The following is a 72,089-nucleotide window of genomic DNA, read 5'->3' as shown; positions in this document are numbered from 1 at the left end:
CCTGTTCAGTCTATTGTTTTCAATCACATGCTTTAACAGACAAACTAACATGTTTAAACCCGCCACGTCATTTATGTATGTGCCTGTCCGGAGCCAGTAATTCATTGTTATCAATAAAGAAAGTCTTCCATGCGTGCGTTGCGAGCATATCGGATATATATTATCTCGGTGCGTTCATTATGAAATTAGCTTAGCTAAATGTTATATATGTGAACAATCATTTTGACACTTAGCTATTTGATTACGGCATTGTTTCTTCAACCCTTATTTGATCAGTTTTGCTTCCAAAACCAATTGAGAAATTTGTAAGATGTTACCAAAAACAATTTGAATTTAAGCAATGGTCTTAAAACTGCTTATTTACATACAATACTATTACATTGTGTGTAAATAAGCAGTTTAAAGCATGAAAAGAAGTAAAATCCCAAAAATACTGAACTCCGAAGACAATTCAAAACAGAAAGTTCCTTATCAAATGGTAAAATCAAATGATAAAACATATCAAACGAATGGATAACAACTGTCATATTTCTGACTCGGTACTGGCATTTTCAAATTTTAAAAATGGTGGATTGAACCTGGTTTTATAGCGCTTAACCTCTCACGTGTATGACAGTCTCATCAAATTTTGTCATATTTACAACGATGAGTGAACAAAACAGACATAATAGGTAAAATTGTCAAAATATGGGTACAACAGTCTAATATTAATACTAATAAGTACTAATATAGATATAACAACAACACCGCTATGATATTTTAAAAGTATCGCATTGATGTAAGAAATAATAGCCTTTGTCTATTTATGTATATAAGAAAAACACAGCACTTCAAATTTTACACGGACATAAACCTAAGGTTCTAACTAACTTCTGAATGTATATTTAGACTCAATTACTTTTTATATTTGAACAATAAGTTTTAAAGTTAGTATTTTCTTATTCTTTTTTTTTGTCTGCATATTTACAGTTGATATTAGACAATATTGCTATGTGATATAAGAAAAGTTTTTATCGATACGCTTCTTCCATAGACTAATTATAATGGTTCCAATGCCATCACCATTTTAACAAACTAAGCATTCTTTATATTTAACATTCTAATCATGTTGTCTGATATTTATCATTTATTTGTCTTAAAATATTATTACTTTTACTGTTTGCTTTATTTTGGGGTATATCCATTTGACGTGGCTCCGTATATCCCGTCATTCTTTAATTGCGCTGTGGTGTTTTATTTTTCTTGTCTTTTGTTGTTGCTTATGTGCTTTGTCTATATGACATTTTGCTTTTCCTTGTTGATATATTTGTTTGATTTTATAGTGATGAAGTTTATAACACAATTTTGACTGCTTATCCCCTATTTTGACAGTTTTACCTGTTACGTCAGGTTTTTTTCACATATTGTTGTCAATATATTGCGACTGTCATACAAATAAGTGGTTTGGCTGGCTATAAAACAAGGTTCAGTTTACCATTTTCTACATGCCTGTACCAAGTCAGGAATATAACATTTGTTATCCATTCCTTTAAATTTATTTGAGCATTTGATTATGACATTTCATAAGGGATTTTCTGTTTTGCATTTTAATCGGAGTTTGGTATTTTTATTATTTTACTTTTCCAGCAGACAAAGATATAAGAAGATGTGGTATGAGTGCCAAGGAAACAACTTTCTATCCAAGTCACAGATTAAAAAAAGTAAACCATTACAGGTCAGAGTACGGTCTTCAACACGGAGCATTGGCTCAAACCGAACTTCATGCTATAAAGGGCTCCACAAATTACTAGAGTATAACCATTCGGACGTGAAAACAAAATAATCTATATAAAAACGAGAAACGAGAAACACTTATGAACCACATCAACAAACGAAAACTACTGAAAGCCTTTATATACAAAATTTATTATTTGAAATGTATCATTAAAGAAATTGGGAGTAAATAGTTATCAAAAGTACCAGGATTATAATTTTATACGCCAGACGCGCGTTTCGTCTACATAAGACTCATCAGTGACGCTCAGATCAAAATAGTTTAAAAGAGTAAAATGTGTCTCCCAACATACATCCTCATATCAGTCATCAAAATCGAGACTTGAGAAAACCACAAAATCGTCGTTCTGTCTCTTGCTTATGTATTGAAAATTCTTTAAATAACGAACGATATATACTCAGTTTGTCAAGATTTTCTACCTAAAATTTTTTGTTTACATTTTTACCACTATACTTTAAAACAGTAAAAGATTACCTTTAAAATATTTTTTATCAAAATAAATTTTACCAGCGGTATTAATGTAATGTGGATTCTTAAATATCCTAAAGATTTACCCAAAAATAAACAATCGAAATAGAAACGAGTATCGTCGTATAGGAGTGTATATAGGCGGCGCCACAATTGTCAGCAACGACAACAGCCTCCACAATGTATCGCATGATTCAAAAATACTGTTTAAAATAGTGATAGGAAATAAAATAATTAGTTCTTACTAGTATTGTTTGTCAACCATATAATTTGCAATTGTAGTATACCACTTATAGACTGAGTAAATTTGTTTAAAACAGGTTATAAAATCAGTTGATCATTATAAAAGACTAGCTATCGAATTAAATTGCATGTATACAAAAATAGTGTTTTTCTATCTAGAAGTAAAAAAAGTCTTATTGAGTGATTCGTTTTTTAAAAGGTTGAAGTTAGACATGCTGATAGATAAACTAGTCACGAAAATGATTGGTTAAATGGACAAATAATATGATAATAAAGTTAGGGTAAGGGTAAATGTTACCGTTTGGGTGGTAAATTAAGGGTCAATGTTCGGATATTGGATAGGGCTTGGTTATGGGTATATGATAGAGTTATGTAATTCGATAGGATTAAGTTTCGAGTTTAGTAAATATAGGTGTAAAAGTAATATTAGTGGTAAGATTTCTTTTAGGGTGAAGTTTAGGGTTGTCGAATTAAATCATAAAAAATCAAAAGGTGTCCCTAGTACACAGATGCCCTTATTATAGTTTTCTATGTTTAGTGGAATGTGAAATTGGAGTCAAAACTCTAATTTGATATAAAATTAGAAATATTATATCATAGGGAACATGTGTACTAAATTTCAAGTTGATTGGCCTTCAACTTCATCAAAAACCATCTTGACCAAAAACCTTAAACCTGTTGCTAAAAAAATAGAAATAAATACTGAATTGATATAGAGAATAATTGATAGTTATCCTATCGACTTGCTGACCACACGTACTGAAAATATTGTGGTGTACTGATTTTTGTCGAGCCTTCGACTTTACTCGAAAAAGCGAGACTAAGCGATCCTACATTCCGTCGTCGTCGGTGTCGTCGTCGTCGCCGGCGTCCCCAAATATTCACTCTGTGGTTAAAGTTTTTGAAAATTTAATAACTTACTTAAACTATAATGGATTACTACCAATCTTGGACAGAAGCTTGTTTAGGATCATAAATTAGTATCCAGGAGTAAATTTTGTAAAAATAAAATTCTATTTTTCTGTATTTTATTTATAAATGGACTTAGTTTTTCTGCGGGGAAACATTACATTCACTCTGTGGTTAAAGTTTTTAATATTTGAATATCTTTCTTAAACTATAATGGATTTCTACCAAACTTGGACAGAAGCTTGTTTATTATCATAAGATAGAATCCAGAAGTAAAGTTTGCAAAAATAAAATTCCATTTTTTCTGTTTTTTACTTATAAATGGACTTAGTTTTTCTGCGGGGAAACATTACATTCACTCTGTGGTTTAGTTTTTAAAATTTTAATAACTTTCTTTAACTATCCTGGGTTTGTACCAAACTTGGATAGAAGCTTGTTTATGATCATAAGATAGTATCCAGAAGAAAATTTTATAAAAAAACAAATCCATTTTTTCCGTATTATTCTTTTCAATGTACTTAGGTTTTTTTGGCAGGAAACAACACCTTCACTCTGTGGTTAATTTTTTTTTTAATTTAATAAATTTCTTATACTTTTTTAAATTTGTACCAAACTTGAACAGAAGCTGGTTTATGATCAAAAGCTAGTATCTAGAAAGGAAATTTTGGTAATATTTGGTACCTGTGTATCTGTATTTGACTTATAAATGGACTTTGTCTTTCTTCCAGTTAACATTGCATACAGTCTGCAGTTAAAGTTTTTAAAACATTTATTCGATTTATAAACTATCCTGAAATTTTTACCAAACTTGGACAGAAGCTTCTTACAATCAAAAGATAGTATCAAGAGGAATATTTTTATTGATTGTTTTCCTCATTTTTGTTGAGCCTGTGAGTTACAGCAAAAGTAGGCGAGACACTGGGTTCCGCGGAACCCTTACAATTTTTTTTAATTGTTGCCAAAGTATCGAAACGAACATATAATGAATTGATATAAAAACCTATCACTTGTTTACCTGTCGACTTACTAACCCGTCGACTAGTTTACAAACTGATAGCGAGACTGTCTTCTTCTCTACCTGCTGACCGGTTGACTTGATAATCGAGACAAAGGTTTGACTTAACTATCGTTTATATGCAGTCTTTATATAGTACCTATTGATTTTGGGAGAGTGCTTTTGAACCATAAGCAGGGCGATTTACGTTTTTTATATTTTATTATTAGTTAAATACGAGTTCTTAATGTGAATTTACCTATATATAAATTTGTCTGTGATGAAAATATATAAAACGAAAGCCACGCCCTTTCGGATTAGAACCCCTTGTGCTGTTTTGTATTCCCCCATCTTTATATCTAATACATGTTTAAAATATTTTATTTCAATCAGTCACCACTTTTTAACACAAGTTGTTTGGACCATGAGGAATTTTGTATTTCATCACAAACAGCTGATACTGTAAGTGCTGGAGCAATGACTAAATATGAAAAATATCATGTTTCCAAGACAATCAGATGTAGATGTACAGTTTTCTAATACTGGTCCAACTGCAGCTAGCGTAAACAGTAATGTATATCAACCTCTTTGGATTTATTCGCAAGCCCACTTACAACTACCGTCTGGCTTTTTGACTGATAGAAGAATATTTCGTATGTACAATCAGATGGCACTAAATCTTCCATTGGTACAAGGTGATTCTGGAACATACATATACATAATAAATCATCAAGGTCACAAAAATGGATGCATCGGGAAGGCTGTCGCATTTAGTGGAGGAGAGGACTAACATTAATTACTCTATTGAAAGACATTCTTAAAAGAATGAATATACCATAAAACTGACTAGACAAATACATGAATTGTCATCTAGTCAAGTTGTTTGGGCACAACTTTATTCGTAGTTGATTGTACTGCTTTCACACTGCTTGTAGGAAAATCACATTAAATGGATACATTAGAACATGGTTTGTTATATTTCTTTTAATTTCACCCACTACTACGAAAATTATATAATATGATATCTCCTCAACTTTTCTTATTTTTGATTTTTGTTACTTTTTTTAACATAAAAATATTGATACATAAAGAAATATTTTGCTGTTAGTGCAATTTCATTATTTCTGAAGGTTTATTTTTAAAAATTCAGTTTTCTGTAACTTTAGCGCAATTAATATATTAGTGTGCACCTGATTTCGAATTCTTTTAATTTGTTCTATTCCGTTCATATTTCTTTTTTGTAAAAACATGAACCAGCAAATACATTTTTGCTTTTATGGCTATATTTAAAAATGTTCATTATTGACCTTTGACCTTGATTTAACAAAAAATACAAATTATTGACAATCGGTAAAAACAGTAAAACAGATAATAAGCTATCATATATAAGTATACAATATAGCCGTATGTTAAGTGGGTGCATTATAGTCGTTAAACAATACACCTTTTTTGTAAAATACCACTCGCTTAGTAACTAAATACTTATCCGTGAAGAAGTCATTAAGAGTAATCAGTTGATAAAATATAAGAAACAAAACCTTTCCATTTCCAAGACTGGATATACAGCAATATGATTCATGTAAATGATACTTTTTGAAAATGTTTTTTTTAAAGAAAAAAAATGTATAGGTTTAAAATTATCAGAAATCCAATTAGATAGAAGAATTATCAAAATTAAGAGTAGCAATCCAAAAAACTGGTGAACATATTATGTGAAGAAAGTACTAGAAAACTACAGTTTTATCAAACAACATACTGTAAATCAGCGAAAAGAAAATTTTGCTAAATTAAACGAGAAAAATAGATTTAAAGGAATTTAATACAATTTTAATATATACAACAAGGAGGTTCCAATTGGGTATCTTTAATTGGACATAATATGAATTGTGAAAATGTACAATTTGAAGCTAAGTCTGGGCAAGTATTTATTAATAAATATTTAAAGGTATTACACTACAAAAAATGCAGATGAAAACTTCACATTTATTCTTCCAGACAATGTGTTATTCATTCATTAGAGAATAAGCCTGTTCTCTATTTGTATTTTATTTTTTAACCTAACAGTAGATAATAGAAAAGATTTGCAACTAGTCACTTTTAAATTGAGTTTTGGTTGTGTTGTAGCTGAGTTATATATAAAAACAAAAGATAAGGCATGATTGTCATGAGACAATTCTCCACGATAGACCAAATGACACAGACATTAACATCTATAGGTCACTGTATGGCACTCAACAATGAATACAGCCAATATTGTATACACAGCTCTAAAAGGCCCGAAATTCAAATTGTAAACAATTCAAAGTAGAAATCTAATGGCCTGATTTATGTACAAGAAATGAACGAAAACAAACATGTTTACAGCACGCAAACAATATCCACTGTATTAAAGGCTCCTAACTTTCAGTATGTGACAAGGTTCAAATACTTTGGAGGTGCGCCAACCCTCCCCAACGTTGACGGTGTTGTAACAGTACAAAATCAGCTTAAAAGGGCTCAACTAGACATATCAATACAATCGTAGAAATACATCTGACAAAACACAAAGTCGACTTGGCAGGATAATCAAATATTACATTTTATAATTTAAGGAAATCTGTTTTGGTAAAGAAAAAAAAATACACTACTTGTTAAATAAACATGTATAACTAATGAATATTAATATTAATCAAGCAATAAGAGTGTTTGTCCATACCGTTCGAAAATATGTAACTACTATAGAAAATTTAAAAGTGAAATTACATGATTAATATTATTAAAATTGCAGATACAATATGCCTTTTTATGTTGTTATCGAGTATAATCACACGGCGTTTATAAATTTTGCTTTTCTTTATTTTACAAAACATAACTTCTTCTTCCGATATTAATAATATCGTTATCACCTTCTTTATTCATTTTTTTTAATACTTAACTTCATTACATGGTTTTTATTTGTATGATGAAGACAACTTTGATAGTTTATTGTTTTTTATGATGTTTCTTCCTTTTTATGTTGGTTTTTTGTGGGGGTGCACGTAATTTGTTTCCTATGATATACTGTCTATATGTATTAAATAATTAAAGACATTGATTGTGTATCGGGTGCAAGATTTTGTCATTTGTTTCATATTAATGATAATGCACAAAAGAAAAGAACTATTTTATCCGCCAACCAATTTAATCAGCGGTCACTATTCTGACATTTTTTTTCAAGTTTCTTTTACCTTGAACTTTATAGTTTATCAGTATCAATATAAAATGTCAGTGAAAATAGGAAAATTGATAGATAATATTCATACTGTATGTAATATGTCGGTCAATGCTTGACCTCGATCAGAAATATTTAAAATACATTTTGCTCGAAGTGCCTTAAATTACGAAAAACAATAAGATAACATCGAATTCTTCCTCAATACACTGTCAAAAATTTAGTTCTTCCTCAATAAACAACACTGATTAGGGAATTTCCGTTTGGAATTTTCTTCGAGGTTCAGTTTTTTTGTTTATTTAACCATTTCTGTTTGTGACTGAACAAAACAAAATACAGTAACATTACCTGACAGAATACAATTGATTTGATTTTATAACTTATTGCATATTTATCGAAAAAATGGAAATTAACACTCTTTCCTACAAAATTACAACACAATAAGCAGAATAATTATAATGGATGATAAATTGCATGTAAATATGACTAGGGCAAAAGATATGTGTCTGTGCCTCAACTCACAAATGACATTGTTTTGCCTAATCTGTAATTTGTTTTGATTGTGTCTTACTCCCGATTGTTGATTCGCGAGACAATTCTAGGAGTAGACGTTTGTTCTGTCGGCAATCCCGGTCGCACCCCTTCAAAATATCCAATTGCCTCAATTTTTGTTTGACTCTCCTGAATCAATGTACTAGATTACAAGACACAAAAACAAACACCAACAAACATATATCTGCATATATACGTACTATTTGATAACAAGTGTATTATTCCTGGCCTCATATAAGACATTTTATGAAGAAAATGGTGGGTTGAACCTAGTTTTAGGACTAACTTCGTCTTTGTTTATGTGGCAATGTTAAACATTATTTGAAGGGAAATACAATGCAAAAAAACTCAAGAACACTCAGGAAAGAGAAATACATAAATGAATCATATGATTGTACATTACAACATGTAAACCACAGTATTGAACCAGACACACTTTCTCTCATTAGTATACCACAATAGAATATGAAACGTTCGTCACACAAATGAATCACCACTACAAAAAGTGACAGGCATTTTTTTTAATATAGGATATAAGGTTGGAATTAAGTTTGTATTGGTGTTATCATATGTATTTTCTAACCTTTTCAAGAATATTAATATAGACTCGTTTAAGTAATGGTACCGGGCAATTATTTGCAATTATATCTGTTTGTTTTATTCAATCATTGTTGTCAATGTAATTAAATTTTATGCGACTGTCATATAACTGAAAGGTAAAAAAAGTTTGAAACCAGGTTTAATTCACCCTGAGGAAAATGTATTTAGGAATACGACAGTTGTTATCAATTCGATTGATATGTTTTATTTTTTTGTTTCGGTATTTTTTGTTACTTAACTTTTCGTCTACAAAAGACTCATTAGTGACGTTCGAATAATAAAGTAATTATAGGCAAAATAAAGTTCGAAATTTAAAAGCAGTTAGAACCTAAAATTCCGAAAGATTTTGCCAGTTGCAGCTAACAAGTCTAATCCTTGGGGAAAAAATCTTATTGCGAACCCAATGAAAAATTACCATGATGATAGATTCACCTGATAGTTACCTGTCCATTTAAACTTTTGGCAGTTGTATACATAGAACAATACCTGTTGTATTTGTTAGAAGGGACAATATAACTGCCAAAATTTTAAATCTACAGGTAACTATCAGGTGAATATACGGTAAACTTGCATTGGGTTCGCAGTAAGTATTTATAAAAATTCAGTTAAGACAAAAAATATTGTTTGATATTTGAGGAGAATCTGAGCTTTGGAATATAAATACATGCACTAGGAATTACATCTTCAAAATAAATCGAATAACGAATTTCATGCACACGAAACTCTTGTCGAGATTTATCTTTATTAGGAACGCTCAAAGCGGACAATTTTAAAGCCGAGATTAACTGAAGAACAGTTAAAGAGCTTTATGAACATAGAGAACTTAAACAAATAGGCAAATCCATCTGCATTCAAATTTGTCAGAGGGAATTTTAACGTTAGGTTTAATACTATCAACATTTATTAATGGACATTTTACGAAAGGTTCCTTCTTCCTTTTCAAACTAGGTTATCAACATAATATTAGACAAATATTGACTTTTGAGGAGGTGCAAAAAATGTTATTTTAAACTCCAGAGATAAGAAATTCACCGAATGATTAATGCAATTGTTATGGAGTTTGTCATTCATTTTAATAACAGATATCGAAGATCAACAATCTCGTTTAAATCCAACTCCAACGTTTGAATTTGCTTAACATTTTTAACTGTTCTTCTTATACACAATACGTTATCTGTTTGTCATTTGTAAAGTTTGTAAAAATTGAAATATGCATATGAAGTAGGGAAAATTCTAGGTGTTCTAATTGGTTTTCTAAAATATGTCCATTTGAACATTAACACAATTTGCAATATACAAATACCATATCTGTTAAAGTGCCTGTCATGTCTGAATTATGCCCCTTGTCAATTTTTATTTCTAAGAATAATCTTTCTTAAGTGCAAAATACGAAATATTAGACATATTTAAATTGATAAATGATAGAAACTATGAAATGAAGTTCTATTGAAATATTTGCGTCATGAAACTGCTAAAAATCTGAACAATTCCTAATGCAGTAGACCATGCATTCTCAAATTGTATCAAATTGTATCAACTTGGCCTTTTTTTTTACCTTGATAGACAACTGTTACACTGTAAATTCTACTTATTTGTAACAGTATTGAGTTTTTCTATAACCAGTACAAACTTAACCAAAAAGTGTCCTTCTTTAAACCATTCGGTTTTAGAAATACCTAAAGTAATTAATTTACTTTTCGTCCAATAGTTGTCAATATATATGTTATATGTGATTCTAACATGACGTCCTTCAAACGCTTTGAGTACACACCCGTGGTAAAATATGAATATATTGCATTGGCTGTTCCGATCGTACTCCCATGTCATATGTTTTTTAATGAATGAAGTACCGGACGTCTTAGAATGATGACGTTATAATTTAAGCATTTTACGGGAAAATACACGCTTTTGATACCGAAAATCATCACAACAAGGAAACGTAACAAACGATGCTAAAATGTGGTATAAGCCCACTTTTTATATACATAGAAGACATATAAGTAAATGATCATTAAAATTCATCCAAATCTATCTAATTAAGTTTGTGAATAGTTTTAGCATGTCACTTATTCTATTTGCTCCCTTTTTTTACGCCCATCTAAAAGTGCGTTAATTTATGGGAACGGCAAATAATGGCCATCACCTAGAGCGCTTCGATCCTAAAGAATTGCCGTATTTGTCTTATTAGAATCGAAATAATTCATGGGGGCTTGAATATATCTAGATTTTACCACGGGTTGTCCCTTTATGCCGATATTTTACCCCTCGCTATCGCTCAGGGTAAAATATTTGTCATAAAGGGCCAACCCCATGAATTATTTCTTAATTACTGAATGAATGAATAATTTATTTGAAAAAAGCATATACATTCTATGGATGGAGAGTTGTCTCAATGGCACTCATACCACATTGTCTTATATCTGTATGGCGATCATGTTCAACAGAAGGAAGCAAAACACATGAAACAATTTTAAGCATCCATTTGAAATCTGATTTTTTTCATACTGCTTAAAAGATAATTACATAATTTTAAAGCAATATATATAGCTTCTCATACTTTCTTGTATCCTTTTTTTTTCAATGAGTGATATCATTTACAGTCCTTCTGCCTTTTTTTCATATGTGGTGAAGAAGTCAGTATAGCGTTAATATGCACGAGCGCAAGGTATTAATTTGGATATATAAGCATAATCAGAGTAGCAAAAGGGAATGATCCTGCTGAGAAATTGCGAAATGGGAAGTTGACAATTGGAAATTGATCAAATCCTCACATTTGTCATTGGTCTATTTTGTGTCAATATATTACCTGTGGTAATATCTTTATTTTAAAGTTCACTCCGATTAATGAGATGCAATTATTGACTGAAATGTTGTTTAGCATATGACAGCATATATGTAGAAAAAAGTCGGTCAGTTTGGTTGCTTAAACTTGATTAACGACCGCCTACTGAACTCAATAGATATGATGTCAATCGAAAAAGGCCTTCAGAAGTGATGTGTTGATTGTGAAATATATATATTTGCACATACACATATTAACGCATACTATAAGCGATAGATCTTATGGCGAGAATACGGATGAGTTTAGTGCAGTTCAGCTTAACTATTCATTTTAAGGTAAATATATAAAAACTATTTTACTGCATTATCATACATACATAGCGGTTGCTTAGGATTATTATTATTATTATTATAATTTACAGTGCTTATATAGCGCTTATCTAAATAAACATTTACTCAAAGCGCCTTACAATGCATATAAAAAACAATGATACAAGTACATATATATAAATAAACACAATTTAAAAAAAAAAGTTATATATCTTTGTGTCAATGATTTAATAGAACCAAAATAGAGACCGTAAAAAAATATAACTCTATATATGAAAATTAAAAATTATTCATCAAATATAATTTTAAAATATAGATAAATCATTTTTTTTTTAAACAAAATCAACAGAAAAGCTTCAATTTCAAGAAAATAAAAATGCAATAAAAAATAAGTAAGTATGAGAAATGACTAAAACTAAAAAGAGTAAATAAAATAAAAATACAATAAAAAGTTGGTATATTACGTTAAAATATATACTGAGATCGAAATAAAAGTCTAAGTACTGTCCGATTATAAATCATGTGGATCAGCCTGTCTAAAAAGATAAGTTTTAATGTTTTTCTTAAATTTATTCACAGTTTCCGTATTTTGCAGTTCTTTCGGTAGGTCATTCCATAAAACGGCGGCAGCTCTATCAAACCGTCTCTCTCCATATGTTTTTGTTCTTACTGTTGGTTTGACTAGTAGCATGTTGTTTTCAGACCGAAGAGTTCTTGTTGGCTTGTAAATGTAAACTTGTTCTTGAAGGTATACGGGTGCCTCTTTTTTCTAATATTTTGTTACACGTTTAAGATATCTGAAATCATACAGGCGTTTCCGTGTGTTGATTATATAAACTGCTCCGTCTTAATGACGTTATTTTACTTATTGTAGGCGCGTCATGCTTAAAAGACCTGGCCTTAAAGTCATCAAAATCTTGAGTCAGTTTTTTGTAATCATACTCCAAAATAAACCAATCAAAATGTTGGATTTCATTTTTCCAGGATTTTATTGAACATTTAAATGACTCAACTGAAATTTTTAACACATGTGTTCCATGCCTTTTTGTTTTTGAAATACTGCATACCTATTTAAATCTGAGAGAGAGAGACTTTTATATACGTTTTAGTAAGTTATAAATCAAATATGAGAATATGAGTAAAATCGGTGACACGAATTTGAAAGCAAATGCCCTTTTACCCATGTAAAGTGATATTATTAAAATAAACGTTGTTATTGTTAATTTATTTTCAGATTTATCTTTACCAAGAATGACTGCGTCTGATAGCAGTCTTGTGCACAAAGGTATAAATGATACTTATATGGCCATTATTCTACATTACATTAATTCTAAAGTTGGTAACAAAAGTACCTTAATTAAACTTTAGCGATGTAATAATTCGAAAAAATCACAAAACGGGTAATCGAAAATCATGTCCAATAAAACAAAACATATTCGCCGTCATCGATCTGTAATATCACTATACTGAAACGTTACACCAATACATGGTGGACCATGTGTAAATTTATGGTAGGATTTCTTTAAGTAAACAATTTTGTATTCTGGATGCAAAAGCGATCTACACAAAATATGTAGGCGCTGCCTTTTTGTTGCTTTCTATGTGCGTTTTACAGAGATTGATAGTTTAAGCATTTTGTATGAGGGAGGGATAAACCCTACTTTGTAAAAAAAACCACACTTTGCTTCAACCAAAAATATTTTAGAAACTGGCATTTTAAAGATACATACTTGATTATTTCGATTTAAAATTGAGAATGGAAAAGGGGAATGTGACAAAGAGACAACAACCCTACCATCGAACAACCAACAACAGAAGACCACCAACAGGTCTTCAATTCAAAGAGAAATTTCCGCACTCGGAGGCATCCCTCAGCTGGCCCCTAAACAAATATATATTTATTAGTTCAGTGATAACGAACGCCATACTAAACTTTAAGTTGTACACAAGAAAGAAAAATTAAAAATGATACAAGACTAACAAAGGCCACAGACTCCTGACTTGGGACAACAGATTTGTTAAGTTTGGAGGACGTATTTTTCAACACACCATCGGCATTCCAATCGGAACCAACTATGTCCCTCGTCTTGTCGATTTGTGTCGTTATTCTTATAAGGCTGATTTCATACTTCCTAAGAAGAAAGAAAAGAAGTTAGCAGTATCCAATATATAGATGGTGTACTCCCACCAAATGATTCCAATTTGATGACTTTGTTAAACGCATCTATCTGATCGAACTAGAGATAAAGGGTACAGTTAAGATACAGTTAAGTGTGCTTCATATCTTGACTAACATCTATAAATGGACAATAAGGGTCGGTTGAAAACTTTACGAAAAAGAGATGATTTCAGATTTCCATTTCGATGTACCAACATAACACCAGCGCCTACATACGGATTTTTTATGTCCTAATCGAAACGATATTCCCGGGCTTGTATTTCCTATCATAATTTTTGTGATAGAGGGTTTTGGTTCACAAGAAAGCTATATAACGAAGAGTTCCAAATGATGAAGTTGAAAGCATGCCTTCGTAAATTTTATGGACGCCATCACGAGTTTGTTGAAATGTATGGAATATCCATTTTACAGATAATAGCGGATATGTTCCTTATATTGTTGATATTCATACACTACGTATATGATATTGCTTTTGTACAGACTTGATTTACAGATACGTAAAGATATAATTTCGCTGCTCATGAACTAACACAATCAAGCTGAGTCATATTATATTCAGATTTATCGCCAACATTGTCATTTGCCTGTACCAAGTCAAGATTATGCCAGTTCAAATCCATTCGTTCGATGTGTTTGAGCTTTCGATTTGCCATTTGCTAAGGAAATTATATTTTGAATTTTCCTTAGGGTTTGATATTTTTGTTATTCTACTTTTATCTATAATGAGTTTATTTACAATCACTGGGTCGATGCCACTGCTAGTAGAGTTTTAATTCCCCGAGGGTATAACCAGCCCAGTAGTCAGCACTTCTGTGTTGATTTGAGTTATCATTGCTAAGTTCATATTTAAAATTTAGCTGTTAACAAAATTTTGAATTTTTGAAATACAGGCGTTTCTACCTCAGGAATAGATAACCTTAGCTGTATTTGACAAACCAATAAGGAATGTTTTGTCCGAAATTCGCGTCTAGCGTAAAACAAAATTAATCTTGGTATCTTTGATGGGTTAATTTATGTACTATATAGCCGTCTTTTTGTCAAAATGTATATTTCAATCTGAAGCATGAACAAATCTTCTAAAAAGAATATTTACGTTGTTTCCGAAATTGTCCACAAAACAATGTAAATCGCGGAGCAACGGTTTATTATTGTAATTGATTAGATTTGATAAATATATTAAGTTGATTACGTTTGATTGTTATAATTGAATGTTTCAATTTATACAACATACATGATTCCTGCTCTTTGGTCATGTTGTTGTCCCTTCATACATTCCCAATTTCCATTCTAAATCTTATAATGAGCAAAAACAGCTCAATATATTATATTTCATGAACATACTAGCGCAACAACTTATTTTAATTTTTTTTTCTCAAATCTATTTCCAAATGTTAACTTGTTTATAGTACAACTTTATATCTTCAATCTTACTTCATCATATGAAAGTTTTCTATAGAGCCATCTGCACTTGGAGAAGGTATTTAATGTATTGTAAATTATGTTGTCCCATTAAAGAAACGAAATAGCTATCGTTTTCTTTGTAGTTAACTGACTGGGAACTTTAAAAGGCATATGAAACGAGTATGAGATGAAAAATAATGTGAATCCAATTATTGCACCAATGCATGCATATATCATAAACTTAGTCTTCTGTGCACAATTTTATAATTTTTACGCATCCATATCCTATAGTCGTCAAACCAATATTTCACTCGGTCAGTTTTCATTTGGAAATATTGCAGCTAATTAATTATCGTTTTTTGAAGCCGAATTTTTCCAACCGTCACCTTTGTAAACAATCAACAAAGAAGCATAATAATTAAAGTAATCACATGTATAACATGTACAATAAGATAAAGTTTTTTCGATATCTATGTTTATGTTTGTTGACTTTCTCTCTTGGTTTTCCCCTTCGCACTTGCGTATTGCGATCACATGATGTTTACCAGAAAGGTTTCGCTGATATTTTTGTATACGAATCCTTGTTAGGAAATTTACTATTAGAAAAAGTTTATTTTCTTCTAAATTTGGACAAGTTTACGTATATGAGTATATGAGAAAAAAACAATCATCTTCTTAATAAATGAAAATACATATTTTAAATAAAATGTATGTAATGTTGTTTTTTTCAAAATATCTTTTCAATATCAACACTGATTTTATCATAAAGAGTTGATTTCTGACAAAATGTTTAGCATTTTTTTTTTGCTCCAGTTTTGATTTAACAATCACACATAAAAAAACAATATTCAATAATGTTGAAATTATGGTTAAACAAATCAGCTTTGTATGGTTAAATCAGTGGTTACATCGAACAGATTGAAAAACGTTTTTGTTATTGAATAATTACAACATGCATCTACATGCATTTACGTTAGTTAGAACATGTTGGTTTTTTTAATCTATTTATCATATATATTGTTTTAGTCAGGATAATTCAAAAATGAGTGATACATTTCTTTCACGCAATTTAAAGGAACTACTGAATAAATTACACAGAGAAGAATAGCTTTTGTATTTATTGAATGGGACAAAAGAGCTTACAAAAGTTTAAATTGAATTAACAATACTAGATGTATCTGTTGAAAAGTTTCATTTGGTTCGCAATAAAAAGTGTATTGTTTTTTTCTCCAATATCGATAAAGTTTATGCACATAAATTGAATTTCTTACTTTCTTACTTTTTGTTATGTATTTTAGTTATGAATACTTAGAAACATTCCTCAGTAAAAAAAAATTATACCATAGGCAGTTAATGTTTTGGATTTGTACAATGAAAGTTTTGAGCCTAACAAGTTAATTATTTTTGTAGTGTTAATATGTGGAACCGTAAGTACGAAATGAAGTTTTTAATAATTGGCTTATTGCAGATTGGTTTTACAAACTTGATCTTTTTTGTGACAACATAGATATCAATTGTTTCGTTGACAGAAGACTAGAAAAGCAGTATGGTTATCTTAAAGCTAGAAATTATCGAACAGAATATAAGGGTAAGATTGACATTATAAACAAGAGGTTATTCTGCTACATTAGTTTGATTTTAGATAAAAAAAAAAAAAATTGTATGGTAGTTTATTATTGCAGAACCCTAGCGTACACATTCATAGATCACTTTGTATTATCGCTCCTTGATATTGTGTACTATTGAGGCGGAATGCGAGAGACATATATATTCATTAAAATTTTCATTCAAATCCTAAATTTAAAAGAAGATATGAAATTATTACCATTACATATTACTCCATTCCTTATATGTAGAACTTTATTTACGTAATTACACGGGTACACGACGTATCGGATCTAAAGCATATTCACGATCAAATACTTTGTAAATAGATGTAGGAAGATTTGAAGAGAGTGCCAAGGAGACAACTCTCCCATCAAAATAACAATTTAAGAAAAGGAAACCATTCTAGGTCAATGTAGGGCCTTCACCACACTTTATGTATGATAATACATAAACCCGAAGTTCAAGATGTGTATTACACACACAAACTAAATTTAAACAAATTTCCGACTCCGATTTTATTTCCTTTTCATATATAATTTTATGCTTTTTATAATGAGGAAACAAAATAAATATTCGGAAATAATGAGAATGATTAAAATTATTATGTTCATACTTCTTATTTTCGAAAAAAAAATATCACTTTTTTATCCTTAGTTTAAAAACAAAGAAATGACAGTCTTAATACCATCAAACGGATAACTATCTTAAGATAGCTTTGATTTACATTCTATGATATATCATATGATAGTCATAACATGGTAAAAAAATACTGCTGCCAAATTCCAAATTTCAAGGACCTTTTATTTTTAATTTTTTTCTTTAGTTTTCATTCTTTTTGTTTTAGTTTTGCATTTGTGTTTTATTTATTTATTATTTTCTCTTCTCTTCTCACTTTCTCTCTTAAATAAAATTCTCTCTTTATTGATCAATACTGAAATAATTGATACACATTATATATTGTATATATTTTATAATTTTGAATACTAACAATTACTAACAAATTTTCTAAATATACAATGTAATGTTTAACGAGGCCGGGATAAGGTACCGGTACTTTCTGTATCAAACTAACAAATGTGAAATTTTTCAATAAAGTAGGTAAAATTTTAAAAAAATTAAAAAAATTAAAAAAAATAAAATGGTCATAAGATTTGTCGCAAGGTATGTCTTTTCACATTTCTTACACTTCTTTGGAAAACCAGGCCATAGCAGGTTAAGTCCATATAGAGAAATCGCTAAATTGACGACATAGAGACATTTGTTGGAAAGAATAATTTTTCGGAAGATTTAGTGAATATAGCTTCGTCTGAATATGTTTTATACCCACATGCTTATTGTATCATTGACGGGGGGCATTATCGGTAACATCACGGAGAGTAGGGGATGTTTTATGATAATGACCATTGATGATTCAGGAAACATAGTTGAACATTTCATGACGTTCACTGAGCAGCAGGAAAGACCAGATAGAACATCAAAAGCAAATGACAACACCGGTTCAATAAAAGAAAAGCGAGAAAGAAAAACAAGCTAACACAATAGTTCATGGAACACTTCAAAAATTTACAACCCGAACCCCATGAAACACAAGGGACGATCTCAACTTGGAGAAAAAAGAAAAAAAAAAAGCTAACAAAACATTTCATTGAACACTAAAAAATGAACAAAACGAACCTCATGAAACAAGAGGGACGATCTCAAATTGAAGAAAAACAATAAGCTTTGTTGAGGAAAACTTTGTTTTAGTTCGATATTATATAGGCTAAGCCATGATAGTATATTTTCGTTTTTACCGTATTCCGCTTATTAACTATAATATTTTCCTTTGATTTTCAGAATATGAAGGGTCAAAAGCCATCAAGAAAAAAACAATGTCTAACGATACGATTCTTAGTGAATTTGAAGGCATATACAATCTGAAAACACATAAGAAACCAGATGACAAAGATTTGAAACAATTTTTATTACAAGCCGCGAGGGAAAAAAATCCTGTCTATGTAGATACATAGTGTCTAAGCTTCGAAAGTATAATTTGATTTTTGCTTTTCACCGGGCGTTGAATGATGCATTATATACGGAAGATATCCAAACGGCAAGAGTCTTAAGTTGGTACATAACAAAATGTTTCTATAATGCTCATCAAGATAAGCTATCTAATGCGATAGCTATATATCCTGGTTTGCGTTGCATATGTAAAGAGAAAAAATTCATAAAACAATACTTTTGTTCTAAAAGTCGAGTAATTGTTGTAGTACAACAAGAAAAAGACCCTCAATTACCTGATCATTTCTGGAAATTTGATATTGAACATGTGATTCCTAATGTGTCTTCCCGATCAGAAGGAATTACAATATTAGAACATCTGACAAGAAAGAAAATCGATTCATTTTCTTTTAAAGTATGCGTTTCAAACCAAAAAGCTCAAACATTATTTCTCAAGCACAATAATCTTGGACTAATCTGTCCATCTATTGGAAGGTCCAGTTCTTTCTCTTCTGACGATCATGCTATAAGTGATGAACCCTGTGTCCAATTACACTGTACAAAGAAAGGTATAATACCAATAGGAAATGAACATTTTCCAAAAAGCATAAATGGATGCCCAACTGATGTGATAGAAGCCCAACCTCTTCTTTTGTCAAATCTTCGTATAGGTGATAAGGTTGGACCTAAAATAAGAGAAGGGACATTGGGAGGTTTTGTAAAATATCGAGCTGTAACCGATTGTTTTTTAACATGCGCACATGTTATGTATGATGCACAATCTCTTTTAGAACCCCCTTCAAATTTAACAAGGCCTTTAGGTGCAAACGTGTTCCTACACACTCCACAAGGAATAGAAGAAGAGGAATGTGGAAACGTGATTTGGCGAGCCTTTGATCATGACGACATAACAAGAACAAGTGTCGATGCTGCATTGGTAGAGTTAACTAAGACATCTGTTAATCCAAATGACATTATACGTGGTTTCCCATCTCCCTGCAATTGTTTTGATTTAGGTAAGTATGTATACTACAAAATCAGCAACAATATAACTATACTCATTATTTTGTCTTCATACAAATCAAGATCTCGTGATACATGTAATCAATGTATTGTTACTTTGTTTCATTATACGTAAACTTTAGATTGAATATAAAGGAAAAAATGCTCAAATTATCTAGCTTTTGTGTATAAAACATTTTGGATTTTCTTTAGATTTTAAAGACAATTTTCAATTTTTGTAATTTTCAACCAAAATAATTCGTCCTTTGTAATGATGAAAGCCTTATGCCTTTAAATTATGTGTCAGTAGACAGATCAATTTACACTTCGTATCCAAAACATTGCAAATATAAATGTGTACAAAACACTGCAAAAAGACGTGGTCTTGACAAAATCATTTTCAGTTCAGAACAAATTATCTGAAACTAAATTAATGCTTGATTTGCCTAAGTGAAGGGTTTGTTTGATTAGTGACCCAATGCAATTTTGAATGTCTGCAAATAACTATGCATGAGATATTTGTAATTGATTAACCAAACTACAATCAAACAATAATGTAAAACGTACTTATTCATCATTATCATATTATGACATCAACTTAGTCTTTGCTATGTGAGATTTATTATAATAACTAAAGTTTGAGTTATTTCCTTTAAATAGCCCACACTGTACCGATTTTACTACCGTCACACCTGACTGACCCTGTTCTAGTATTAGACATGTTCAACATAAGCCGATACCGAAACCGATACCGAAACCGGTACCAAAACCAAAAATAGTAGGGAATGGAAAATGTTTATAATGTCAATAAGTTCAACTTTTTAACTCCATTATACTGTTTGAAATTTAAATACAAAAGACGTATAACTTCAATTTATCAATTCACATGAATCTATCAAAAAGAAAAGTTAAATTCAACAATTATTTAATTACACCAATGCAAGTAATATACAATTTAAGATGTTGATACAATTTATTTATGATGTACATTAAGCAGGTTTCATAGAAGGGTAATAACTGCATATAGATCTACAAAAGAGGGACGAAAGATACCAAAGGGACAGTCAAAACTCATAAATCTAAAACAAACTGACAACGCCATGGCTAAAAATGAAAAAGACAAACAGAAAAACAATAGTAAACACGACACAACATAGAAAACTAAAGAATAAACAACACGAACCCCACCAAAAACTAGGGGTGATCTCAGGTGCTCCGGAAGGGTAAGCAGATCCTGCTCCACATGCGGCACCCGTCGTGTTGCTTATGTGATTACAAATCCCGTAAATAGTCTAATTCGGTAGGTCAAATTCATGAAAGGGAAGGGGATTGTAGTTATGACGTTAGGAACATATCCGATATCATTTGTGAAATGGTTATTCCATAACGGTCAACCAACTCGTGATGGCGTCCGTAAAATTTACGAAGGGATGATTTCAACTTCACCAATTGGAACTCTTGATTTAATAGCTTCCTTGTGAGCAGTAACCCTCTATCAAGAAAATCATGATAGGAAATGCAAGCACGGGAATATCGTATCAATTGAGAGATATATACCCCGTCTGCAGGTGCTGCTGGAATGTACAACGGGTGCAATAACGTTCTAAAGAGAATACATTTTTGATAAATGTATATTCGTCTTATGGAATTTTCTTTATAAACTCTTCTGCACGAATTTGTTATCGACAAATTTGCGTTCATCGTAGAAAATGAATGTTATTTGCGTAGCTACCTTACAGTATATAGCATTGCAATAGGATTTTCTAATGGATATATGATATCGCCAAGTAAGTAACAATCACGAGAAAACGGTAAAATATCGTGTGGACCGATCGCATGCTTCAATCTGGAAGTCACCGCGTCAGTGTTATGACCTAGAAACCATATTTGATGTATCTTTTTTTCTTTCCTTTCTTATTACTTACGTGAAGATGAATATAGTGTATACGACGATGTCCATTATAAACCCATGCCTGATTTTTGGTTTACGATTTATTATATGGTAGGTGCTATCAGTAGATCCAACAGCTTCTTTCAAATCTGGCCAATCACCCTTCATAGATTCCAATGTTTGAGCTGACAGATATGTTATCAATGATCTAAAATCTTGATGAATAATTGATCAAATTTCATTGATAGCTTTATGACATATAGTTTTGTTAACACCAAGAACAAATATATAATAAGCAATACTTTAAAAATATAAAAAGCTACTGGGAATAGTATGTCCATCACAAATGTGTTATTTTCGTGATAACAATTAAAACTCTGAAATATTATCGGAACTATGTTCAGTTCTTTCCCTTAGACGAAACGTGATTCATATAAATGACAATAATAAATTCACTTCCAAATCTTAATTGTATATTACTTACTTAAAGGCATACGATACAGTTACAGGGTAGGTAAAACGTCAAACTGTGAAATATCAGGAAAAGATGCCTTTTTCGTCTGATTTTTATCATTCAAACTGATTTAATTTGAAAACGAGTTCATGGACCCCTATATTTCAATACGGTAATTTGTTTCATTTTGCAGGGAGATGATGTGACCCAAAATCTGAATAACAATTCCAAAAGATGAAAATTGTATTTAATTTAATACTCATTGCATTGAATTTAGTTTTTTTGATAGATTCATATTAGTTTTTGAATTGAAGTAATACTCCAACTTGTGTTTTAAATTTCAAACAACAAAATGGAGTAAGGGGATTGAGTTAATTTTGAAACATTATTAACATTAACCCTTCACCTTATTACTATTTGAGGTTACGGTTTCGGTTTCGATATCGTTTTCGGTTCCGGTATCGGCTTATGGTGAACATGTCTATTACTACCTTTGATGTGAAAGACGAATTGTCATTGTACATTATATTGTCGTATGTTCTTTTCTTTGCACAATTAACGATTAAGTCTGATGTCTGAACCTTTTCAGTTATTGTATGAGTAATATATGCAAACTTTTGTTTTGCCAGTAGCGGATACAATCCAGCACGCCTGAGCGTTCGATAATTAAATTTTTACACTTCAATACATATAGTTGGTTAATAATTGGTAAAATTTACATTCAAATAACAATGGAAATAATTATTAAAATTGAAAATGAAAATGGGGAATGTGTCAAAGAGACAACAACCCGACCATAGAAAAAACAACAGCAGAAGGGTCATCAACAGGTCTTCAATGTAGCGAGAAGTTCCCGCACGCGGAGGCGTCCTTCAGCGTGTTTACTTATAGTTTATTGCTCTGCCTTTTTATCTTATCATTTGTGTATTTATGCACATACTTTATTTTATATGATACAGGTCTGCCGTCATTTTTATTGAAAGAGATGTGTTTGGACAATGAGGAATTCTGTGGTCCCATACAGCCAGTCGATACTGTAAGTGTTGGCGCCATGACAAAGCTAGAACAAACCATAACGCTGCTAAGACAATCAGATGAAGATGTACATTTTTCAAACACTGGTCGAACTGCAGCTATTGTCAATGCTATTGAACATCATCCGGTTTACATGTATAGTCCAGCCCACTTACAGCTACCTACAGGTCATTTGACAAGTCGAAGAAACGTTCGTATGTACAATCAAATAACAGTTAACCTTCCGCTGGTACAAGGTGACTCCGGCACGTGCATTTACATCGTTAACCACCCTAATAACAAAAATGGATGCATTGGAATGGCCATTGCATTTTCCGACGGATTAACATTATTCACTCCACTTAAAGACATTTTGGAAAGAATGAATGAATTTTTGCAATCAAATCAATAGATATTGTTGATCAAGATTTTTGATGTTTTACTATTTTTTCAGTAATTTATATTCTACTTACTATATTTAATCGGAAACACAATAGTTTTACAAATTTATACAATTTTTAAACTTATATACTAAAGAATTGTTATGAACAAACCAAGCCGTTGATACTATAAATAAAGGCGGCAAAAGTGTTAGCAGTATACTGCTGTTAAATATGCATACATCGATTCAGCAAAAAATAATTCGTGTAACAAACTGAAACCGAGATAAACCATCCGATAACTTATCTGTTATGAATGGTCATTAGAGGACACTTTCCATAAGATAAGATCAAAGAACAATCACTCCAAAATTTTGAAGAAAAAAATGTGTTTCCTAATAATCAAATGAACAAGGTAGGACATAATACACTCATGGCATTTTTATATGGACAGCATTTACAGAATTGATTTTCTCTCAAATATTCCTTAGAATGATTATTTTTTTTTCAAAGCAAAATATTGCTCGGTAATCAACATGCATGTGCTCAAAATAAAAGAAATTTATCGATTATATTATTTTGTCTTTTTAAATTCATTTAATGTATACTTTTTTCTTTAATGTATTTTGCACAACACTTTGCATGGTATCATTCAACCAGTAAAACGCTAAATTAACTTTTTCGTTTTAATTGTTTGATAAAACGAAGTTAAGCATATCGTTATTGCGAACCCAATAATCCTTTTCCACAGATGATTGCTACCTGTCCATTTAATCTGTCGGCAGTTCTTGTGTCCCATTGAATGAATACAACATGTATTGTTCTCTGTGTAGTTTATTCACTTGGACCTTTAAATTTTTTCTAAGAGAAATCTATCACTCATTGATTAATTAACCTGAGTATGAAATGTATCTTCTAAAAGATTACAATGTCAAACTTCGCCAATGAAGTTAAAATGAATGATTTTTTTCAAGATGGACAAAGTCAGCAAGAGCTATAGAGTTTTATCGTTTATTGTTTCACCTTATTCTTTTTCCCCTTGTTTCCTGATCGTACGTGCATCATATTTCAATATGTAATTTGCTAATCAACGAGCAATAGATGACCTTTCAGACACCACTCACTACTAAATAACACACTCGCTTTCTGAAAACCTATTCTACAATACAAATATTATTAAGCATATTGGTTGTAAATAAAGGCAACAGTAGTATACCGCTGTTCAAAACTCATAAATCCATGGACAAAAAACAAAATCGGGGCAACAAACCAAAACCGAGGGAAAAGCATTAAATATAAGAGGAGAACAACGACACAACACCGAAACGCAACAGCACACAGAAACGGACCAAGCAACAGACAATACACCACGAGAATAACAAATATAACATCAAAACCAAATACATGAATATGGGATAGACAAGTACCGTGCCACGTCTTATCTCAAAAATAAGAGAAAACAGAAACGACTCAACGTTAAAATGCAACACACACACAGAAACGAACAATATTATAACAATGGCCATCTTCCTGACTTGGTACAGGACACTTTTAAGGGGAATAAAAGTGGTGGGTTGAACCTGGTTTTAAGGCATGCCAAACCTCGTACTTTAATGGCACAGTTAAATATAACATTGAAATGAAAACAAAATATTACAATACAAATAAAAAGCAGAACATATTAGACAATTAAATGTAAATAAAAAATCACAGCCTATAAAACCTGCCGGAGGCAAGGTCAAAATACTATAAGCAAAAATTTCAAACATGGTCTTATACTAAGGTAAAACACAAAGCCCATTTAAAAGTGATACAGTTGAATTTTCTTGAACCAGATGCGCATTTCGACAATACATGTCTCTTCAGTGATGCTCGTGGCCAAAATATTTAACATCCAAACCTTATATAAAAGATGACGAGCTATAATCCAAAAGGTCAAAAAAGTGTAGCCAAATCCTTGAAAGGAATCAGAGCTTTGCATGAGGAAGTAACATTCCTTAATTTATAATAATTTCTAACATTTTGTAATAGCAAATTTCAATAACACAAACAATCCGTATTTTCATGCCAGTACCGAAGTAATGGCTACTGGGTTGGTGATACCCCCGGGAACTAATAGTCCATCAGCAGAGGTATCGACCTAGTGGTAGTAATAAAATTAACGGTACCAATTTTCTTGCACCAGATGCGCATTTCGACAATACATGTCTCTTCAGTGATGCTCCATCACGAGTTGGTTGATAGTTTAGGAGTATCTTAAACATTCATGATAAAGGATCATGTTCCAATCACCGGTTGGAGTTCGTCCTGCTCATTCTTTGCTACTCTTTGTTGTGTTTTGTGTAATCTTGTATGTCTTTACCTCTTTTTTTTTAAGTTTTGCAATGACTTTCTCAGTTTGTTTTGAACTTATGCTTTTAATGTATCTTTAGTTCTTTTGCCTCCTTTTTCAAATTATTGCTCTCTCGACAAAAATATGATTGCACCTTTTTAGCTCACCCGGTTCAAAGGGACAAGTTAGCTACTATCATAAAGTGTAGTCATAATGATCGTTTTTTAACAATTGAAAAATATTCTCCTTCGATTCAAGTTGACACTAAACTCTGCCATAATCATTACTGGGGTAACTGCTTTAACAAAAAAAAACATGTGTAAAGTAGTCTCACATACAGGCCAACATGGCATGCATGGCTAGAAATAGACACTATGGATAAAAACCTTTCTATCAAATTTCTCTTGATAAGCTTGTGTTATCATAAACGTTACATTTCATTCTGAAATTTCAAAATGACGCGAGATTGAGCATAGCCAGTCAGAATAACGTATCATAATGAAACATAAATGTAATGTTATCCTTTAAAAATGATAAGACAAAATGATTCTTACATCTTACAATTTTAGTAGTAAAGGTAAAGAAAATTTATTTTCAAAATGCTATTTCAAATTGTAAAGTTAGTGAAACTATTTGGAAGTATGTAAAAAGTTTAAATCCCCAAAAAATACGTAGATGTGATAATATCACGTATTTAGAATATAAAAAAATTAAACAAAAATGATGTTGATAAAGCAATAACATGTGATATGTATTTCACAGTATTGCTGAATGTATAGTTGATAACAATACGTAATAATGATGAAGGTCCAAGTTTCGATATACTAAAAAATAAAGGTCATTGGCTTAAAAGGAAGCGCAAACATGCGGGGATACTTTCTATTGAAATTTCAAATAAGAGGGTAAACTGGTTATCAGCCATCAAATACAATGATACAATGAAGGAACAAAAACAGTATAAGTATGACCTAACTGGGAATGCATAGTTAAGAACTGAGAAACACATTCACAAGTAGGCCGATGAAGAACATCATTTTCGTTGAAGGAAAATGAAGACAAGGTAAGAAAATCATCACAAATGCATGACTTCGAAATTGCAAATGTCTTTCAGGAAAGATTTAAAGCATCTTTTTCACTGTGAGATGTTTTCAAAATATAACCCTTTTGTGACCGAGGTTTCAATTTCTTGTGCTCTGATCTTGGAATGTAAATGTTTTCTTTTGTTATATTTTATTTCTGATTTTAAATCAATTATTCCTTGATTCGCGTATGTGTAATTATGCTAGTATATTTTGTGTCATTGATTTTTCTATTGTTTGTTTGCGTACCAAAAACAATTAAGACTATGAATTGCAAAATTAAGAAAAATATATTCTATATTTGAAAATATCATTCATATTTTAATTTAATATTCTGATAACATACCGTATCATTTTCGAATTATGTCCCTTTCAACGAATCCAAATTAAATGAAATACAATAATGGATTCAATGAGCGAATATTGTACTTAGGTCTTCCACCTTTATACGATAGACTATATTGTATTGTTTTATTTTCCTCTTCCAATTGTATACAGTACGTGTAACTATTCGATATGAATTACTAAACAGAGTGTTCAGTTTCAAATCGTAAATATCTGTTTCATCTTATGTTTCAATTGCCATGAATATGCGTTAAACGAAAGATAAAAAAGAAGTCACCATTATAAATTAATCGACTTAGCCTGGTAAAACTAACTTTAATTATCCGACAGCAGTCACTTACTAATACTATTCGATATATAGATGTTTATAAAATTCCTTGACAAGTTAATTTATAAAAAAAGATGTATGCCCATTTTGCTAGATTGCATAGATTCGTTGGTGGATCCATTCCTGTTTATATATATTTTTTTATTTTACTGCTTATGCCTAATGTAAATATATTTTATCGCAAATAATTAACAGACAGGCTAAATTTCAAGTAACGCTAATTTTTAAGAAAGGCTAATTTTCATTTAAGAGCTGAGAATTAATAAATGTGATATTTTAGATATTTCAAAAGATTCACACGTCTCAAGACATCAAAAATAAACAAATTAGAAAGGACACAGTTTATTGATAGCTTAAAAAGATACGATGTGAAATGCTTACTGGAATTTTTTTATCTTCCTCTTGTCCTTAGGCTAGTTATGCTCGAACTAAGTCAGTGACTCTGTTCCACGAATGTATACCAGCCTGCTAGTCAACCCTTTAATGTATAGAGTATCAAATGTGATTCATGCGTCAGTTTTGGAAAAAATACTTTTCATCAGTCAGGATTCTTTGCAGCCATTACGGAAGTCGTAAAAATGGAAGCCATTGTATTGTATTGAAATAAAAAATCTCAAAAATCGATAAAGTTATCCACTTAGCACCATTAGTATCCTTATGTGCCAGTTATATTTTAAATGAAAATGTATGTACTAGCTACATATATATATCGAGCATGCTTTAATGTACTTTTTTGCATTCCGTCAACTAAAAATTATTGTCTGATCATTTTGGTGCAACTAATGAGTCGTAAGAAGCGGAAACTCCATTTTGAAGTACAAAATTATCAACGAGGTGTATCTGATGAGTTCCTGATTACCCAACATGAATTACTATCCCTTTACATATTGATTTTAAAAATGAAAGAGGAGTAAACGGGACACGTGAAGATTATGTTGTTAGTTTTACGTGCACTGCTATTCAATATATGCATATTAGGAATAACATTAGTATTTTGGTGTTAAAAGACCGAGCCTGAACATAAAATAAAAATTATCTTGATGCAAATAGGCTGAAAATAAGAAAAAAGTTGAATTTCAAAATGTAACCAAAATTGTAATAAAAGAGAAATGAAAAGATAAGCAACGTATCTTCATTCAAACCTTCAACCCACATACATGTATGCCAGTTATATGAACACCAACACCATTTGTATTCATGTTTGAAATAAGTCAACTCTTCCTGCTAATTTAAATCTTCCTGCTTGATTTAATCATTCATTGTTTTAACAAACTAATCAATCAAAAGTGTAACATTGTAAACTATAAATAAAGTTTAAGCAGTTCATATTGAATTTCACATATAATATTACAGAAGTTTAATTTGACATAAGTTGAATGCAGTCTTATAATATTGGCAAAATTGCAAATTGTTAGGTATATAAGAATAAAAATAAAATAAAGTCCAAAACATTTAAGATGTTTTTTCATATATTTTTCTCACTTCTCATTATCGTCACTCATAAAACAGTTAGTTCGGGCAAGTATTTATACTTTACCTCGAACTCAAAAATAGCAGTAATTAGTCAGTAAATATTATGTACATTTATATAACAAATTTCCAATATATTAGTAAATGGTCTATTATGTATGTCTGTGATTACTTTAGTACAAAAGCGTCAAACAGTTATTCTTTATTATAATATTTCTTAAATTTGTACATTGTATATATCTATATATCAGAAATAGTGTGTTTTTTATTTATTTATAGATCCATGCATTAGTAACGATGTTATTGCAAATGCTGAGAAACGTTCATCTGGATACCCGATTGACTTATCCAAAGATACACCTATAAATGACGTGTTTCTGTCTGATGGGTGGTATAAAGTTGAAAGCAGCATTGAAAGTTCTATGCCACGAGAAGCACCAGGACCATTGAAGTGTGGAACGTGGTATCCTATCTGGTTAAATGGTATGTTAATCGTTCTTGTCATTTATACTTTCCTTCAGTTTCTCTTTATTGTGAACAATTTTTTTTACCGACATTCGAAGACAACTTATTGTTAATTAACATAGGTATCGGCAGTATAAGTTGTGTAACTCTTCAAATTGACAAGAATTTCCAATTGTACTTCCGATTGTGTCGTTGGTTCTCTTTGGTTACTCCGGTTTCCCCTATTAAATAAAACAAGGTTGCTACGATTTACTGAAGATTGCTGAAAGTGGGATTAAACAGAAATAATTAAATAATCAATCAACCGTTCAAATTCTGTTCTTATTTACAGATACCTTACCTACAGTTTCCGAAGGAATTGCAAGCAAAGAACTGTGCATGCAGTCATTTTTCGAACATTGTGCAAGTTCTTGGAATATAGAAATAAAAAACTGCGATGACAAGTTCTACGTGTACAACCTGGTTAGTAGTCCTGTGGACAAATCAGCTTATTGTTTTGGTAAGTGTTTTTTGTATCATGTGTTGTATACATTTAGGTGAAATAAATATAACTAAACAATAACATAAAATATAATAATTAAAGTTAAACAATAAAAGTATTTTATACCTTTTTTATATTTCCGGAGAAAAGCCAGGACCTTCTTTGTGTACATTTATAATTGACATAGCTTCGTGGATCTTCCATTAAAAACAAGAATTAATTTTCCTTTAATAGTGTTTTGTCAGATTTACTCTGGGCTCTACGCAAGATTTGTTTTCCTGTACCACTGTGGCTCCTTATGAGGAAACAATACCCCTTTAAATTATTTTAAGTAATCTGAAGAAATGACAAGAAACCTTCCTTTTAGCAATAATCTTCATAGAGCAATGAAGGTTACAAGTATTAAATCTAAAATCAATTTTTATTATTGATTTTCCTTCTCAAAATACGTGCTCAAAGAATCTATATGTTCTTAGTCAGGCAGTCAGTTTATCTGTTAACATTCAAGTTCATAGATTTGTTGTTTGTTTCAATAATTAAAATTTGTATGCAGGATCGCAAAAAATTCCATGTCCAGATGGAGAGTCATCGGAGACAGGATTTTATCCTGACTGCTCTTGTAAGTAAAAACTTTTGCTTTTACGCTATATGAATTCTCTCTTCGACTTATGATTTTATATTGTACTTTTGGTATATTTATCTTTTTTATGTATCAATGCTAACTGTACAGCCACATAGTTCATTTTTTAAAACTTTTTTCACAGGCATCCCACTAACCATTGTTAAATGCCGTACTTTGTCATATAATTGGCTAAATCCGCTTTATCTGGACTGTGTTGTCTTATCAAATATTAATTTGATTCCACTAAGATAAATACGAGTCTTTCAGTCCTACGTTCATGTAAATTAATGTTGATTTCACAAATTAATAAAATTTCTGTGTTTACAAATAAAAAGAAATACTATTAAAAATACGTTTTCTTACAGCTGACTACCCCAAGATCACAATTATCCCAACTGTCATTGTTGATTTAATTCTTGGACCAGTAATACTTGAAGAAGAGAGTCTTCAGACGGCCTTTCTTTGTCAATTTGACAGAGTTGAAGCAGCTTATTATGATGTTTTTTGGTATATCAATGAACAGCCAGTTATAACGTATAACAATGTTTTATTTGATAATATTGAAGAGACAAATCTTACAGAGATTGATTGGGTTGGAAAATACAAGCTAAATATGGTGGTAAGATATATGACACGTGTTTATTAAACATTTATTATAAATAATTACAATATAGAATGTATCAGTTGTTGAATCTTCCCGCGCTTTTGTGTATAAGATAACGTTTTTATAATTGTAAATATTATAAGCATTTGCATGTGGTATTATTAGTTACATAGTGTGTTAGTGACCTACATGTGATATTATTCAGTATTCGAACTTTTAACGAACACATATTACAAGTTTTGTTTTTCAATTGATTCAATAAATTTTTGAATGGAAAGATGTGATTATTTATCAATAACTTAGCCGTTTTAATTGTTTGTCGCAAATCTGCACCATCTCATTTCAACTTATATCGTATTTTAACATTTACTTACTAGGTTAGATGTTCTGTGCGTTTAAGGAAAGCGTTTGAATCCACACCAGGACTTGAACAGACCAGTGTTCCTTATGCCGCAGGACTATTTGTAAGTACAATAAGGTATAATGTAGAAAGAATACTGATGAAAAAGAGTCCTTGCAATTGTTCTGAAAATTCGTGGTGCATACTGGCCCTCTTTTCTATTACAGATTAAAGATATAATATTTATTTGAAGGTTATAAATCCAAATAAATTATTTTAAAGTGTACGACATTTATGTCTATGTCTTATTACTTTAACCGTCTCCTATATCGAACACTGGAATGTATATTGTTGGCATCTATATTGCGTGTCGAATGGAATACAATTATATATCATAATACACTAATCATACAAACCAGGATCACATTTTGTATTTACGCCATACGCGCGTTTCGTCTACAAACGACTCATCAGTGACGCGCGAATCCATATTTTAAAAGGTCAGATAAAGAACAAAGTTAAAAAGCATTGAGAACCAAAATTCCTAAAAGATTTGCCAAATACGGCTAAAGTAATCTGTTCATGAGGAAGAAAAGACAAATTGTACAAAATATAAATTTCACCTCCTATGTGAAAAACAGATTTCTCAAAATATTATTTTTAATTGAACTTATTAATTTCTTTGTAGTCCTGATCAGGGACAAGTTTAATATGTTTAGTAAATTATCCTCTTTCCGGTAGAAATATTTTCTAGTTTATAGTTAAAATATTTTCTAGTTTATAGTTAAAATAGTTTCTAGTTTAAAAGTTTATAGTTTATAGTTCAAAGTTACCACTCGGCTTTTGAAAACGTTTACAAGATCATTTAAACGATTTTAGTCAGAGCTCGTCAATTAACTATTTGAAGTTTTAAAACAGATTGAAGTAATACTGAAAATGCCAAAACTGAATTGAATATCACGTCTATCATAAGTCTAATTTTCAGGTACAGGAAATGCTTACCCTTCCGGAGCACCTGATTTCACTCCCGGTTAGTGGAGCTCGTGTTGTTTCTTATTTATTATTTGTAATTGTTGATGTAAATGTCTTTTGGTATTACTCCTTTGTTTTGATTGTTATTGTCTTTCGAGAATTGTTATTGTCAACAAATGAAGTATCGCAGTGAATCAGACGGACAGTTGTCTCTGTTTGCAAGAACTTTCTGCCTAAATCTGTCCTTGATTTCGAACTTTGTTTGCCTACGAGTTTTACCATATATTGTGGAATTGGTGTCAGAATGTAGAAAAATCGCCTAACCTTACGAAATAACTGTGTCTCTGGTTAAAATAGGGAATATCTTCGTCATTTTTTTTTTTATCTCTAAAGATTCTAAAAAAGGTCGTTAGATTATAAAATTGGTATAAATGCCCATACTTAATGATTCAGGTGGGAAATAAGAAGGTGTGATATGATTTACAACGAATTACTATCGAGAATAGAACAGAAAATTTAGGTCGCTTCACAGCCTTAAACAATGTTCAAACACAATACCTGGTAAAATCCTATGAAAAAGCGCCAAAAAAAAAGAAAATGTAATACCCAAACGCTACAACCGACGACCTTGGTTATTAACAAAACAATGAACAAACACAAAAAATGGAAGTTGTATTATTGGCAATCATACCACATCTTCTTTTTTATTTTAACATAATGAAACGACTCCTGACTAAGATTAGTCACATACAGAATACCGGGTATACAAATAAGAAATATTCTCACCAGAGACAAAACGACGTAGAAGTTATAATATAGGTAACAACCTGATTAACGTACAAAATAATACACGAAAAACATAGAATGATGTACAGCAACAAACGACAACCACAGAAGTACAGACTCCTCACTTTGGATAGGCACATATGCAGAAAGTATGTGTTCTTAATTTTATATTGTATTTTCAGTGTGTCGAGTAAAATAAATGTTTTAACTTCGTTTAAACGTATGTAGTCTTATGTTGTGTTTTAACACCTCTGTTCCAGGCTAAGCAACTGGTTAAATACTTTGAATAAGGTTAAACTACGCCATATATTTTAAAGATTTTTTTGGAAGGGTACGACTATAATGAATATTATTATGAAGATTTCGATGACATCAAGTTATATTTTTGCTATTATTTTAGAATTTTTTTCTTATCTCTTTTAGCCTGAAAAATATGAATACCAGGTAAAAGAGAATGAAACAATAGAAATTAAATTGCAAAGCACGTTTCCAGTTGGGTGTGTGGTAGGGAACTCGGAAACACTCAGAAAAGCTTGCCAATACAAAATGCACTTGACTTATTCAATCTATCAGAAGAAGAGTGATCCCAACGACAAATACTATGACGAAGATACATGCAAGGGAAATGTTGAACAAGAAAATCTAGCCCTTAAAAGGCAATCGTGTAATATTAGTATTTCAAGTTTTGCATGGAATGAACCTATCATTATAAATGTTACAGGATATATCAATGGCAAATACGATTCCAAGGACAGAATATCGTATTTAAAATTGAAAGGGCAATTTGGAAAGCATAATCCAGGATTAGCCTCTCCTTGGGATGATAGTGAAACTCCGGAAATTAAAGTAAGTTTTAGATATTTGATTGTCCATGCTAGATTCAAACATTTATTCTAGTTCCTTGAATAATGCTTTGAATAAATAGTCATTTGCTACATGCATATTATGAATCCAAGTGAAGGTGGCTTCTGTAAAACCATCGAAAAGATTATCGACTTTGCCATGTTTATCATAAAGACAAATTTACAAACGCAATAAAGTTCATTTTGCAACAAACCCTCACCAACCCTCACCAGTTTCTGGTGACTGTCTTTGGAAATAGCGATAATAAAAACATTCCAAACATTCTGTCTATAAAAAATCTGTCACCTAGCTTGATGATGTAATTATTCATACCATTATGAGAACATTCGGAATTTTCCCAATATATTTAAATTAATGCTTGGTTCCAATGGTATTATAATTACATACGTAATGAATGTTTTCTCTCGTAAATATGTACTGGAAACCTGATGAATTCAGAAAATTTAACAGACAATAATAATAAAAAAAAATACCCTGAGGGTTATCAATGAGAAAAAACATTTGATACATTTAATATAAAAGAGTAGACGGACGAATGAGACAACTATACACCATAGACCGAAATATCAGGATGAATACAATTTAAGGTCATCGTAAGGTCTTGTACGATGAACAAATTCGTTATGGTGCATATTTACTAGAAGTTAATCATAATGGTTGAATAAATGTTACTGTCGATTACCGATAAAGACAAAATTCGCATAATCAATGTTAAATTGGGTATTTTAGAAAATGGGATTACAAGGAATATTGTCAGGATTTTGACATATGTATGTGGATTTGAAACAGTCAAATATAAAAAAGAAGATGTGGTATGATTGCCAATGAGATAACTATCGACAAAAGACCAAAATGACACAAACATGAACAATTATAGGTCACCGTATGGCCTTCAGCAAAGCCCATACCGCATATGGTCAGCTATAAAAGGCCCCGATAAGACAATGTAAAACAATTAAAACGAGAAAACTAACGGCCTTATGTATATAAAAAAATGAACGAAAAACACATATGTAACACATAAACAAACGACAACCACTGAATTACAGGCTCCTGACTTGGGATATTAACTTACATGGTGTTGTCAGTTTGCTTTAGATTTACGAGTTTGACTGTCCCTTTGGTATCTTTCGTCCCTCTTTTGGGACAGGCACATACATAAACCCCATATTTTATTTTTTTCATATTGTTTAGCAATATTGAAAATGCATGTTATTATTTCAACGAACAGAACTTTCGTAATTCATATTATACGTGGAAATAATGAAATAAGGATTACTTTAAACAATCTTAAGTTACTACGTAAATATAGACTACATTCTAGAAACAACCATGTGCTAATGAATGCTAGGATGTCCATCATCTGATCTTTTGAAATAAGTAGCAAAGTACAGCAAAATTCTTACTTGAAACTATATATTCCGGACGCATGCGTATGCTAATGATGACGAAAATAATATCCATCTAATCATTTGAAATAAGTTACAAAGGACAGAAAGAATGCTTACTTTGAATTTTAATAATAGCTTTTATATACGTTATGAAATATTTATATATATGTCGTGTACAAGTTGTGATTTTGTACAGGTTATAACATGTACAAAAATGGTGTACATGTTATAACTTGTATAATGCAAAAATACAAGTTATAACATGTACAAAAGTACCTCATACATGTTATAACCTGTACAAAATATTGCTTAGAAATGGTTTTAACTTGTACAAAATCGAAAAATAAGGATATGTTTCTATTATCGCAGCAGATGCTATTGACATCAATAATATTTTCATAACTTTTTTATTATTCCTTCCTGTTAGTGTGTTTTGTTCTTTTTTGATACAGTTAATATCCAGGGTCGGTATTACGAATTAAGCTTTCCTAAGACTTGTCATAAGATACATGTATATCTTAGGACGTGTCTTATGATTCTCTTATGACTATTTATGGACATATCTTTATTTGATGAATTATAAATGTGACGGTGTCCACTTTGAAGGCAATAGTTAAATACTTCCATTCTAGTTGACACTAAAAGACATTAGAGGATAGCCGGGACAGATGTGTCTACAAACAAAATTGGAAATGGAAATGGGGTATTTGTCTCAAAGATAACAACCCGCCCATGGAGCAGACAACATCCAAAGGACATAAATACATGCTTTCAAAGTAGAGGATATATATTTAAAACATAAAAATGACATTCGCCTAATAAAATTATCTTATAGTTTATATAAAAAAAAAATTGAGTTATAAATTTACATAAGTCATGCTGAAGGCCAAAAATGATGAAGAGTAGATCCAAAGATATTCATAATGAAACGTGGTCAAATGAAAACTAGTCCAGCTCTCTCTTGAATTTACAGAGTAAGCATATAAGACATTGTTTTAGTCTTTGCATGCTATAAAACGAGAGGGAGGAGTATTACCCAAAATTATTAGGCATCGTTCTTAAAATTTTGGGAAGAATTTTCTTACATGTACTAGTATCTAATGTAATTGTCATTGAGGAAATGCAAGATTTTAGTACATAGTGCCACACATTTTTAAGCCACGATGGATTTCATAAAACATTCAATCACATGAAAACACATTGTGCCAACATAAGTCATGACATATATATTTCTGTAACTTTGTGATCATTGTCCTCTACAGAACGAGACACGTTATGGCATATTTATTGTTGTTCTTTATGCATTGGTGAATTTAAATGTGTATTTTACTTCATTAAGATTTATCTTAAATTTTGTACAAGTTAGAACCATTTTTGAGCAATATTTTGTACAGGTTATAACATGTATGAGGTACTTTTGTACATGTTATAACTTGTATTTTTGCATTATACAAGTTATAACATGTACACTATTTTTGTACATGTTATAACCTGTAAAAAAACGCAACTTGTACACGACATATATATAACTTCTTTTACCATCCCATTAAAAGCAAATCAAAATAATGTAAACCACATTTATTTGTGTATCTGATTATACAAATATTAATTGTTTTTTTCTTGTTAGATTTTAGTTACTGATATAGAACATATGATGGCTGGAAGAGTTTGCCAATCATACAACGACCCTCATTTTTACACAGCAGATAGACTTTATTTCGATTATTACGAACATGGAGAATTTATACTTTACAGGCACAAAACTTTGCCGTACCAGGTAAGCAGTGTATGTAATAAAACCGACTGCCTTGGTTTTTTTCCAATAATTCATTGATTTGAAGCATTATATGGAAGCGAAAACTCTGATCATAATTTACCAAAATAGATAGATACTAGAAATTTTGTATTTACACCAGACGCACGTTTCGTCTACAAAAGATTCATCAGTGACGCTCAAATCTAAAAATGTTTAAAAAAAATGGCAAAACAAAGTACGAACTTGAAGAGCATTGATGACAAAGTTCCTAAAAGTTTTGCCAAATACAGCTAAGGTGATATATTCCTGAGGTAGAAAAGCCTTAGTATTTCGAATAATTAAAACTTTTGTAGCCAGTTAATTGATACCATATCAATGATAAGTTATACCAGCACATAACTGCTGTGCTGGTGATACCCTTGGGGAATTTAAACTCAAACTCCACCAGCAGTGGCATCCTCATTTTATGTCACGTTATGTACATTTTCATATGATCTTATAGATCTTCCTATCTGTACGAATCACATAAAGTTTAACTTAGGGCGAAGAGATGAGTATGCGAGTTAACCATGTATCTATCTTTTATTCTTTTATAAAAATCATATGGTCGCTAACAATCGATTCTCTACAAATAAAGAATAATTTCACATAAGTAAAATACATAAATTATAATAAGATGTACATGTTTAAGTATTCATATTAAACTAAACAAACAATAAAAACCATTTCATTCATGTATCATAATTTCTCTCGTAAGTTAAATTACGTTTAAAATAATAATTAAAAGTTACGCATATTTCTAATAAATAGTACACAATGTTTTCTCTCTTTATATAAGTTTTGATATAATAAAAAGATAGTATACATAAAAAGTTTCTTACCAACTTTAATCTGTCTAATAAAACAATGTGCATCCGTATGTTATCAAAATAAAGTCTAGACGACGAAGCGCACGTCAAAGGCGTAACGTCATAAAACAGAAACGGGAAAATGTGCTGTTCAAAAGAGCGCAACGTTACATTAGCGCTTTCATAAATAAATAGTAAAAACTGTGTTTCTTATTCTTACAAGAATAAATGAATATGTTAGTTAAACATTTAATAAATAATAAACTTATATTTAAAATTTGAATATTTCAAATCTTACACTCCCCACAATGAAATTACCAAATAATTTCTTAATACAGTTAGAAAATATAATACAATTTTGTCACCAATAAAAAATAGTTCTATTTAGAACACTCTAGTAAGCATAGTTTATTTGTGTCTCAAATCTGTGACCGACTAGTTTTGACCACACAGCTACGGATATGACCATGACGGCTCCTTGTGATCTCGACTATTCTACCCGTTATCCTCTCTGTATATCATCAGCAACTAAAACAATATCGTCTATTTCAACATCTTGTTGTTCCCTCTGCCATTTGCTTCTTTGCTGCGGCTTTCTTTCCCCTGGACCTCCTTTTGTTTCCTCCTTTCTTGTCTTTTTGGATGGAGACCTTGCCCTTTTCTTTCCCCTTCTTGGGTTCTTGGAACGAGCACGTTTTGCTGCCTTTCCCGGGGAGGCGAAATCTGACCTGCTCCTGCTCCTTCTGTTGGACATGGACTTGGATGAACGATGAGTTGGGCTTGGCATCCGTCTTGCTGGGTGATACAAGACTGACTCCTTCATTTTCATAGCCTCTGTATCATCTGTAGACAAGCAATTCTTGTCTTCTCGTGCTCTATCATCATTTATAACATTTGACGCATGCATATCTTCAATATGACCACGAATAGCCCATCCGAGGCGTGATCGAATTGCATATGGTTGGTTTTCGTTACCGGACCTTACTTCTAGCGGAATGTGAGCGTTAGGTGAATCTGTACCTATTAACAACATGACCTCGGTTAAATCAGTAGAGGGTATCTGTATATCGGCTAAATACGGCAATTTTCTTATATCTACATTTTCTGCGGCAGATCGAGCTGAAATTGGAAGCTTCTTTACTGACCAGACCTTTTTTAACGACACCTTATCATTTCCGTCAATAGCTTTTACTTGTAAGTCAACTTCTTGACCGTGAATTGTACAACCAGAAGAGTTAACAGTAGACATCTCGAAAGTGACCGGCTTGCTGACTATATTTAATTTCTGAAGTAATCGTTCATCACATAAAGTTTTATCTGCTCCGTCATCTAGCAAGGCAAATGTTTTGCAAGAGTTACCGTTCTGACCCTTAACGAGGACAGGAACAATTCCTAAACAGTTCTTAATCATAGAACCTTTAGTAGCTGCGCAATTAACTGAAGGCTGAGTAGCTGCATGATCAAAACCGGGCTGAGACCAACTATGCAATAAAATATTATGCTTAACATTACAGTCTGATACAGTGCATGCTTTTGATTTTCTACAATTGTTAGCAAAATGCTTCCCTTTTAAACAATTATAACAAAATTTTAACATGCGTACTAATTTATACCTATAATCTAAACTCATTGACTTGAATTTGCTACAAGATGTCAAATCTACACATGTACCTGTACAACATTTACATGTTTGCTCATAATTAGCTGTGTTATCTAAACTTTGAGTACTTAACGTAGTTATCTTACTATTAACTGTATCATTATTATGATGCTTACTTGTAAAAACCCTATTATCAGTCTTGTTCTGATTGTTTTCTCTACAAAGATCGTAACCATACATAGAACTAGCAATGCGTGATTTTTCGTCTACAAATTTAGCTAAATCACAAAAACGAGGTTCTCTACCAGACTCGCTAATTGAATGAGCAATATCGACCCATCTCGTTCTCATATGCATTGGAAAGCGTTTAACAATACACCTTAAATTTTCAGAATTATCAATATCTGAATTAAAACCTAACTGAGACAATGTGATTTCACATTTTTGCATTTCTAATGCCAATTTAGATAAACCTTCAATATCTGACGCTTTAATCTGAGCGCCGTACACTAATTTTTCAATAAATGATCTAGCAATTACATGTGGCCTACCGTATCGGGAGTACAATATTGCCCTAGCACGTTTGTAACCCTCATCAGAATCTAATAATACACAATCTTCTATACAACACTTGGCTTCACCTCTACAGTACTGAATTAAATAACTCAGTCTCAAACTATTATCACTTATTCTACCTTCAATGTTTGTCTCAAAGTTCCTTATAAACTTTCTATAGTCTAACGGAGTTCCATTAAAAGTTAATGATTCTGGTTTTGGCAAATTAAACCCTTCGTGAAGTGTAGATGCTAGGCGTTGAAAAGCCGAATCTATGCTAGAAACACTTACATCCGAAAATCCAGACTGAGCACTGATTCCCTGTGTACTGTTATTAATGTTCATCTTTGGTTTATCAGTTGCTGCAGTTTGTCCGGAAAGAGAGTTCATATTAATACACTTTTCACTCGCAGGAACAGAGCTCTGTAATGTTTGCGAGACTGTTTGCGAAATGTTCCGAATGTTCACGATTCCCCTGGTATTATCTGTGTCTTCTTCCACTGCTTCTTGCCACAATGATTCTTCGATATTGGCCTCTTCCATCTCGGATAGTTGATTAAATACCTGTTGTCTAAATTTAATTTCTATTTGTGCACGCTCTAGTTCATGCTGTTCTGATAATTTCCTGAGTTTAAATTCTGCGATGAGCCGCTTAGCTTTGGCACTGCGAAATCTAGATTGTGATGAAACTGAAGATCGTGAACTCAAACTGCTATCAATTGAAACTGTATCACTTTCTTCGGGTATTTCCTCTTCATGCGATTTTTCACTCGCGATATACTGAGAAAATCTATCCCGGAATTCTACAAAGTTCTCATGACAACGTTCATAGTTCACTTCCAAATTTGCTATAACTTCTGATTGTGTACACAAATCTAAACACTGTAAGTGTGCTAACTTAAATTGTTCAAACCTTTCACATAACTTTGAATATAATTGTTTTGCATGTTCCAAGTTCTCATATGAAATTAAATTCTTCTCCAATTCTTTGTACAATTTAGTAAGCTGCGCTAAATTCGTACTACGAGTCCGTTTTACATCACTGAAGTCCAGATAGTCTTCTTTCCGTCTATCGGTAGCCATTTTTTTTAACAAATAGTCAAAATTCGGCACAATTTTAGAAATTCCTCCAGAACTTGATAATTGTCTCCAGAGTTGAGAATAGTCGAGACCACAAGGAGCCGTCATGGTCATATCCGTAGCTGTGTGGTCAAAACTAGTCAGTCACAAATTTTAAGACCTATAAATAAACTATGCGTACTCGAGTGTTCTAAATAGAACTATTTTTTATTGGTGACAAAATTGTATTATATTTTTCTAACTGTATTAAGAAATTATTTGCTAATTTCATTGTGGGGAGTGTAAGATTTGAAATATTCAAATTTTAAATATAAGTTTATTATTTATTAAATGTTTAACTAACATATTCATTTATTCTTGCAAGAATAAGAAACACAGTTTTTACTATTTATTTATGAAAGCGCTAATGTAACGTTGCGCTCTTTTGAACAACACATTTTCCCGTTTCTGTTTTATGACGTTACGCCTTTGACGTGCGCTTCGTCGTCTAGACTTTATTTTGATAACATACGGATGCACATTGTTTTATTAGACAGATTAAAGTTGAGAATTGTACGAATCACATAAAGTTTAACTTAGGGCGAAGAGATGAGTATGCGAGTTAACCATGTATCTATCTTTTATTCTTTTATAAAAATCATATGGTCGCTAACAATCGATTCTCTACAAATAAAGAATAATTTCACATAAGTAAAATACATAAATTATAATAAGATGTACATGTTTAAGTATTCATATTAAACTAAACAAACAATAAAAACCATTTCATTCATGTATCATAATTTCTCTCGTAAGTTAAATTACGTTTAAAATAATAATTAAAAGTTACGCATATTTCTAATAAATAGTACACAATGTTTTCTCTCTTTAAATAAGTTTTGATATAATAAAAAGATAGTATACATAAAAAGTTTCTTACCAACTTTAATCTGTCTAATAAAACAATGTGCATCCGTATGTTATCAAAATAAAGTCTAGACGACGAAGCGCACGTCAAAGGCGTAACGTCATAAAACAGAAACGGGAAAATGTGCTGTTCAAAAGAGCGCAACGTTACATTAGCGCTTTCATAAATAAATAGTAAAAACTGTGTTTCTTATTCTTACAAGAATAAATGAATATGTTAGTTAAACATTTAATAAATAATAAACTTATATTTAAAATTTGAATATTTCAAATCTTACACTATCTTCAAAGTATCCAAGTGTTGTGTGTGTACTTTGAGGTTCTAATCATTTATATATAGCATTACCAATCATGTTTAAACCATTAGTGCAGATTTGATAAATATTTCTATGATTTTGATTGTCCGAAACTGTACAAACAAGCCTTTTTTAATCAAATAAAAATTGTATTGGAAATTAGGCTAATAATACTGTTTTTCTCTCTCTCATTTATAGATTGTTTTGATTCCGATTGAAGTTTACAAACATCTTAAAATTAGCAATGTCTTAAAAAAAACTTCTTATTTTTTTAAGATATATAAAAAGTGAACATATAAAAAGTTTTTCGGATGAAATTAAAAAGACTCTTTCGTGAACAAATTCTAGTAAGTTTTAACAACCATCTGCTTGTGAGTAAAACACACACAAAATATATTGGTCGCAATGTACCTCTTAAATCATCTGATTGATTTATAGTTTGAATTTGTGTTAAGTGGTGTTTTAAAAGTTAAGGTTGATCACAAAGTAGCTTCGCGACTAGCACCTGTCCTGGTGATATTTAGAGATCCACTAAAACGTTTTATTCTACGTTTAAATGTTCTGATTTAGAATATCTTTTTGAGTATGTATTTCATCATATATTCGTTTGACTCACGGATAATAAAATGCTTTCTGCTCGTTGGACAGGTTGATGTCTCTTTAACGCATTCCCCATTTCCATTTTATAAAGCAAAATATTGCGTACAATTGGTAAAATTAAAGAAATATTTTATACCACACACCCATAACGTTGTCAAAGTTACTCCCAGAAAATTATATACATGAAATTTGAAGTTTATAACTTCGAAAGTTTTATTTTCAAAATCGTTGATTATTTCTATATTTTATTTCTTCGATTAGCTTTCTAAAATTATTTTCAAACACATATCTGTTCATTGAAAACTGTATTGTTGAGCTTTAATAAAATTGATTAAACATATTTGTAACGAACCAAAATCTAATGTGTTAATTAATTTTGTATCAGGTAAATGCTCTCTTCGGAAAATGTAACGGTTTTGCATCATGTAATTGTGGAATAGCCATAAGAAGTGGTAGTTCAATGTTTGTGGTTAGAACATGTGATGAAATAACAAGGTATTCGACACATACGCATCCTCCTCTAATAGAAATGAGAGCCTGTGACGATTCAACTATGACTATTGAAGAAAGGGGAAACACATACACGGTGAGAGATTATAATGTAATTGACTACATTTGCGCCGTCTTGGAATAATTTTATCTGTTATTAGAAAATACTAGTTGGAGTTGGAGTTTGACAGAAACTCGATGAATGGAAAAACAACTATTCGTATTCTAATCATATATCAATCGAATTGGTTATTCACTATTCATTTTGTTGACATATATTAAAAGACGTAGGGATTACAAATGTGGTTTAAGAAAAAGATAATACGTACCTTTATAAACCGAATTATTGCATATGTGATAGCTCCCCCCCCCCCCCCCCCCCCCCCCCCCCCCGTTCAGGTATAGTCCGACTGATCACTGTTGGCATTATAGTCGTTTTATACTAGTCATTGTGTGGCCCTTTATAGCTTGCTGTGCGGTATGAGACAAGACTTTGTGTTGAAGGCCGTATGTTAACCTATGATTGTTAATACTTTATGCATTATTACTTGGATTGAGACTTGTGTCATTGGCATTTATATCATATATTCTTATTTCTATAAATATACATTCTATATCGATTTTTAAAGACCCAAATATTGCGAAATAACTATACACCTCTATGACAAATATGTTATTGTCAAAGCTGACAAAGCCCCAATCACCATATTTGTGTTGGTGTAAACCACATCACCCTAACTTCTTCATAAAGGAATACGTTTTTGAAACATTTACTAAGAAACTCAACATATACCCTAGCAGCACTTACCAAGGCTGCAATCCTTAATACCAGTAACCATAGGACTGTTGTTTCTTTTTGGAATTTCAATCTAAGATTAAGAATTATCTGTTTAAATGCTCCTCAACTTTGTATTTGATTTGGCTTTTTAACTATTTTGATCTGAGCGTCACTGATGAGTCTTATGTAGACGAAACGCGCGTCTGGCGTATAAAATTATAATCCTGGTACTTTTGATAACTATTTACACCACTGGGTCGATGCCACTGCTGGTGGACGTTTTGTCCCCGAGGGTATCACCAACCCAGTAGTCAGCACTTCGGTGTTGACATGAATATCAATTATATGGTCATTTTTATAAATTTTCTGTTTACAAAAACTTTGAATTTTTCGAAAAACTAAGAATTTTCTTACCCCAGGAGTAGATTACCTTAGCCGTATTTGGCACAACTTTTTGGAATTTTGGGTCCTCAATGCTCCTCAACTTTGTATTTGATTTGGCTTTTTAACTATTTTGATCTGAGCGTCACTGATGAGTCTTATGTAGACGAAACGCGCGTCTGGCGTATAAAATTATAATCCTGGTACTTTTGATAACTATAAACACTGTATTGAATACCTAACTAAGTGTCTGTAAAGGGGTACTAGCTACGAGATATATAAAAAATCTAAAGTAAGATTTTTTTTTTGTTAAATCAATAATGAATGTGAAATAGTGAAATAATAATTCGCTTTTAGCAGTTAAAATAGTTCAATTTTATCAAATTAAGCGAAGAAATATTGATATTTTCTAATTCACTTGTAAGGGAATCAGTCGACCTCATTAAATTTGTATTCGTGTGAACTTCAGTTTACGTGTACTGGTTATTTTTAAAGAAAACGAATGTCAACAATGAAAGTGAAACTACGGTAAACCATTTGATTACTTATTCGATTCATATAAAATCGTTCTTATACGGTTAAAAAGAATGAGAAACATATTTGTTGAATCTATAAAATAAAATCAAACAGACCTATAAAAATCCAATTGTACGTGTTGGTTTAATCTATTCATATCTTTGTTTATGTTTACATCGCTTATTTGGTCATCTGATATCAAATCGATAGTTAATTAGACGGCGTCTGGACTAAAATTCACACGAAACGAACCTACATATTATCTATTCCATACTCTATAAACTGTTTCTTTTGGACTTTTGGTACTTTGGACAAATGTTTACATTGTTATAAATCTAATATGAGAATTTGAAATCGGTGACCATGAATTTGACAGCTAGTGCCCCTTTAAAACAATGTTGTACGGCTTTATGAATCTCTCAAGTGCTCACCGAAACCTCTTTCAAACTTTTACTTCAACTGGTGCGCGTTTAATGTCTTGTAGTGTTGACATTTTAGTTTTATAGTAAGCATTGCCATCAAGGTTAGAGGTATGGCTAGATAGAGTAGTTGCCTATATGTTTCTTTTAATCTATCAGTTGGTTTGAATGGTCTAAAACATAACATAACGACCTTAACAATAACGCACCTCGTCTTTCTTTTTGAATATTTCGCAATTTCATATATGCATTCGAAAAAAGTTATCGTTGACTTAATTTCAAGAGTTTTGTTTTTATTGAGATCTTCAAAAGTCTTTTATAATCTCCTATGAAACATATACAATAATCGAAATATCATTGATAAGTTTTTATCTATTCAATTGTCGTTTCTAAGATGTTAATTTACACGAAACACTACTCCGCGGTAAATATTGTCCTACATGAAGCTCCAATTGGATCACCTTTTGAAATTGACGTTTTTTTTTATCTTATATCTAATTTTGCTTTTCAACTTTTTATACGAGCATCACTGGTGAGTCTTAAATAGACGAAACGTGCATCTGTTGTTCACAATATTAAACTTCGTCTCTTTAATTTGAGTTTTTATAAGCATTTGACACATATTTAGTAGGTCGATACCACAACTGGTGGACTTCTCTTAACCATTGTGTCATCGATCTAGTAGTCAGCATTTAAGCGACCTTCATTGCGATGAATTTGGAATATTATATTATAATTATTATTATTATCATTATAATGCAATATTTTCAACTACATATTTTCTCTAATTAAGGTAACTTTACCTTCTGGAACGGAGATAACATTTTCAACCTATTACTACTGGTGGATGGGACACTTTATATCACATATACAGATCAAACCATCAATATTGGATGTTGAGAATTCCGAAGGTATGTGTGGTAGGATTACAAATGGAAACCGAAATTCTGCTGACGACTTTACTTTAAGAGACGGAAGTACATTATATCCTAGTTATTATAATGGTTACACATTTAGTAGAAACTGGAGGTAAGATCTTTCATAAATAAATATATGTACGTCATTATTTATATTATAATGCCAGGATTAAAAATTATATATACTAAACATAAACTATATTATAAATTACATTCTGGTATGGGAATTTAAATTACAACCGTTATGCGTGCGTGCGTAAAATGTTTATGCTTAAGAATAATCTTTAATACTAAAAGAACGATTTTGACGATTTACTAAAAAAAAAAAATTTCATCAAATTGAAAGAGATATAGGTTATATTAAACTTGTTTTGTTTATCTGAGGTTGTTCCTGTATATTTCAAATAAATGTTTCCTGTTAAAACATAACGAGGTCACAAGGCTTATTGTAACAGAGTTTGATAAGTAGTAAAGGTTCCTACGTAATATACTTTATTGTCGTTTTTCTGCAGGGTTAAGGAAAACGAACAATTTTTTGTTGACAAACCATTAGTATTAAGTGAAAATATCAATCTTCGGCAGTATTGTATCTGTGGTGATAGTACTCCAGAGAGGGAGACTTTTCGTTGTGGTTTGGAAGCGCCATTACAAAGTTGTTTATCACAAAAAGCTCATGCAGGAAACTTTCATACAACTTGCTCATTATTGAGACGACGAAGGTCGCTAAATGGCAACGGAACAGTTAGTGCGACAGATAGTGATGATGTCATCGACAACAAACAACTGGTTATTGAAGACGACGACGAACTAAATGGGGAAATTCCACCAGAGACAGTAAGTAGAGCAGGGTTTTTGATGTCACAAAAAGATATGTCTGTTTAACTTTTAAGATACCAGTATAACCGTTTGTTTGAAATGAATATTTGTTCACCTGGCTAATGACGAAAATATCTTATATGCGTAAGTCCGGCACTCTTCTTAGTCTATTTTCAAAGTTGAACGACCGGTGGTTATTTTAATATCTGTAATATATTTAGAATATACAATTTAATAACATAGACGAGACTAGTTGTTTTGTTCCAGTTGTGCATTTCGACAATGCATGTATTTTCATTGATGCTAATTATCTAAGGCATTTATTTCTAGAAATGCATATATTACCCCCTATTTAAATTCAAACAAGAGTTTATGTGTCCAGAGTACACAAATGAAGTATGTATATATTATGTGAAAAAAAGTCAAATCACAAAAAGACAAAACTTAGAGGAAAATCGAAACGGAAAGTCCATAATCACATGGCAAAATCAAATAGCATACACATAAACAACGAATGGAAAACGCATGGCTGTAAACGTCATTCTAAGATAAGGTATCACCAACTCAGGAAACAAATATGACGATTAAAACACATTATAAAGATGGCCGTAATTTATATGGCCCAAATTAATTGAGCTTCGTTATATATAAATTGTTAATTGGTTTGATGCATAGTTTGCTACATTGCAAGCATACTCTTTTATAACATTTATGGAAAAAAAACGTTTAATGGTCAGACATTATCATGAATTTCAATTCAAGTTAACTTTTTACCTTAATTTGGTACTGGAATCATTCATATTCATCAATTTAAGAACAGCGATTAATGTAAGGAGTAGGCTTCATTTTAGTTTTTTTGTAAACAATTTTATTTTTGAATTAACGACGCAAATATACAATATGGCATTTTTATTAGGATTGCTTTTAAGTAAGTTTTTATTTCAACAAAATCCTCTACCAAGTCAGATATTGTTTGTTCAGTGCAGTCATTTGATTTACATTCATTAACTTGTATTGGTAAACAAAATCAAATGATTGTTGGTTGCTTAACGCCAAGTGGCAAATATATCACGCATGATGCTGTTCGCGAAACTATATTCTCTATCTTGGAATGAATTAAGCCTGGTGATAATTAGTTCTATATCGTATACAGTCTAAACCATTATGATAAACAGCAAATATTGTGTTCAACGTGTCAGGCTACGTTTCCAAAAAAAAACAAACTCATATCTGAATAAAACAATGAGTGTGTTAAAAATATTTAAGATAATTTGGTTTTTGTTTCATTTAATATTCATCAGAAATAGTATTCATACTTAATTAAAAAAGGACACATTGCGAACGTATGAAAAAACCAATTTACTTTAAAAAGAGACATGTTTTATTTGATTTTAAATTAACCTTTTTTTTTATTTTAACAGTATTACCCTCGCATTAATAGTCATCCTTTCCCCAGTTAACAACACTTCTAGCTATTCTGGACTCTTAACATATGCATACATATCTTTTGTTTATAGAACAATGAATGGCCAGCAGGTTGGACAAAGAATTTGGCACAATCAACCTGTGAATCACAGTTAAAGCAAGAAATACTTGAAGAAGCACTGGAAGTTGCACATACTTCAATTGATGGTTATATCAAAACGTGCATGTCTGATATTCAAGTAAGTTTCACTTAATTTAAATTAATTGAAAACTAATATTTGTTTATTTCAATACGTAGTTCGTTTAACAAGTAACTTATATGTATCGTGAAATGTGACGGAAGTTTATCAATGAAACATTAATTTTTCAGTTGGCAGGAGATACCCGATTTCTTCAGGACACAATTTCAACTGTTCGTCAGACTGTATATTCCGAAATCGTGAGAAACCAGTCATTGTTTACAAATAATAATCCAAATGACACAACGTCAGAATCTACAATGTCTGTTGCTGAAATGTTACTTAGTGGACTATGTAGCAACAACTGTAGCCAAAATGGAGAATGTCAAAATGGTAATTATATTTTATAACTCGGTTATTACATAACATGTTATTCAAAACGCGGACAAAAAACAAAGGAAATTACATATACAGACCAGGATAACAACAATGTATACTATATGATACACATTATGCACTTTGTTACGTTTTGTTTTTCACTTAATATATGAAAGTACATAAAAAAGTTATTCCTTTTTAATTCATTCTACATATTTGAAATTTTTTATTTAGAGACAAGTAACCTACTAGAAAGGAATTTGCAAATGTGCGCTGTTGATTATTTACGATTTCGCAATTTTGCTTTAATTGCTCACCGTTCAGCAGCAAATATGTATTATAAAGTCGAGAAAAATGTTTACCATTTACATGAAGAAATATTATCAATGACCATGGGCTGAAAAACTAGAATGTTTTATTGCCCTAGAAATGTTTTAAATGAATATGTATATGTTAGATATAGCTTATATAAGGCATCGGTTTCAATTGCGACCGACTTGTGGGTATTATTCATCCCCATAGCCAAATGTACTTCCAATTTATACATGGGTTTTCGTGCAAACTGAAGAACTCTAACGAAAACAGAAAAGCATTGTTAGCACATTCAAAGATGAATATCAAATTCATTTTCAAATCAGATTACATTGATAGTTATTAGTTACATTAACTCAAATATTTACCAAATTATCTTAAGGAGTATGTAAGTGCAATACCGGTTTTGGAAAGCAAGATTGCTCAGAAGACCTGTCTACACCTCCGTCAAACATAAGTATACCACTGAATGGAATATGTAATACAAGAGAGAGATTGTGTGCCAAAACAAATATTCAGGGTGTTTTCAGTTCAAGGAACATAACATGTTTATCCCGACATTTTCAGGTAAATAAAAGGATTTAGCAGTACAAAATTAAGTAAACAGCGAAATGTGTCGTGTCACGATCATGTCTCTTATTCGAATTTAACCAATATTCCGAGCTGTTATGTCAATTATATCATGTATTTGCTGAATCTCTTGTTTAATTTAAAGTTCATAAAGGCTGTTATATTCGATATTGCACGCCGAAAATAATTGAAGCATATAACCTACTTTTTGTAACATGTTTATAATAGAAACAATGTTTTTGACCAACGAATTATAATATTCACTGGAAAAGCAGTGGCTAATCTAATTTAATAAGAGATATGTATTAATAATATTATTATTGGTATGCTTCAATAATATATATATTAATAAAACGATATTACGGGTAAAATTCAATGAGACAGCAACCTAAACAGCAAGTTACCTGAAAGATATAGAGAGGTTGAACTACGATTTTTAACAAGTGTCTTTACAATTATTTAAAGCTCTAATCATCTCGGAAAAAATAAAAAGTCACAATAGATTATTGAAGACTAGATAGGTATAGGAAGTGATTGATTATATTTTGAATCATTGATGTATAAAATTTTTAATTTGTAATCTTTTCGTGGATAGATCAGGAATGATGGGTCTTGGGACTATACTTCAAGTCAACAGATGTACGCTGCTGAATATAAAAATACGTATCTTGTTGCATGTGAACTGCCTTCATCTGGACGGCGGAAAAGATCGATTTCCACTACAATAATAGCAGATGGATATGAAATTAATTTGTCAAATGATGGAACTAACTTTGGCGAAGGAGTAAAAATCATAATTTACGATCAAGATTGTTTTTCCTGTGACATTGCAAATCTGTCATGCGTTTCTCTGGTAATGAAAGCTTATCATTCACAATTGTCAAAACCATCCAAAATTTCAATTTGGTTGTTAGAAATATTTGAATACATGAATATACAACATATGACAAATAAAAACAAAGCATTATAAATTGTCTGGTATCCAGGTAGAATGTTCTTGTTTTTCCTATAATGATTCAATATCTGCAACTTTTTGCTTCAAAATTAGTTGATAAAATCTGGGAAGACGTATATGTAGGACAATAAGAGATTTGTACTATTCTTTGATTGTCAAATTTTATTGTTCCCTTTGTAAAATTCTCTTTTTGAAACCATTTTGGAATTTTTGGTTTAATATTTAGCCTGAAGTATATAAATCAAGACCTTTCATTGTAAATAGACAATGATAAGAACTCAGAAGCAATCATGATTTTTTTTATTTTCCTCGATTTTTGTTTTTAATTTTTCTCGAGATAACTGCATTGTTACTATTTGTACACGTATATAGTATTGTATACCTTTCTTTATCTCATATACACAAATAGTATTTAAAAATGCATCGATGAATGATGAGATAATGGATTTGATTTGTTGGTACAGGATTCGTGTCCAGACAGGTTAACTTCCGCCTCTCAACTCAGCTCTACTGCAATTGAGGGAGGTGGTAGTAGTACGACTGATACTGTATCAAGTACAACAACTAATGCTAAAACTTCGACGAACATAAAGACGACAAGAGTCCCTTCAACATCAACTCCTTTCGCTAGTAAGTTTTGTAGGCAAACTTTCATCTCGATAACATTTTGATAATAACTAACTGGCAAAACATGTGTTGCTATAGTATTTGTAGACTAGTGAATTAGATTTTCATTTTTAAATTAAAACATTCAACTGGATACGATAAGAAAACAAACTGGTAACAGTTCAAATGTTTCCGATTGGCGTACGCGTCCTTTTAATAACTCTGTTGTGTAAGGAGTACCCCTGCTAAAAAAAATCAATACTCCCTAGACTTGTACATGAGATCCATATCAATAGATAAAAGTAAACTTCACATGAACGGCAGATCATAGTCTATGGCTAAAAATGATAATTTCAAATTTCAAATCATTGAGTTATTATGAATTCGCCGAAACGTGTCAACTAATATCCTCGCTAATTGTTTCTTTTTGATATTAAACTTGATACAAGTCTCTTTTTCAAATTTAAGTAATTGAATATAATTATCAAAAAGAGTGCTTTTGTAATATAAAAAAATAACATTGAGGAATATATAAGCATCTTAAAACAAATATAGTGTGTAGATAAATATGAGAGGATGTGGTATGAGTGCAAATTGACAACTCTCTATCCAAGTCACAATTTGTTAAAGCAAACCATTATAGGTCAAATTAACGGCATTCAACAAAGAGCCATGTTTCATACCGAAAAGCAATCTATAAAGGGTCCAAAACATGACAAGTGTAAAAACATTCAAACAAGAAAATCAACGGTTTAATCCATTTAAAAAAACACATTTATGAATCACATCAACAAACGACAATCACTGAACATAAGGTTTCTGACATAGGACAAGTGAAATAAATGTAACAGGTTTGAACGTTTTAATAGGAACCAACCGTCAACCTTACCTGAAACAAACGTGTAACATCACAATATAGAAAGACACAAAATAAAATATCAATTGAATTGGCATAAAAACAAATCAACATAAACCAGTGAATATACACTGCACAAATAAATTTCATCTGTGACAAAATATAAATACTAGTACATTGGAACATATTCTTAGCGAGATCGTTGGCAAGTATTTATAAGTTACAGGAGGAAAATTAATAGAGCCTTCGTCATAAGCATATTAAGAAAAATAAATGTAAGAAAGCGAGATGCCTTGTTTTACTATCTATGATTGCAAAATTCTCAGTTTAGAGCGAGGAAAAAACTATGTTGCGAATATAACAACATAAAAATGTTAAAGATGTATTCAAACATCATCACCATGCGAATCCACACAAGTTCAACTGTCATGATAGAGGACATCAAATATATTGGTTAAAGTACAAATAAGACGACGTATCTGATGTCCAAAGATCTTTTTGTGATTGCTTTTGATTCCGTATTAGAGTGAAATTGAAAATTTGATTGCTCCCTCATATATTTTAACAGATAATGTAAACAATTCAAGTAATTCAATAGCAATTGTTGGAGGATGTTTTGGTGTTTTACTGTTTATCGTTCTGGCAATAGGCGTATTTGCTTTCTTCAAAAAGAATTGCAAAAGCAAAGGGTGAGTATACTACTGCTACAATATGACAAACTTGTTAAATATTAAAATTGAAAACAACACGTTTGATAATTTCATGCGTCTGAAGCGCTTTTCTGGATTTACCTTCATCAGAAACGCCCAAAGCTAAACATTTTAGACCCGAGTGATGTATAAATACCGAAACAGTTGAAAAGCTATATGACAAAAAAAGACTTAAAACAAATAGCCAAATTCATCTAAGGTTAACTTTGCCTGAGGAAGCTGAAACCTTAGTTTCTTTATAATTTTAAAATTTATAAGAAGAATTTGCTTAATTGGTCGTGCTCGAATGCAAACTTTTTTTATCATAATTTTTAAAAGTACATTTATACAATAAACCGACATCTTACATTTACCATAAATAAAATACTCTTTGTAACTTTATTTTACATGTATATGCATATTTGTAAAACTTACTCAGGGAGAAAACATTTAACTTACAGATTGGAAGGGATTATGTTTTCTTGTCAATTTTTTTCGAAATAAACACTATAAGATATTGGCAAAATCTGGATTCAGATTACTTTTTTTCATCTGCTTCATTAAAACATTTTATTCACCTAATTGGGGAAACATTTTTATTTACGAAAGCATACTTGCCCACCCCGTTATTTTGAAGTTAAATTGTCCTTTCTTAAATAGGAAAATGGTTTTAAACTTAAGGATGGATAGTTGTCTCATTGGAAATCACACCTTATCTCCTTCTTTTTATAATTTTTAAGCCATAAGAAGACTATTTTTTTTATAATTTTTTTGGATCAATTTGAAGGGTTGAAATATGGAGAGCAGGATCTTGCTACCCTTCCGGGGCACCTTATATTATCCTCAGTGTTTGGTGTGGTTAGTCTTCTCAATTTATGGTTTTCTTTGTTGTGTTTTGTGTTTATTTGTATTCTTTTTATCAGTTGGTTTTTCTTTCTAAGCAATATGTTAATTTGTATGCTTTTTAGTATGAAATCGTTTGCATCTCTTGAAATTCATTCCACTCCTTCTTTTTTTATTTCAACGTTGTGTATTTTTACTTGATCTACGACTGTAACCTATTATCAATTAAAATTTATTTATTTTGTAGTCATGGTATCGAAAATATTATTCATGAGTATACTGATGACGTTTCAAAAGGTAACAACAAGTCAGATAAGACGCTAAACCAATACCAAAGAGAGAACACACACGCATCTGTAGGAAATCTATCCCTTGATATGGAAACTGAAACTGATACATATTCTAGGCCAAGAACTCCCGTGCAACTTTTTTATGCTGGAAAATAGCTTTGTAGTTAAACGACAATTTGCGTGACATCTTGTACTGTAATTAGTGTACATAGCAATTTCACCATTAATGTATTATGTTTTTCCTAAGAAAATGGAGAGACAATTATTTTGAGCAATGTAATTTATATATTTAAATAATATTCTTCGAAAAAAAAGACATTATCGTTGTTCGTAAATACCAATGTTTTCTTTCAAATAACAATCATTCTTTGATCCATTCGTCCATGAAGGTAAGCGATAGACAGTAAACCCGTACCTTTAAATTAGCATCATCGCATGAGACTTATCAATTGATTTATATAAGCATTGTCAACACAGCAGGTTCCACATATAGAGCAGGAAATGCTTATCGTACCGGAGCTACTGAGTTCTCCCCGGTTTTTCAGCGGTTTTGTTGCTAAAACTCTAGTTTTCTGTGAAATGTTTTGTGTACCTTTTCGTCATTTCGTCGTTTTGCTTTTCTTTTTTTGTCTTTGTGTTGTTAGTTTATTTACCGGCTTTGATTTGGCACAACTTTTTGGAATTTTGGGTCCTCAATGCTCTTCAACTTTGTATTTGTTTGGGTTTTTAACTGTTTTGGTCTGAGCGTCACTGATGCGTCTTATGTAGACGAAACGCGCGTCTGGCGTATTAAATTATAATCCTGGTACCTTTGATAACTATTAACACCACTGGGTCGATGCCACTGCTGGTGGACGTTTCGTCCCCGAGGGTATCACCAGCCCAGTAGTCAGCACTTCGGTGTTGACATGAATATCAATTATATGGTAATTTTTATAAATTTTCTGTTTACAAACCTTTGAATATTTCGAAAAACTAAGGATTTTCCTACGCCCAGGAGTAGATTACCTTAGCCGTATTTGGCACAACTTTTTGGAATTTTGGGTCCTCAATGCTCTTCAACTTTGTATTTGTTTGGCTTTTTAACTGTTTTGGTCTGAGCGTCACTGATGAGTCTTATGTAGACGAAACGCGCGTCTGGCGTATTAAATTATAATCCTGGTACCTTTGATAACTATTTGAATGTTTGATTTTAATTACCCCTCAATAAGGAATAAGGCAGTTGATTTTTTTATTTGTTTGATGCGGTTAAGCTTTTGATTTTGCCATTTGATTAGGGACTTTCATTGTTGAATTTTCCTCAGGGTTCAGTATTTTTTTTATTTTACTTTTTTAAACTGTATTTTAAATCTCCTTGGCCAAAACCTTAAAGTGCAAATTTGTACAACCGATTCAAATCATTTTGTTTGATTGATTAATTGATTGATTGATTGTTTTCACTTCGCATTTGTGTTAAAAAATATTTTAGACAAGAACAAAGAAGGTTTTGCTAGATAAGTCATTGTAAAATAAGGATATGGTAGATAAGGGAAAGCAATTTATCTTGTAACATGGCATCAATAGAACGCATAGAGTGTTTTTGCTAGGGTTGCAAATAAGTACAACTATTACAGCCTAACAAATTACCAAATTTTGCCAGGGTTTACCGGCAAGAACAGGAGTGGTCAATTGATGACCATATCTATATACATAAATGTACCGTTGATGTACTTTTTGTTTGTATCCCGACGATACGATCATATGCCTTTTTTGTGGCACGACGAATATCATTTTGCATTTATTCTTTTATTTCGTCTCCTCTTCAATAACATCAGCTGTTTAAATGTTCAGTTGAATGAGTATTATCAAAAGTTCTCACAAAAATTCACTAGTAAACTCATGTTGATCTGAAACTATAATTTTGATCATAACATCATAGAAAAGTCTGATTTTGCCATTGGATTAGGGTTTTCTGTTTTGAATTTTCCTATGAGTTCAGTATTTTTGTAATTTTTCTTTCTTCTGAACAGTAAATTGTTCAGTTATCAATTAGTTATCAAAAGTACCAGGATTATAATTCAGTACGCCAGACGCGCGTTTCGTCTACATAAGACTCATCAGTGACGCTCATATCAAAATATTAAAAAAAAAAAAAAAGCCAAACAAGTACAAAGTTGAAGAGCATTGAGGATCCAAAATTAAAAGTCTTTCAATAAGTTGTTAGACTTACGTATTGCACTGAATTCAGGGTTAATTATACAGTTCGCTTGTAGCCGATTCGGTACTATTCAGTAGATTTTCAGACAATTAAGTATCATGGTGATGCATAACGGTTATTAACAACTGCTGAAAAGTCTGAACGTACACTAATCAGATCCTATTTGACTGCAAAAGGTAAAAATACAAAAAAAACGAACTCCGATGAAAATTCAAAATGGGAAACTCCCTATTAAAATGGCGAAATCAAAAGCTCAAACACATCAAACGAATGTTTAACCAATTCAAGTGAATTGTCTGAACATTACTAAATTGATAGCAGACCTGCAAATTAACTGAAAACTGAAAATAAAAGAATGATATATTAGTTCATCTTTAAAGAGTTCAAATAAAAAAATAAACTGCGAAGTACCTCTTGAAAGCAGTGATGGATTATGTACTGTTCGTGAATATATGTTTAATCTTTTGGTGTACTTATTTCGTCCGTCGTTGTCTTTATCCATAAAATTACCAAAATCTACTGTTCCGGAAAACCAAACCTTTACCACAAGGATACTTGCCATTTAGATTGACAATTTTGTCCGATGAATCCATGGGTCAACAACTTTTACATACTTTAGTACATGCAATGATTTTAAATATTTAGTCTATAATCTTCAAAACCATTATGGATATAAAAAAAAAAAAAGTTTGATATGGCAAAACTTTCTAATATGACAACTGTACTTTTAGTCCAAATTGCCATAAAAGATGATTTTACAATTTGCTGAGTGTTTGGCTTTGATTACCTGTATGTTTGGTTTACCGATTACTTATTAATATTACAAATTTAAATAATTAGATAAGTATCATCAAAAATAATTTCCTTTAGGCCACACCAAATTGATTTCTTCCGACTGAAAACTTAGAAATAGGGAGCAAGCTATCAAGTATTTTTAATATTAAATTTTCTTCAGATACGGCCATTTCCAAAATATTTTAAAATCAAAAATGTCAAAACAAATAAAAGCCAAACTCGAAAGGCATAAGGGAGATAATTCCTTAAGATCACACTACTTTGTAATAAGATTTGTTAAATAAACAAAATTATAAGATAAAACTGTTATTACTTATATAGTTCCATTCAATTTCCGTTTTCACCGCAGCATAACGTGGAGTTGACAAAATAAAGGATACTGGCTCATGTATTTTAATGATACAATGTCGAATCGTCTCTTATAGTACAATAGAACCTGTCCCTTTTGTATAGTTCAAACTATAAAAACAATATATTCAAGTGAAAGATTTCAATGTGCTTTGATTATTCCGTATGCGTTAATGTATGTCTTAACCATTGTTATAACAGCTTTATAACGTTGAGTTGGAGGGTAAGCACAGTTATATTTGTAAGAAGACAATCTGTTCTTGGCTTCTTTGAAAGGGAAAGATCTGCCATTTTTACATCTGCAATGCAAATATGTCATGTTACTGTCAGTTTAAAAGCACTAATTGAAATTTTTCGTCAAAGCTGTCTTAAATTCAATAAAAGGGAATTCTCAACTACGCTTTCGTTTACATAGAATGATTGAGTGCTTGAGTAATAGTGTTTTTACCATTATTGTGCTATTTCGTGACTTTCAGTGTGTATTGGTGGACTAAGGTAAAGTGTCAAGAGAGAAATAAAAAGCCCATCGTTGACACAGTTGACACAGGATAGTGATCATTTGTTTTACAACTTATACCACGCAGTCACTGTGGCCCCTTCTATACGCATGTTATTCAATTCATTGCATACAAATGCGCAGAGATTCTTGGTTTGCTTTTGCCTTGTTTATTCCTTTAACTGTCGGTTTAACAAGAATGAGAACATGAGAGCATCCTATTCAAAGATATCAAACTAGCTAGGTGTGCAAAAACACACACACATTGATGAATAACTGTTCAAAAATAATAATTTTTCGCGTATCTGAACAATAGAGTCATTTACAAAAATATATTTATTTTAGTTAGCAAAGTAGTTCAAAGACGACTTTATAAAATTCTAGTTTACATGTATTTCTAAAGAGATTCTGAATGTGATATTTTTTGTACAAGTTAATGATAAATCAATCTAACGACAAGTAGAGAAATAAACATCTAAAAGGCTAAATATGTGTCTTCAACAATAGACAGATATGATCTATCAATATGACAATATGTCAAGCTCTTAATCGTCACATGTCTATTGCAGTTACTTAATGATACAAAAAGAGGGTATTTAATTACTGAAGTATTTTTGTGTTGGTTTTTAGCTGGAACACATTCAAATTCATATCAGGAAACGGGCACAGAAACAAATAAAACTGTGACCTGGATTGACGCCAATTAAACCTTTGACACCAACGAGTTCAAAACACTTCCTATTTTGAAATTAATTCGAGCACTTTTTATTATTTGCTTCTTGTTTTAGTTTTTAATGTTCAGTTTTGAAAAAGATATGTTTTGGACAACCAGCTGAATTAAAGTCAGGATATTCACAATCATAATATGAATTTTAACAAATCAAAAACTTTATTTCAAATCAAATTAAATCATACATTACCTGTAGGTGGGTTTACTCCTGGTTTGCCCACTTTTAATCCTACCAATTATCTAATAGCAAAGAAAACAAAAAAGACAAAAGGTTTAATGAGCATACAATAGTATAGTCTGTTCCAACTTAGGTACAAAGTTTATCAGTGTTTTCTTACTATATTTACTTATTTTTTATTATGATTTTTAAAGAAAAATAATAAATAAATCAAATAGGTTTTCTCATAATTATTTGATATCAATTCAATATTATCATATAACATACAACTAAAGACAAAAGAATTGAATGACATTCAGTAAGAAAAGTGTCTTCACATTTTTTTAGTTTCTGAATGATTTTCATGATATAAATACTGCAATACAAATATTGCAAACATAATTCATATGATATATGAATCAAATTTTATAAATGCATTACATAGGGAATAAATAAAGCACTATCATGGTAAAATAAGTAATAAGGTGTACCATGGGCACTGTATGTATACTAAAGGGCAATAGAATATTTTATATATCATATCAATTTGACAAAAGTGGCAAAACATTATATTTAAAAAGACACTAAAACAATATTTCATTAAGTTGTTCAATTGAAATTGAGATGATTGGATGCTATGTCAGAATAGTCTATCACTCTGACGATTCCTTGTTGGTATCTGATGTCTATTACTTCGAATTTTCTTCTTTTGGTGGTCGGGCTCCTCCTGCTGCATACTGGATAAAATTTCTTTCTATTAGTGCCTGGTACTTCTTCATTAACTCATTTATCTCGTAGGATGGGCATGTTGGAGTCTCATTATAATTTTGGTGTTCCATAGAAAGCGATATACTTCAACCCAGATTTTTGTCACATAATCAGTCAATAATGGTGTAGCAAGTATTTTGTCAGTTTCACCAATGTCTTCTACACTTTTTTGCAAAACGTCCTGAACGAGTTGGGGTGGAACAAGAGGTTATACTGCGGCTCGTCTTTTAAATCAAGTGATGTTTCATTTTCTTTATCATACGTTTGTAGTCAATATTTCTGTGCCTTTCAACAAATACACTTAATAAAGTTGGGAATACCATCTGTGTTCTTGGTTGCTGTCTCATATTTTTTTCTAAATGAAGCTGTTACTGAATTTCTTTAGCGATGTATCCTTACTTAGCGTCTGATTTGTTTTAAAAATAAGAAAATACTACCTTTCAGAGCTCTTATAATTATAACTTTTGAACTAGTTTGAATCTCGGTCTATTTCTGTAATTTATTCTTACATACTTTTGATTTTTTAACTCTGTATGCGTACATTGCCTAGGAAAAAAAAATTAAAATTGTTTGTATGCACATTGAACATCAAATTTATGTGACGTATATAATTTTTCTAACGTCAGACACTCAAATCAATCCATGTGTTCTTAGACAGTAGATGTTATTGTGTCCTGTTAAATTGTTCCCTTTAAAAAGTTTTGGATTCTCATATATTCTATGTATAATTTTTAGACTAGTTTGAATCTCGGTCTATTTCTGTAATTTATTCTTACATACTTTTGATTTTTTAACTCTGTATGCGTACATTGCCTATGTAAATTTTAAAATTGTTTAACTTTTGGACTAGTTTGATTTCTGTAATTTATTCTTACATACTTTTGATTTTTTAACCCTGTCTGCGCTCATTGCCTATGTAAAATTTAAAATTGTTTATAATCCAGGTACTTTGGATAACTATTGTATGCACATTGAACGACAAATTTATGTGACGTATATAATTTTTCTGACGTCAGACACTCAAATCAATCCATGAGTTCGTAGATAGTAGATGTTGTTGTGTCCTGTTAAATTGTTATACGATGATGACTGATGTTCCCATATTTTGACTATTTTATTGATTGTGACTGTTTATTTAACGCATCATGTAAATGTAACGGAATTTGATGAGACTGTTATTAAAGTGAGAGGGTTAGCGCTATAGAACCAGGTTTAATCCACCATTTTCTACATTTGAAAATGCCTGTACCAAGTCAGGAATATGACAGTTCTTGTCCATTCGTTTTTGATGCGTTTTGTTTTTTGATTTTGCCATGTGATTATGGACTTTCCAAATTGATTTTCCTCTGAGTTCAGTATTTTTGTGATTTTACTTTTTAGAGACATATTTACTGTTCAAATTGTGCATTTGTAAAGCTGCAGTTGCATTTATATTCTATTTGTTACAACTAATTGGACATTTGTTATCTGAATTTCAGAGCAGTGTATTTATCTAAATAATAAATATATATATATATTATTACTTAATTTATTATTTTTCATAATGTGACAACAATTAAAACTTTTTGTCAATAAATTATAAAAGTAATGCACATTTTTGCCTTTTTTATATTTGTCAATTTCAATACACTTTCCTTCAAAATTATATCAAATCAAAAATATCTTTGCACATTTTTCTTGAGTTAATAACAGAATATACAATGTAGTAGTTTTAATTTAAAAAAAATACAGGTAAAAGAAGAGGTATAATGTCAAATTCTGCACATTTTCCTGCTCAAAAATATTAAAATAAAAAAATATTTTTGCAGATTTTCATTGATTTATTAGCAGAATATTATATCATTTATATAAAAATTACAGGTAAAATAAAAGGTAAAAATTATGACTTTTATTTAGAAATAAACTATAATTGTTAAAACAACAATTCCCCCTATGTTTACATATGCATGTAATTAAAAGTGGGCAAACCAGGATGACACCCTGTAGGTGACCGTCTGCTGTTGTTTTTTTTATTTGGTCGGGTTGTTGTCTCTTTGGCACATTCCCCATTTCCATTCTCAATTTTATTAAATGTTCTAATATATGTTCAGACATGATGAGTTATATAAAATTTAAAATGGAAATGGGAAATGTGTCAAAGAGACAACTCGACCATATAAAAAAAAACAGCAGCAGAAGGTCACCAACAGGTCTTCAATGTAGTGAGAAATTTCAACACCCGGCGGCGTCCTTTAGCTGGCCCCTGAAACAAAGATATACTAGTTCAGTGATAATGAACGCCATACTAATTTCCAAATTGTACACAAGAAACTAAAATTAAAAGAAATACAACACATTGATTCAAAAGACAAAGTTAATAGATGGATGAAAACACTGGGAATACAGCTACAAAAAAAATAATATCAAGTATATCCATAATTACAAATACTTTACTTTCTATTAACTTCTGGTAGACGAAATAGTTTTAAAACACAATATGAACGCATTGATAAAATATCAAAATGAACTGATAAAGCCACGGCATAAAAAAGGAAATATCCAAATAACAAACAACAATATAGAAAAAAACATAGAAAATCAGGGACATAGCAACACGAGTAATAAAATTCACGACACCAATTTTCTTTCAACAGATGCGCATTTCGACAATACATGTCTCTTCAGTGATGCTTGTGGCCAAAACATTTGAAATCCAAAGCTTATATAAAAGATGAACAGCTATAATCCAAAAGGTCCAAAAAGTATAGCCAAATCCGTAAAAGGAATCAGAGCTTTGCATGAGGGAGATACATTCCTTAATGTATAATAATTTCTAATATTTGTAACAGCAAATTTTAATAACACAACAAATCCGTATTTTCATGCCAGTAACGAAGTACTGGCTACTGGGCTGGTGATACCCTCGGAAACTAATAGTCCACCAGCAGAGGCATCTGCTCTCATTCATATGGCATGCTGTTGCACATGTAAGTAAAAAAAACGGTGATAATTTGGTATGTCATATTTGTGGAAATAGATTGTGGTTACGACGATTTAACAGATTTGTTGTAAAAGAGGGACCAAAGATACCAAAGGGACAGTCAAACTCGTAAATCTAAAACAAACCGACAACGCCATGGCTAAAAATGAAAAAGACAAACAGAAAAAAAAAGTACACATGACACAACATAGAAAACTAAAGAATAAACAACACGAACCCCACCAAACACTAGGGGAGATCTCAGGTGCTCCGAAAGGGTAAGCAGATCCTGCTCCACATGCGGCACCCGTTATGACGTCGTGTAACCTTAGGAACAGATATTTCATAACTGTCAACAACTCGTTTGACCCCTGCAGATTTTCGGAGGGATCGTCAGCTTCATCACTTTGAATTCCTAGTTTAATAGCTTCCTTGTGAGTAGTAATGATATGTTACCCTCTATGAAGGAATAAGAAACATAACCCTTGGAATATCATATATTTACTGAGGTATATATACTACGTATATAATCTTGCTATAGAAATTGAGAATTCATAATTTGGAAGTTATTTTATCGTCAAATTTCGATCTCAACCGAACATTATTGTCAATTTTCAGATGTTAGTCTAGATGTAAGGCAGAATTTACTGTATATGTTGATTCCCTATTTAGTTCAATTGGGAGATGTGTTCAACATAGTCACCAAACTTTGAATTATCTATTGATGGGACATAACCTATATTACGATAAGTGAAGTTAGAGATAATGCAAGCTCCTTTACATTTTCACTTTAAAGGTCATCTACGAACTCAGCGTTATATGAATATGGAATAAAACGGTCAGAATAAAAGATAAGTCGATTCCCACGGAAAGCCGATTTCTCTTTATAACAATCGCAAAAAGATAAATATGAGCAAGCATATTTCCTCAGCAATCCTATACAGACCTTACAGGTAACAATCGTCTCTGCGGAAGAGCATGTAGCGTATTTTATCATCAGGCTTAATTATTCTTTAATGAATAATTAAAGCTAATTGAGTGAATCAGAGAACATTTGCATATGTAGATTGTGTACTTTGTCTTTTTGCTAGTTGTTTGCGTTTCGTGTCTTTCAAAAGAGATAATCCGAACAGTCTTCATAAAATATTGGTTGCTGTCTGTTGTAGTCTTTATTTCTTTTCTTTTGTTTTTAATTGTTTCCAAAACCCTTTTAAATCTTTTGCAATGGTGTGGGGATTTCTAATTGTGGTAGACCGCGCGGTGATCAATAGCAGCTTACATCCACATTGTATGGCCTCTTATTGAAAATGGTTTCATTTCTATCATACCACATCTCCTTTATATATAATGATCATTTGTGAGTAGTATACTAACAAGAGTAAATATATCTGTACTGCTACAGTTTATTTCATAAACAAAAAAACAATATCACCAAAATAATGTAAGCTATAAAGATGGTTATAAAAATTAAAGATCACAGAAAAATTTGCACAGTCTTAATAAAAATGAAATAAAGATTATATACAAAAAAAAACATATTTTAATTAATGCAGGTGTGAAATAGAACATTTTAACGCAATATAACAGTATATGTATTCGTAACATAAATGATACATTAAACATCAAGGTTACATTTTGATGTTAATTTGTGACAGTAAACATTGCAAAAGGATCAACCTTTTCACATGCTGCTTCTGTCTCTCCAATGGTAACGTTTGAAGATTCTCGACTACAATACGGTGGTGGGTTGTCCAGAAGAAAGTGTGGTGATAGGCTTGAAATCGAGACTCCGCGTTTATATGGTGGTGGACTATCACCTGTTTTGTTGCATTTCATTTTCTGTACGTTTCCAGTTTGCATCTTGCCTCCAGCCAGATAACTTCTAAAAATATATGAATTAAAAAGATCGGAACTTGATGATTATATTTTTTTAATCTAAGAAACGATTTGGTGTTTTTATTCAAACTATTTTTTTTTTCAAAGCTAAATGCATGCAAGATGATAAAATTAGCCTATGATTTTAACATAAAAAAAGATTTTGGCTTATGATTTTGTAAAAATCTGTTTGAAATGTTTGGAAATAAAACTTTATAATACAGCATCTGAATTTGAAACACTTATTTACTTACTGTTTGATTTCTCCTCTTATTTCACTTCTAATGAACTTCAAAATTTAGTTTTACAAAACGTTGTTGAATATTAAAGCTGTAATAATGAGAAGCTATATTAGTTCTACTCACCGGATTTTCTCTGGTTGCTTCGTTTTCTTACACAATAAAACAAGAAAAACAATCGCAACAAGTATCAAAGCTATCATCAGTATTTTGGTCTTGCTTTCTGAAATGTTTATAGTAAATTTGTAAAGCATAAACTGCGAGCTCTGTAAAATGAAATTTTAATTTTCAGGATAAACCTAAGCTTTCCTTTGGTGTTTTTTTTTTTTTTTTTTTTTTTTATTATTTCGAACAACATATTCCCCCCTTGTAGTCAATATGTTAACTATTTTGATGTATCACAATCAGTTATCACGTTAAACGATATATTATCAACCACGACATATTTTCAATACCGAACAGTAGTTTTTTTAAAACTGACCTATCGGACTGAGATGTAAATTATAGGCCTCTAGCATTGCTATGGTTCTATATCCCAATCTCTTAATGATATCGGAAGAATTGGATGTATTGTACATGTTTATACAATTACTCCTCATCACACAAGCAACAACATTGTACATTGTAAAACTACCTTCCTCAAAAGTAACAAAACATAGGTATAACTATAAAAGTACCTTCAGTTTCGTTAACATCTTTAACACCATCTGAATTCTCTACAGCACATAGTTCTGTTGTACCTAGTAAGTAAAATACATGATTGTGAACGCTTGCCTCAAAAGAATGAAATTATTGTTGCACTAACATCAAATTCAATTAATAATGAATTTAAGTAAATGTGTTTGTGATTAATATATGATAACAGAAGTAAACAAAAAGACTAAAGAGTACAAATGACTATAACTGCCACTAACACTTGACACCTTCCAAAAAAGACGTGCCCAGCTTGGCTTTATAGAGGCACAAAAAATCCTAGTTATTAGTTATCAAAGGTACCAGGATTATAATTTAGTACGCCAGACGCGCGTTTCGTCTACATAAGACTCATCAGTGACGCTCTTATCAAACTATTTATAAAGCCAAGCATATACAGTTAACAAATAACCATCTCTTTTAAAAATAGAACAAACAACAAACAATAAACGACTATTGCCTGCAGCATATATATATTTTTTTAAAACAGATCGACACATCATCTGGGAATAAAGTCAAATGATTTGGCTACACAGGCAGCAATCCTGGGTAGCTACCTCATCAAAATCAGGAAAAAAATATTCAACGAAAACAGTTATCATTTTATCTTAATCAAATAACAGACATTTCCCAAATTTAAGTCATGTTTAGAAGCAGCATGTAAAAAGGTTATTTCTTTTGCAATGTTTACTGTCAAAAATTAACATAAGAAATATAAACTTGATGTTATGTCATATTTCTGTGATTCTTTTATATATATATATAAATATGTATAAATTCATGTGTCTCATCTATGAATTACAAGTATACACCTGGAAAAAAGTATTGCAAGACCAAATTGAAATATAAATTAAAAAAAGACTTTTTTATTTTTTTGTGATATAATTTGGTAAAATAGAACTACTTTAACATTATTTAAGTATCACCTGAATTGAATCAATAAATGTCGACTCGATAAGTTTTTATCTTTACATGCAGCTACTGTACCCGTAAACAGCAAAACAGATGTTTTCATCCTCATTGTTTTCAAAACTTTTAATAACCAAGTTTTTAAAGTTATGTGATTGACACCTTGTAATGGGTCTTAGACAACTCTAAACTGCAGCAAGATGACAGATTATCAGCATGAGAGAAGCAGGGATGTCGCTCTAACAACTGCACGTATTGTTGGTCATCACCATTCCACTATAAGTCGTTTTGAGAATAAAAAATGGCACTAAACGATGTTAAAGACCTTCCGAGATAAAGAAGACCCCTTATACCGTTTGCTAGGGAAAATCAAGCAAAATAAAGGTTGGTCAGAAGGAAACCAATTGCATACAATACAATCCCAAAAAGAGAGTGGTGAGCATACAGGAGCCTTTTAACAAGAACTGTTCTAGATCGACTCATCCCTTCTGGTTATCGTGCAGTAAGACCATTTCGGAGACCTTTGCTTACGAACAGACACACAGTTTTCCGTATCCAATGTAGTGCAGAGCTCGCTTAAGTTGAAAATTAGCATAGAGGAGGACGATTCATTGTTCCAATGGAATTCGGGTCATCTTTCTTGGACGGATCGTAGCCCAGATTTGTACCATATCGAGCATATATGAGACACTATTGGGCGGAAAATGCTGAAAATGCGCGAAAGGACACCCCAGATCAAACACATCATGAAATAAACAATGCCCTCCATCAGAAATGGTTGCTGCTACCTTAGCAACAAATTAGTTGATTATTGGCAGGAATCAGAAGTTAAGATGCGGTTATCCGTTTGAATGGAGGCTGCGCACAAAGCACTAATTCTTTGGCGTATAACGATAAACCATGATGTGAACAGTCATCTGAAGATCAATTTTGAAATGTCTGACATTGTAAAGTTCGACTACAATCAAAGTTGTATAATGCATTTTTTTGTACAAAAAACACTTCATTTTGTTACTAAAATTGTGGTGATATAAATTATTTTTTTCAAACATTTTTTCGTTCGTTTCAATGCCAATGTTATCATAAACTCTGTTTCAATAATATTATACAAATATCTTTTTATATATCATCTAAAAAAAGAGGCTGATTTTTCAAGTTTTGAAAAATCAAGGTGTTGCAATACTTTTTTCAATGTGTATATTAGTTCTTACCAAAGCAGTATCCAGACGAAGCAATGTTACTACGCATTAGATTATATACAAAGTAACCTCCATCGCAGAGTTGGATGCCTATATCCCACGAGTAGGTACAGTTATTGGTAAACGTCTGCATACATACTTTTCCTTGTGATTTCTCACCAACACTGACTGGTAGCTGACCTTATAAAAATGTTTACAAACGAAGTTTAAATTTGAATATTTTTTTTTAGACAGAAGTTTTTCTATTTCTTTAAGTTTAAACGACCTATTCTTTAAATTTATCATTAATTTATCACAGTACTAATGAGATCTGTGAATTCATGACATGTGAATTGTTCTCTGATAGATGTCTCATTGCCTGACATTGGCATTTTGTAAAAAGAATTTATATTCAACCTGCTCTAAAACAACATTTTCTTTTTATATGCTAAAAAAAAAAAATACTATAATTCAAAAGTATTGAAATACGTAAGGTATATTTTTTAGGGTTTACCATCCAGCCATATAGGATACCATGTTCCGCATTGTAATAATCCTGGTGCGGTAGTTGGCATTGTCCCACATTCATCATTCTGAACGCGATACCAACCACTGTCTAAAAGGTCGTCACTGATTGTTACGTCTTCTATAACATTAAAGATATTAGCTACCGCTCTTTTTTCTTGAAAATCTATCAGTTTGTGATCAATACACGGTTCAAAACCTTAAATGTTGCAAAATAAATGTGTCATTACTTTAATACCAGAGTTATTGATAACTATTTATCAAAATGTGTGTATGATCATTCGATTTGATTAATTAAAAGCAACAGTAGTAGACCGCTGTTCAAAAGTCAGCAACCGTTTGAGAAAAACGATAAATAAAAGCAACAGTAGTAAACCGCTGTTCAAAAGTCATAAATCGGTTGAGAGAAAAACATATCTGGGTTACAAACTTAAACAAAGAGAAACACATGATCTAGGCGTCAGAAATACGGAAGTGATCTGTGGTTTACTTAAATGAAACATTTTTTTCAATGTTTTAAGCTTTTTATTGTAATTTGTAGTCAGGAACTTCTGACCTATTTATTGCTTCAAATTAATCAGCACAGTTGTGTACATACGTGATACTACATATAGACAAAATATGAAACGATTTGCCGCGAAATGTAACAGACAGCTTATAAAATCATTATTAGTGTTACTGATTTCCATCTGAAGTTGTACTAATTTTTCTACTTCTACTTACCTCCGACCTGGTCGTCAGTAACACTAGTTTGTGTTGTGGTTGTCTCATAAGTTGTTGTCACCTCTTTATTAACAGCGGCTGTGCCTTTTTATATAAATAAAAACAATACGTCTTACACAAGTTTTGTGTGTCAAGTATCTGACATCAATTAATTTCTATTTTTGTATTCACAGCTTACTTATAAAACCTCTTCAAAGATATCAGGGTTATTATTTAAAACGCCCTATGTTATAAATATCATCAGAGTGATCCATTAGACACAGTTGTTAGACTATATCAAGAAAAACAAACACAAAACATTGCAACCAGAAATTTTAAAACTTTGTGCTTAATCTGCTTGATTTGAAGAAAAAGTTTATTATCATATAAAACGTCACGGGGTATGAGCATCTTGGTGTACCAAGAGATAATCACAATCCTAAATATAGTAAATTAAGGTTGTATTTCATAACACAACTCCCAAGTGTCACATAAGGTGTATTTAATGTCCGTGTATTTTTCGTCAATATTTTGATTCACAGTTGGTCGAGTGGAATCACTTTAATTCATAAATGTAAATGAATAGCATTTCCTTCTTAAAATCATTAAAAGAAAATACATTACCGAAGCAGTATGCTGAATTTGCATTAGTACTTTCGACTAGATTGTATACTAAGTAATTTCCAGGACAAAGCTTTATGTCTATTGTCCAAGAAGTGAAACATTCTTCATAAATTCCTTGTAGACAAACTTGTCCTTGAATTTCTTCACCTACGCTGTTTGGGAGAGTCCCTGAAATAAAAACAATTGAATCAAAACTTAAGAGTACATGAAACTGTATCGGCAAAGGTCTGAAAAAAATCAAATCTTAAACAATGCTCTTTTTAAATAGAATAAATAACATAAGCAATATAATGTTGCTAGTTTATATTACAATCTTACATGGCATGAACGTTTTGATAATTGTCTTACCATTTAGCCAAATTGGATACCATGTTCCGCAATGAAACAGTCCTGGTGCTTCAGTTGGCATTTGTTCTCCGGCATCACTGTTAATCCGATACCATTCACTATCAAGGAAATCATCACTCAGGGATGGAATTATACCTAACTTTAAAACATTACTAACTGCTCTACGATCGACATTGTTTATTGTAGTGTAGTTAATGCATGGATTTATTTCTGAAAGTGTAATTAGAAATCACGGTACAATCATCAATGATTTATAAAAACATACAAAGTACTCGAAAATTATATATCTATCTTAATTTACAGTTCTGCAATAGTCCTATATCACGATTTAAAATAATGATGCAACTAAAGAGAAGGAGAACTATACAACGTACGGCTTGTGATGGGGGACAAAAAACTCATTCTTATGCAGATAATTTGCAACTGAAAGCGATGAAATGAGTTAGTGTTAGACATGATGTAAAAAGCGTCCAAGTAGTGATTTTTCGTAGCGATTACCTTTGTAGTGTTGAAGAGTTATACGACTGTAACACACACACACACACACACACACACTATTGAGAAGTTGCTATTTTTGTTTAGAAAAAAAACATTGATATGAGATATACTTTTGAATTAATTTATATTAGCCTGATTTTGCAGTTTTAACTTCTAGCTAAAACTGAGGAAAATAATGAAACAGTAATTGCAAAATTTTACGAAATAATAAATAGTTTTACGATTTATAAACATTGCCCTTACAAAAGATAATGAAGTACATACCTTCAGAGGCAAAAGATGTGTCAGACAAAGCAATATATATAAACAGCAATATCTTCATGTTGTCATCAAATAAGGTACATAGAATAAACTCTTACATTTCTCCATAAGTTTGAAATTACAATATATCAATGAATAACTAGAAAAACAATAAGACAAAAGGATACGATCACTTCCTAGTTTGGTAATTGTATAAAAATAAGCCAACGTAATCATTGTAAACGATTCGCCTGTATAACAAAATAGAACAATGCATTTATTAATAAACTGAGTACCTATAACTAGTAAATTGAAAGGAAGTTTAACAAAAATCTACGAACCTTAAAAGTCTACAAGAAAATTAGAGTATTCTATTTTGTACACATATATGATTATTATCGCAACTCATACAAACAAGTTTCGTACGCAAGAAGCATGATAAGTCTTAAGACACACACAAACTGCATGCAAATCAATACATTTTTTAGATTGACAAAGTAGGTAGATTTCAAACTTAGAGATCAACGAAAACACTCAAAAAATTAGAAGGTGTTGAAAATTGTGATCTTCTTTTCTCTAGGATTTAAACAAAAACAAACTATTTCAAAATTTGTCGTGGTAACTTTTATTCAATCGTTCAAAAATACAATTATAGAGGCAAAATATACCTGAGGGACTCAAAACTCAAAAGTAGAAAATAAAGTAGGAACACTAATCTGTATGCAGGCGCTGCTATAATGTTGCAACATAGAAATGGAAAGTTTACAATTGGGAAGCTGGTGTTATCTCTTTTGTCGTAAAGTTCTGTTTTCAATCGACTCTCATTGACAATTGAAATGTGAGATGTGAAGTAGATTCAACCCTATCTGTTGTATACTTTATTTCAAGGTCGATGGGATAGATGTGATCAACATAG

At 31.3% G+C, this 72,089-nt stretch overlaps 2 protein-coding genes across 2 annotated transcripts; one reads left to right on the top strand and one right to left on the bottom strand.

The window, feature by feature from the left end:
• Window positions 1-43,861: 43,861 nt before the first annotated feature.
• LOC134714406 (serine-rich adhesin for platelets-like) lies at window positions 43,862-52,545 on the top strand. Its single transcript, XM_063575645.1, has 9 exons — window positions 43,862-44,059; window positions 46,850-47,085; window positions 47,486-47,807; window positions 49,307-49,453; window positions 49,585-49,786; window positions 50,466-50,650; window positions 51,249-51,506; window positions 52,073-52,238; window positions 52,484-52,545. The coding sequence occupies exons 1-9, from the start codon at window positions 43,934-43,936 to the stop codon at window positions 52,543-52,545; spliced, it is 1,704 nt and encodes a 567-aa protein (XP_063431715.1). The 5' UTR covers window positions 43,862-43,933.
• Window positions 52,546-64,903: 12,358 nt separating this feature from the next.
• On the bottom strand, window positions 64,904-71,350 carry LOC134713698 (uncharacterized). Its single transcript, XM_063574989.1, has 9 exons — window positions 71,198-71,350; window positions 70,436-70,645; window positions 70,088-70,255; window positions 69,485-69,568; window positions 68,751-68,960; window positions 68,270-68,437; window positions 66,134-66,196; window positions 65,583-65,679; window positions 64,904-65,224 (listed from the first exon to the last, which is right to left on the bottom strand). The coding sequence occupies exons 1-9, from the start codon at window positions 71,253-71,255 to the stop codon at window positions 64,984-64,986; spliced, it is 1,299 nt and encodes a 432-aa protein (XP_063431059.1). The 5' UTR covers window positions 71,256-71,350; the 3' UTR covers window positions 64,904-64,983.
• Between the last annotated feature and the right edge of the window lie 739 nt (window positions 71,351-72,089).

The sequence above is a fragment of the Mytilus trossulus genome, chromosome 4, assembly GCF_036588685.1.
Source record: "Mytilus trossulus isolate FHL-02 chromosome 4, PNRI_Mtr1.1.1.hap1, whole genome shotgun sequence".
NCBI lineage: Eukaryota > Metazoa > Mollusca > Bivalvia > Mytilida > Mytilidae > Mytilus > Mytilus trossulus.
The sequence above is the reverse complement of the archived record's forward strand: the minus strand, read 5'-3'. Positions and strand labels throughout refer to the sequence as shown.

Excerpts from the sequence above, each read along its gene's own strand:
- LOC134714406 (XM_063575645.1), top strand. The coding sequence starts at position 43,934 with ATGTTTGTGGTTAGAACATGTGATGAAATAACAAGGTATTCGACACAT. Across the intron at positions 49,454-49,584 it reads CGTGCATGTCTGATATTCAA|TTGGCAGGAGATACCCGATT; the intron begins GTAAGTTTCACT and ends TTAATTTTTCAG. Across the intron at positions 52,239-52,483 it reads AACATCAACTCCTTTCGCTA|ACTTGTACATGAGATCCATA; the intron begins GTAAGTTTTGTA and ends AATACTCCCTAG.
- LOC134713698 (XM_063574989.1), bottom strand. The coding sequence starts at position 71,255 with ATGAAGATATTGCTGTTTATATATATTGCTTTGTCTGACACATCTTTT. Across the intron at positions 70,646-71,197 it reads CACATCTTTTGCCTCTGAAG|AAATAAATCCATGCATTAAC; the intron begins GTATGTACTTCA and ends TTACACTTTCAG. Across the intron at positions 69,569-70,087 it reads AAATTCAGCATACTGCTTCG|GCACAGCCGCTGTTAATAAA; the intron begins GTAATGTATTTT and ends TTATATAAAAAG.